The sequence below is a fragment of the Nyctereutes procyonoides genome, unplaced genomic scaffold, assembly GCF_905146905.1.
Source record: "Nyctereutes procyonoides isolate TBG_1078 unplaced genomic scaffold, NYPRO_anot_genome, whole genome shotgun sequence".
In the NCBI taxonomy this organism is placed as follows: Eukaryota; Metazoa; Chordata; class Mammalia; order Carnivora; family Canidae; genus Nyctereutes; species Nyctereutes procyonoides.
The window spans coordinates 12,404,377-12,476,465 of record NW_026575139.1 but is presented as its reverse complement, the minus strand read 5'-3'; the positions used below and the strand labels follow the sequence as shown (position 1 = coordinate 12,476,465).

At 38.5% G+C, this 72,089-nt stretch overlaps 1 protein-coding gene across 1 annotated transcript; it reads left to right on the top strand.

Moving 5' to 3' along the window:
* Positions 1–12,875: 12,875 nt before the first annotated feature.
* On the top strand, positions 12,876–71,681 carry TTC8 (tetratricopeptide repeat domain 8). Its single transcript, XM_055304539.1, has 14 exons — positions 12,876–13,021; positions 28,166–28,286; positions 29,582–29,645; positions 29,754–29,913; positions 30,136–30,225; positions 33,551–33,595; positions 41,295–41,380; positions 45,382–45,469; positions 47,524–47,634; positions 62,996–63,135; positions 63,962–64,136; positions 64,433–64,555; positions 68,867–68,950; positions 70,839–71,681. The coding sequence occupies exons 1-14, from the start codon at positions 12,908–12,910 to the stop codon at positions 70,953–70,955; spliced, it is 1,518 nt and encodes a 505-aa protein (XP_055160514.1). The 5' UTR covers positions 12,876–12,907; the 3' UTR covers positions 70,956–71,681.
* The last annotated feature ends 408 nt before the right edge of the window (positions 71,682–72,089 follow it).

Sequence of the window (72,089 nt, the reverse complement as noted above, 5' to 3'; positions counted from 1 at the left end):
GGACCCTAAAGAAGTAACTGATACAAGAGATAAGGATAGTTGGGGCAAAGTGTTTTGGTAGAGGTGGGTTCTGGATCTATTTTTTTAAAAAATGTTTTATTTATTTATTCATGAAAGACACACAGAGAGAGAGGCAGAGACACAGGCAGAGGGAGAAGCAGGCTCCATGCAAGGAGCCCAATGTGGGACTCAATCCTGAGGCCGCAGATCATGCCTAAGCCAGGGATAGGTGCTCAACTGCTGAGCCAACCAGGCGCCCCGGATCTATTTTTAAGACAGGACTAACACAGGATTTACTAATGAGTTTGGATGGGTATGTTTGAGAAGGAGAGGATAAGCATATACATAAGGCTTTGGGTCTAAGTAATGGGAAGGATGGATGTACCATTTTCTGAGATTGGAAGGACTTCAGAAAAACAGGCTGGGTAGTACAGGGAGGAAATACCATGTTTATTATATGTTAAATCATCATGTATGTGTACCCATCTCTGGCTTTTCCATTCTGTTCTGCCAATCTCTTAAGAACCTATTCTACTATCACCTTGTTTGATTCTATAGCTTCAGTATACATTTTTGATATCTTGTAGGGCAAGACTGTCATTACTCTTTCTCAAACTTTTTGGGGGGCCGTTCTTCCTGATGAATGTCAGATTCAACTATTCTAGTTATTGAAAATACACTGAATTTCTAGGTTAATTTGCAGAGAACCGAAACTTTCCACCATACAATCTTCTTGTCTAGGAACACGGTATTTGTTTATGTTTCTTTTTTATATGCCTGTCAATAAAATTAGTAGAGTTCTTCATGTGCGACTTCTTCACATCTTGTTAATTTCATAGAAATAGGGATGCCTGGGTGGCTCAGCAGGTAAGCCTCTGCCTTGGGCTCAGGGTGTGATCCTGGAGTCCTGGGATCGAGTCCCGCATCAGGCTCCCTGTGAGCCTTATTTTATTTAAATAAAATCTTAAAAAAAATTTTTTGTAGAAATATTCAAATTCCAATTATGGGAGAAAAAGATAAGTATGAAGATATTAGCTTTGCTACAGTAACAAATGACCATCTCAGTAGCTTACAATAACCAACATTTCTTCCAATTCACATTGGTTTTAGGCAGTTGTAGGTCAGCTACCGTGACATGGCTTGGCTGTACTTTGCTTTACATCTCTTCTTATTCTAGGTCTCAAGCTGAAGGAGCAGAGGGAAAAGAGCAAAGCCAACTACAGAAAGGCTCTTAAAGTTTTAGAACATGTACTATACTTCTGCTCATAACCTTTCGGTTACAGCAAGTCACATGGCCAATGTCAGTTGGGGCTAACTCAATGTCAAGTCATATGACAACAGTGAGTGAGGATGTTTAATCTTCTTGCAGGGGAAGAGTGAAGGAATAACCGGGGATAATAATACAATCTGCCACAAAATCCTGAAGGAAAAGGAGTCATGTAATGGAATTCAACACCCTAGTAATGCTTAGAACTTTAGAACTTCCGGAGTGGGGGCACCTGAGTGGCTCAGTCTGTTAGTTAAGTGTCTGCCTTTGGTTCAGATTATGATCCTGGGGTCCTGGGATGGAGCCCAAGATCAGGCTCCCTGCTCATTGGGGAGTTTGCTTTTCCTTCTCCCTTTGCCCTTCTCCCCTGCTTGTGTTCCTATTCTCTCTCTCTCTCTCTCTCTCTCTCTCTCTCTCTCTCTTTCTCTCTCTCTCATTTGCTCTCTCAAATGAATAAACAAAATCTTAAAAAAAAAAACTTCCAGAGTGAAGTGGACAATTTTTCAGGACATTGAGGAAGGGAAGGGGGAATGCTATTAAGTGTAAATATGACACTTCCACAAGAAGACATAATATATTCCACCATGAAGCTCTAGGCGTCGTCCTCTGCTCAGCATCCAGTGGGGGTTCAGGGATTGGTGGTCCGGATGCAAGTGAGAGTAGTCAGTCTGCTGGACAGATGACCCTTCTGGACTCCCTCTTTATCATTTCTCTGCTAAATTTATCTAGTAATGAATACCATGAGGGTAGCTCTCTGCTATTGACCTTAATGGCAAAGAGAGGGCTGAGGCCAGACTTAGAACGGAATGGGATAAAGAGGCAGAAGTTCTTGAGATGACAAGTTTCCTTTTGGTTTTATGAGAAGTATAGATATGATGCTCAATTAAACAGTCCATACTACCAAGTGTTACTATTTATCAAGATATTAATCAATAGTTGGGCCTTTAAGCTCAAATAGTGACTGACAGCTTGTATTATTCAGCATAGTATTATTGGAAAGAAAGCAATTCATTCAGCAAATATTTCTTTGAGAACATATTATGTGCCAAGTGCTATTTTAGGCACTGGGGATACAGCAAAGCGTCAACCCTTGATGCTTGTATTCTAGGGAATAGAGGGTAGGGGAAGACATAGATATCATATAGGTGCATACTTAGGAAATACCCTAAGTGGGACTAGGTACTATGAAGAAAAAAGTAACAGGGAAATCATATGGGCTGGTTTGTAGGGAGGACCTCTTTAATGAAATGACTTATCAGTGAGGATCCTCATGAAGTGACAGAGTGAGTATATGGGGGAAGCATGTGGCTGTCAGCAAAGACTGCAAAATCCCCCTGCTGAGCCCAAAGACCAGCAAGGTGGCCAGTGTCACATGAGTGGAGTAAACAAGTCTGTAAAGGGATGAGATAAGGTCAGAGAAGTAGCCAGGAGCTGCAGGACTTTTAAGTCTTGCTGCGGAGTTTGGATGGTGGTAGTGGAGCATTCTGGAACTTAATATTTTTAAAATGAGCAGTATGCTAGCCAAATCAAAGACACTTGCTCAATTGCCCTCCTCTCATACATGTTATGTAAGTGTTCTTGTGATAGCTCAGAGTAGAAGACAGGCACGTAATAACATGGCATGTACTGCATTTTAAAAATCTGTGCTTTTATTTCGTATTTTTAAAATGTGAAGTGTATTGAAGTATAGTTGACACATCATGTTTCATTAGTTTCAAGTGTACAACATGCTGATTTGACAACTCTCTCTGTTACGCTATGCTTACAAATTTCACCACCATTCATCACCATACAGCACAATTTTAATACCATTGACTCTGTTCCCTATGCTCTACCTTTCATCCTTGTGACTGATTCATTCCATAACTGGAAGTCTATTTCCCACCCTCCTTCACTCATTTTGCACATCTCCCTACCCCTGCCCCTTGGGCAACCATCAGTTTGTTCTCTGTATTTATGAGTCTGTTTCTGCTTATTTATTTGTTTTGTTTTATTAGCCCCACATAGAACTGAAATCATATGGTATTTGTCTTTCTCTGACTGATTTATTTTATTTAACGTAATATCTTCTAGGTTGATCCATGTTGCTGCAAATGGCAAGATCTTTTTAATGGCTGAGAAATATTCCATACATATATAATATTCTATTATATATATATGAATATTATATGCACACCCTGGTTACTTCCACATCTCGGCTATTTTAAAAAATGCTGCCATAAACATAAGGGTGCTTATATCTACTCAGATTAGTGTTTTCATTTTCTTTGGGTAAATACCCAGTAGTGGAATAACTGGATTGTATGATATTTCTATTTGTAATTTTCTGAGGAATCTTCATACTATTTTCCACAGTGGTTATAACAATTTACTGTACTTTTATATTTTAAATATTTACACTATGATTCTTTATGTATAAATGTCACATGATATGTAGCTTTTGCTTTGATGTTTGTCATTTTTTTCCAGTGAAAAGAATCCTGCCTATTTTTTTATGAAGATTTTAAAGAATCTGTATGACACTTCATCAATGAATAGAAATAAGGTACTCTTTCATATCATGTCCAACCAGATGAGAACAAGATGGAGTCAGAAGTGGTTTTCCATCACATAAATAGAATTTTTGCCAAAAGAGTCCTAAGCCTACTTCAATTGTTGAAAATTAATTCATTTTCAGACTTCAAAATCTGATTTTCAGAGTACAAGAAGTTTGATGGGAAAAGCAATTGAATGTAATCAGCCTCTCTTTATGTGCTTGGTTTAGAATGTTTAGGCTGTCATATGTGATATGAATCAAAGGGATTGATAAATATTTCTAAGAACACCTAGATGGCTCACCTGAGTGGATGCATAATTGCTTGTGAAATTCAGACTGAAACAGGCAAATTTAGAATAAAAAGGAACATTTAATAATTGTATTTTCACTTCCTTAAGATCTTTGCAAAATAACAGGTAATAGCTTCATTCAAGAGCCACAAGAAGAAAATAGATCCTGACAGATGGTCAGTAATTCGAGGTTAATGTAATGCAACTCATGTGCGGAAATTGAGAAGCATTCTTTTTTTAATTTTCAAGGAAGTCATTGGTTTTATAGGCTTTTTTGATTTGAAGTTTACTATAGTAGGAACAGAGTATTTTTTTTTTAGGAAGAGTATTAAGAGAATATTTCTCAGTAGATTAGGAAAAATTATTGTTTAAGTATTTGAAATGCAGTAATATTGGATTGTGACTACCTTGATAGCATAAAATTTTCTGAACAACACTAAATAATAGTAGAACTAACATGTTTTATTCCAGATTTTACTGGGAATGCTTCTAAGGGTGTATCATTGAGTATGATGTTGGCCATGGTTTAGGATATGTATATTAGTAGTTTACCAATAGTTGTAATCTCCTCTCCTAACCATGAAAGGGGAGAGCTCTATTAATCCCTGTACCCATAGCTTAGAAAGTGCCTGGTATACAGGTAGGCATTCAATAAATGTTTGGTGAGTAACAAATTATCAAGTATCAGAAGCTATGTGAAGTGTCATAGAAATTATCTGAAAAAAAAAAGCTTATTTGAGATCTTAAGAAAAATTTATCTAGGAATATTGGAATTTTACACATAAAAAGTGTTAGAAAAAAAATCCACTAGCTTAAACCAAATGAACTTTTTGACAATTTGTGCTACTTAAAATGTGTAAAGGTCTTTACATTGACCATTTTAGAAAATAAAGGCCAAATATCAGTTTGATAGTCTTTTAACCCTCTAAGGATTATCCTTTTTTAATTCTTTTTGAAAAGAATCTTCAGATTGTTTTAGGTAGACTATACTTATATAGACTAATCTTCAAAGGCTTTGGCATTTTAATGAAAACAAGTTACATAGCACTCAGTTTTGACATGGTTAGAATTAGTTCCCTAAGCATTTAAATAGATGCCAAAATGCATATTAAAACATTAAATTATTTATTTCAAAGTATAAGTGTCAATTTTGAATTTGGTAGAGAAGTATTCATTGAACTTCCTTCAACGAAAATCTATGAAATGTTTATTGCCATGCATCTACCACGTGCTAGGCTTTGGGGAAGGGATGAATAACATTAAAGTCTACTAGGGAGACAAATATTATAATGTCATATTTTTATGTAAGGGAGGTATTGAGAGTATCTTGTAGGCCAGGTCTTTGGAGAATCAGTAGAGTTCTAATTGAGTTGAACTTTGGCTTGAATCTGTGCCAATCAGACAAGGCATGGGGGAAGGAGATAATACACTGCAGCTACGGGACAGCATGTGCAAAGGCATGGAATGCTGCAAGTACATGAAGTGTAGAGGGAATAGGGAGAAATTCAGTGTGGATAGAGCATCTTGTACATTTGAAAAAACAGAAGTTGCACATTTGGTGGAGAGTGTGGGATCTTGACTCAACGTGAGTCCAAATCCTGGTTCTGCCACAAACTAGCTGGATGACTGAGCAAACAACTAAATCTAAGTCTCCATTCTTTCATCATAGAATGGAGACAATGTAGTACCAAGCTTGCAGGGTTAGTGGGGAGAGTTAAGGCCATATATAGAACCTAATATTGTGTACCACCCACGGAGAGTAAGTGCTCAATAAGTGGTAGCCATTGTTATATTGATAAATAGATAAATCTGTTAGTGACTCCTACTTTAATATTGAGTAGTATTTGCTTATATATCACTGAGAATTGCTCGCTCTATGGCTTTTTTTTTTAACTTAAAAAGTAGAATAAGTCCCATGCTGGTACTAATAAGAAGCTCACTTTTTCAGTAGAGTCCAGAAGTATAAAAGTATCACTTCTCCTTGAGCAAAAAGACTGTAAACATGTTACTTCAGATCATATTCATTTTAGAAAAAAATTTCTACCCCAATATCTGTAGTTTATAAAACTACCAGTAGTTAAAAAAATCTTACAGAGTCTATTATATGGTAAACCACAATAAAAGTATAAAACTTCTATTAATTCAAGCATATGCATGTGGCTTTGCAAGTATTTTAAAATTATTTGCACAACTGTCTGTTCCTTGAAAGGATAACCCAATATTTGCTTGTCTGTTTCTTAGGTCTGATTCCCTCCTCAGCCAATTTCACTCAGATTTCTTTGCCTGTTCTCTCTTGACTCTGCTGAAACGACAGTGACAATTATTGTAAGTAGATGACTAATGGCCACATCTGGTAATTTTTTTTTTTTAGTTTCCATAATCTCTTATTAGAATTTAACATGATTGGGGGATCCCTGGGTGGTTCATCAGATCAGTGGCTTAGCGCCTGCCTTTGGCCCAGGGCGCAATCCTGGAGTCCCGGGATCGAGTCCTGGGATCGAGTTCCGCGTCGGGCTCCCAGCATGGAGCCTGGTTCTCTCTCTGCCTCTCTCTCTCTCTCTCTCTCTTTATGTCTATCATGAATAAACAAATAAATAAATCTTTAAAAAAATAAAATAAAAAAGAATTTAACATGGTTGAACTGCTTCTTCTTTTTTGAAATTCTCTCTGTACTTTGGCTTCATGATGCCACACTAATCTGGTTTTCTCATATCTGGTTTCTTACATGTCAGATCATTCTTTCTTGGTATGTATTATCTTTCTTCTTTCATTACCTGTCTCTTTTTTTTTTCCTTTCTTTTTAAAATTAGTTTCAGAGGTAGAATTTAGGGATTCCATCAGTTGCATATAACACCCAGTGCTCATGACATCAAGTGTCTTCCTTAATGCCCTATCACCCCATCCCTCCACCCACCTTCCCTCCAGAAACCCTGTTTGTTTCATAGAGTTCAGCATCTCTTATGGTTTGCCTCTCTCTCAACTTTCACCTTATTTTATTTTTCCTTCCCTTCCACTATGTTCTTCTGTTTTGTTTCTTAAATTCCACATATAAGTGAAATCATATGGTATTTATCTTTCTCCAACAGATTTATTTCACTTAGTATAATACCCTCTAGTTCCATCAACGTTATTGCAAATAGCAAGATTTCATTCTTTTTGATGACTAAGTAATATCCCATTGTATATATGTACCACATCTTTATCCATTCATCTGTTGATGGACATCTGCATTACCTGTCTCTTAATGTTGGTGATCTGTAGCATTCTGTCTTTGGTTCTTTTCTTTTCTCATTCCACTAACTCTCCATGGGGAGTAATCTCATCCTCTCCATTGCCTTCTATGAGCAGATATATAATTATATGAGTCTCAAATTTTTTCTCTATTCCTGACCTCTTTCCACGCCCTCTTATATGCATCTATTTCCAGTTACTGACAGAGTACCTCCATTTGGCTGTCCCAGAGACAATAAAACTATGCCCTAGATTGTATTTAATCTCTTTTTTTCTTGATCCTTCTCCTTCACTCTGATCTTGATGACTGGCCCCCTCTATCCATATACTGACAACCTGGAAACCTAGGAATTAGACTAGCTTTCTCTCTTTCCTTAGCCAAATGCCCTCCACCTATCTAATCATTTTCCAAGTCCTACTGATTTTATTTAACTTTTTTTTTTTTGCCTCTTCTGTCCGTGCACATTACTTCTAGCATCTTGTACCTTAACTATTATAGTAGGATCCTAAGTGATCTTTCTGCCTTCACTATAAGTCGGTCAAGTTGTTTTTATTCTCTGGTAAAAATTTCCCTGGTAGCTTTTCATTGAAGGTGAAGACTCCATTACGTGATGTTCCACACTCTTGATGATGTGGCTTCAGCCCACCTTCTCTTCTTTCTTTCCACACCTTTTTTCCTGATCACATGATTTCATGCTGTTGTGAAGCTTTTCCTGAGTTACTGACTGCAGAGCCCTTTACCAACCACAGAGAAGAGGCACCCAGTCCTGTGCCTTCCCTTGTATTCTTGTCCTCTCAATAGGTATATCACGGCTCCCATCTTCTTTTATTATAGTTATTTGTTTACATGCATTATTCATTCTGTATCACTGGCATCTCATCATATGGATTCAAGAGAATTTTTTGCATAAATATCTTTTTTTTGAGAGAGAGAATGAGAGAGTGCAAGTGAGAGCGAGAGCGAGAGTGAGGGAGAGAGAAGAGAAGAGCACAAATGGGGGCAGGGAGGGGAGGTGCAGAAGGAGAGGGAGAAATAGGCTCCCTGCTGAGCAGGGAGCCCAATGCCCGGGCTGGACCCCAGTACCCTGAGATCATGACCTGGGTCAAAGGCAGATGCTTAACCAACTGAGCCACCCAGATGCCCCATAAATTTCAATAGATATTTATTATGCACTTTCTTAAGGAACTGGGGGAAAAAAAAGAACCACCAACAATTTCTTTGTATTGTTTCAACATACTCTTTCTCTAAGATGTAATAAATGTGTCCAATTGAAAATTGAGGCAATCCTTGGTGGCATACATTGTTGGTTTCCATCCCAATGTGTTTCTGTGTTCTTTGAAAAGACGATGCAATTATGCCTTAGCTAAAATTAAATTGGCTTGATCTCTATAACCATCCTATAAGATAGTCACTAAGTCATCATCATCATCCCCATTTTATATGTAGTGGAGAAATGCCATGGTGGCCTCTACATGTACACAAATTGACAGGCTATCCCAGAATTGAAAGGCTTGTAGATCAAATTAAGATGCTCAAATCAGCTAATTTATGGAATCAACTTAAAATCTACAATGAAAAGCAAAGGGAAAGGGATTGGGTAGGTTAAGAATTTAGTGCAGATAGGTGGGTCGCTTAAAGTTCCTATGTCCTGACTCTCTTTGTATCACTTTCCTTTACCACAGGCAGTGTGGGTACAAGGACCAGAGTCAAAAGCAGAAAAGAAAGTTTAAAGATGGAAGATCTCTGGTGCCAATACATGCTTGCTCTATTGGAGAGATAAAAAAAGCTATTAAAATATGCATGGCTATAGCTATAGCTCTGTGATAACCTGGTGAGCAACAGCATGTATTTTAAGAAGTGTGCTAGAATGGGTGATACCAATGGGTGGCCAATTTGAGTTAGATAAAGCTGATTTGTGCTTTATGAATATTTAAGGTTCATTTTGTTTTCCATCTCTTTCTATCCACAAGTAACACTTTTATTTTTTTCATCCTTTAAATGTGTTTAACACATAAATGTCTATTCTATGTTTAACATGTCCTGTAGGTCTATGATATACTATCTATAGTTAACATTTCTTATGAGTTTCATCCATCCTGTTTGTTTTGCTTGATCTTTAACACAGAATCAAAAATTCTTAAGGAATGCAGCAAACACACATCATATTATAGCGCATATCTGAGGCACAGGACCATTAAACCACCTGCTCAGGATCCCCACATGTAGGGCATAGGAGAGTCAGGAGTTCAAATATAGGAAATCTAGCTCCAGAGCCTCCTTCTTAACCACCATCCTATGTCAATTTCTAATTTGCCTGAGAAAATACAGCTAGTAAATTTGACCTCAAGTCCAGGGCTTTTTCTCTAATTACTCTTTAGTCTAAGTACGCTTGGGGCTGGAGACCACTGTTGTTCACCTCTGTGTTTTTATCACTAAGCAAGGGCCTACACAAAAACTTGTTGACCAAGAGAAGATCCCATTTTAACTTTGCTTTTCTTTCAGGTTAAGTTTAAATGGTCTGAATAATACAACTTTAACATTTAAGAAAAATTAACCTTTGGCATTTAAAGTTACGTTATCTTTGGCATTTGACTTTAAACCGAATTAACCTAAAGAGATATCTAGTTGCTGGAGAGCAAAAGATAAGGAACGATGAACTGAGATCTAGCTCTGATTGCGAAACTGACCCTTTCAAAGGGATTAAGTTGTTTCTCTGTGCTTCACTTTCTTCAGTAGGAAAATGGCTCTAGTAATTCCTATCTACCTTTTCACTATGAAGTTACATTTCCTATTCTTCTCGTTACTGGGATGGCATTTAAAAAAATGGTTTCTGCATTATGGAGTAGAAATTATTTAAAAAATGTAATAAAGTCTATCTATGCATTCATATAATCAGTTAACATATTTACATGATTAAAAAATAACAAATGTTTATAACCTTTTAAAGGCACAATTTATGCTTACATTTGGACATGCTTCACATCCTGCCATTTGCTAAGTATTCTATGATTTTCCTCATGTATTTGACTTTTCTAAAAGAAAGAAAATTAATGGCCTTTGAAGGAAGCTAAAATGAATTATTATAGTACTAAAATATTTTAATGCCTCTTTTTTATTCCATACTTATTTATATATTTATGTATGTATTTATTTTCCCCCACTTACAAAAACTTTGTTCCTATCTAAGAAGTTGGCAATAACCTCAATATATGCAAGACCGTGTAGAACTCAACCTGGTGATTGTTCAGCCTTGGCTGCCTATTAGAATTGAGTGGGAAACTTAAAAAAAAAAATACTGTTGCTTCAACTCTATATCAAACCACTTAAATCAGAATCTTGAAGGATGGAATTTGGGCATCTGTTTCTAAAATATTTCCAGACATTCTACAAAATACTTGACCAATATTCTTCCAAACTGTCAAGGTCATCCTAAACAAGGTCTGAGATATTGTCACAGACCAGAGGAGGGAAGGGAGACACAAAAAGTAAATGTAATAAGGTATCCAAAGTGGGATCCTGGAATGGAAAAAAATATATCAGGGAAAATCTACTGAAATCCAAATAAACTATGGTGTTAATAGCAATGTGCCAATATTGATTCCTTTGTTGTGATTTATGTACCACAGTAATAAATAGGTTAACAATGTTAACAATAGGGGAAATCTAAAATAAAAAATTTATTTAAAAAATCTGTCTCATATAGAGCTGGAGTTGAGAATTACTTATTTAGCATCTGCTTACATTGTATCAGAAAACAAAAAGTCCCTTTGAAATATTATTGAGCCCAATTGCAATTGGCTGCCTGTGTGGTTCTAAAACCTGACTCCCAGAAACAATAGGCTGCTTAGGACAGAATACATTTCGAGAGGCAGTTTGAGGGAAATAAAATCGGTCTAACTACAATAAACATAACTGTAATAATCAAAACCCTGTTAACTATTTACTTCTAAGATGCAAAAATTCAAGAAAAAGTGCTTAGTAAAGGAGAAAAAATTACGCTCAATCCATTTCTCAGGTTAGAAAGGTAGTTTTACTTTGACATCTATGAAAGATATAAATATCTGGATTAAATATAATGTCTGAATTATGGTACCCTAATAGTTTGAGAACATTATGAGTGACTTATCTTTGCTAAAAGAATTTTCATTTCTTATCTATAAGGCCAGAAAGTTCTTTTCTGACCAGAAAGTTCTTCAGGATTAAGTTAATTTTTCCTCTCTTGCCACTCCCACCGTGGTAGGAAGGAGGCAAGGGAAAAAGATCTCCTAGTCCTCCATAACGAAGCCTACCTGGATTTAGCCTGGCCATACTTCTTTTTTCATAACCATGAAAGATATTTGTCATCTGTGTACATCTCTAGAGGGAAGTCAGGATTGTGCCTAAAGAAATCATTCTGTACCAGTAAGCATTTGACAAACAGCAAATGCCTGGAGGTGGCATTTCATAAAGTGCCATTTAATTTTTTTTGTGCTGCGTTATTTTGTTTGTAACAATGTCCCCAATTCATAATCCAGAATCCGTTTTACAATAAATGGTATTAACAGCCGGTAGCCACCCAGATTACCGTCCAGCTCCCTAACTTCATGTGACTTTAGGTAAATAATTTCTCTCCTCTGAGTCGATCTCAGTTCCTCATCTGTAAAGTGCATCGATGCTAAGCAGCATCCAATGCCCCTTTCTGTCAGAACACTGAGATTTGTAGGGGACTTGAAGAAACAAAGCGGAGGATTTTAGGATTTAGGTCTTTGGGTTCCGGTGGGCAGTAATAGTACTGAAGAAACAGTTCTCATGTTTGTGTGTGTAGAGTCTGAAGGGTAAACGATAGGGGCAAGAATTCATTCATTTGGGGAATATAAAAATTAATGAGAGGGAATAAAGGGAAAGGAGAGAAAATGAGTGAAAATATCAGTGAGGGTGACAAAACATGAGAGACACCTAACTCTGGGAAACGAACAAGGGGTAGTGGAAAGGGAGGTGGTTGGAGGATTGGGGTGACTGGGTGATGGGCACTGAGGGGGGCACTTGGCGGGATGAGCACTGGGTGTTATGCTATATGTTGGCAAATCGAACTCCAATTAAAAAAAAAAAAAGAATGCGTGCATGGGAAAAGCAGGACAGTGACTCTTTTTAAAGGATCAGCTCCCGGGGACCTTCCTGGGACCAGCAAAACAGAGGAGCGTTCGGTTGCTAGGCAACCGCTCCTCCCTTGCCCGAGGGGAGGACCCCGGTCAGAGGTGTCTAAGTCACTCCCTCCTAATTTAGCCCACCGTATCGTACGGTGCCTTCGTCTCGAAATTAGTGAAAAACGGATCCCTTAAAGGTACACACGTTTTGCAGCCAAGGTCTGGCAAGCCTCGCAGCTGAGTTCTGCTCCAGCTTGGGTTTTTCTTTTCTTCCTGTTCTAAGGCGCGATGCGGGCACCTCTCCGGCAAGGCCCCCGCCGCGGCGCGTTGCCGGGCAGAGCTGGACGCCTCCTGCCCCTCGACCCCGCCCTCCCCGGCCCCCCCGCCCCGGGTCCGCGCCCCCCCGGCTGCCCCCGGTCCCCCCGCCCCTCGGTCCTCCGCGGGCCGCCGTCGGCCGCCATGGGCTCGGAGATGGAGCCGCTGCTCCTGGCCTGGAGCTATTTTAGGCGCAGGAAGTTCCAGCTCTGCGCAGATCTGTGCACGCAGATGCTGGAGAAGTCCCCTTACGACCAGGTACCGGCCGGGCCGCGTCGGGCCTGTGGGTCCCCGCGAGGGCAGAGGGCACTGTCGGGGAGGGGGAGCCCACAGGCCGCCGGTGGTGGCTCCGGGGAGGCAGGCCCAGGCGAAGCCGCTTCAGGAGCGAGACCCCCAGCCCCCGTGGCCGGCTCGTCCCTGTGGGTGCGTCCCCCTCCCCCACCCCGGGGGGGGACCCTCCAGGGCTGTGCCGGGACCGCCCCCTCCTCAAGCTCCAGCAGCTTCCTTCCCTTTACGGGGTCCTTACAGGAACACTTAAAAAGTCCCGAATTTTAACTTTGGTGCAGAACTTTGATGATTGATGTGTACTTGCATATGGATGGACTCTGGAGCTCGCTGCCTGATGAGCTCTCAGCACGCAGCTCTCATTGTTTTTAGAGCAATCTCGTCATTGCCCTAAAAGCAATGATGTGTAAACACAGATGTGTAACTTCTCACCTCTTGTTGAAATAGCTGCCTTATTTTGGGGTGGGGGTGGGGGTGGTGGTCCAACGTTGGGATCTTTCCACTCCATGTGAAGGTTGTTGTCCAAGAGCTTTGATTGTGGGGTAGGAGTGCAATTTGAGGCAAATAATACAAGGTAGAGAAATCACAGTCCAGGAGGGGAAGAGATACATTTACTATTAGGAGCGAGGGATGGGGGGAAAGCACACCCTCCCCCCAAAGAGGGGATGATGACAATGGTTTTAAGAGAACTTAAACTATTATTGTGCTACAGTAATAAGGTGAAGTGAGATACTAAATGCACATAGAGAATGGTCATATACTCCAGTGGCAGGTAGTTCCTGGAAGAGGCAAAAAGGAGAAGGAGAAATAGGAGCAGAGCTGTGGCAGTTGGTCAGTGTTTCTAGTAAAAGCTGGTTTCCCAGCTTTTTCCTCTAGTGGTGTTCCCTTGGAGATGTTAGGAAAAAAAAAAAAGGGAAATTGAGGGAGTCACAAAAGTGGAGGCATATGTGTGAACACTGTTACTAGGCTCTGCCTTAGTTCCCAGCAAATGGATGGAGGATAACCTGTTGAGGTGAACGTTTTAACTTTCAGATGGATAGAACAATCCTAGAACAGTCCACATTTAATGGGAATACTAAACTAGATTCTTGTGTGTTGGTTCATGTTAGTTAACAGAACTGTGTTTCCATAGAGAAGCTTTTTTTTTTTTAATTTTTTACAGGATTTATTTATTTTTGAGAAAGAAAGAGAGACAGCTTGGGTGTGGGGGGAGGGGTAGAGAGAATCCTCAAGCAGATGCCCTGCTGAGGGGGGGCGCAGATGCTCAGCTGGCTCCCAGGACACTCACCATGACCCCAGCCAAAATCAAGAGTCAGTGGCTTAACCGACTGAGCCACCCAAGTGCCCAGAGAAGCATTTTTCTAAATGTGTTTTTTTTGGCACAGTAATCCCACAGATGCTGCTCAAAAACAAAAACACAAAAACAAACAAACAAAAAGATTCCACAATCAAATATGTCTGGGAACCGTTACAAAATATTGACCCCTTCACATTTGTATAATAGAAGTTTGTTAAAACTCTATGATGTACCAGACATTGTAGGCACAATGGTTTGCAAGTACTTTATATACTGTTTCCATTTTTCCATTGATTTAGGGTAGTTTCCATTCTGTGTTCCACAGAGCAATAGTCCCAAGAGCTGCTCAGTGAAAGGAAGTTTCCTCATTCAATGCATTTGGGAACTGTATATTCCCTACCTAGAGATTCAAGATTTGTAGTAAAGGCTCTGAGTTCTGAAGCAAAGAAATTTAAGTTTGCCTAATTTTGATTAATACTGTAGTTCTGAAACTTATTTGACCACTGATGACTTTTTTCCTAGAGGTCGGTCATGGGTCAGCTATCTTCATTGTTATTATACTAGGGATATGTAGTCTCATGGGGAAACGTTGTTACAGGCAAAGCAGCGCTGTTTTTATTAATGGTTAAGATTCTGTAATCTTAATAACACAATCATAGCACATTCAGTACAGTACTATGCTGTGAATTCAGGTTTAGTTTGTGCTAGGCACTGTGATCGGGATTTTATATTTGTTCAATTAAATGGCCTTTTGTTGAGTGCTTATTCCTTGCCAGGCATAAGTTGTGTCAATTAACGTGTATTTCTATGCTTAGAATAACCTTGCAAAGTAGGTAATAAAAAAAAAAGTAGCTAACATTTATTGGGTATTTACTCTGTCAGGCTTGGTTCAGAGGGTTTTATAAGTCATCTTATTTAATCCTCAGCTATTTTAGGAAGTTGGTACTATCTCCCCCATTTTACAGATTGAGAGCACTGGGGCACAAGGTGAAGTAATTTGTCCAAAGTTACAAAGTTGTAAACCCATTCTCTTTGTTTATACTGTGTGCCTCTCTGGCCCCGATGTAGCCACATTTTTTCCAAACAGTGTGTTTCTCAACTTTTCCCAGTACATTTTCCTACCTACTGTACCTTTCTCAAGATTTTAGCTAAATGGTAAAGAATTTTGACATATTTATGTACTGGGATTGAAGGCTCTGGAAAGTTCTGAAAGAAGGAAACCTACCTAATTTTGATTAAGACAGTATTCTGAAACTTATGTGATCTCTGGTGCCCTTTTTAGGGGCCAATGGACAGATATCTCCCTTATTGTCTTGGAGAGATACCATTTTTTTTTTTTTTTTTTGGAGAGATACCATTTTGGAAAGCGCATGGGCAAAGTAGCCGTGTTTTCATGAGCGGTTAAGATAGGGCTGTAGAGGAGATCTTGCTCCATTTTTTATCTAGGAAGAGTAAAATAAATAGAATAAGGACTTTGTCTCCAACTCCTGAATTAGCAGCTAAATAAGGTAAGGGCTTGGGTTATTTTGTTTGGTTTCTTGTACAGTTCTCATTAGGCCTTATGGGCCCTCTTGACAGATTAAAGACTTGTTACAAAGTATGTTTGGTGGAACTGTGATTTTGATAATGATAATGAAGAAAAAGAGGTTTATATTGGGAAATATTGCTCTTGTCCTTGGTTAACTATTTGACATGGTTAAGATCATTAGGGTAGTAGGTCTTGTTAGGTCCCGGCCTCTTTGTTATAGATTTGAAATAATAGTCTACAATGTGATACATAGTTAATGTCTAATACCATAGACATTTAAAAAAATGTGGTTCTTTGTTAGTATTTTCTTGTTATGAGCAGGGGTTGGTATGTTCAGCTCCTATAAATATCAGAGTAGGCCAGGGAGAATCAGTACCTGATCTAGAAGAAATTCACGATTTTCTTTTCCTTTCTAATCCTTTTGATTTGTTTTGCTGAGTTCGTTTATTTAAGTAGGAACTGTATATTGCCCAAACTATGAGCAGTATTTTGTCAGGAATAGATATTTAACTTGATGTTACCTTAGCAAACTGGGGTTTGATAGCTGGATAGGGCTGCTGAAAAGTTTATAGCGTTCACTTATGTTAGTTATTTTTTGACTCAACCCTTGAACATTGTGCTTTTGTACTATGTGCTCTTATTTTTAAAGTATTTTTATTTTTTAAATTTGACTATGGTTGATACACAATGTTGCATTAGTTTCGAGTGTAGTATGTAGATTCAACTTCTCTGTTCTATCCTATGGTCACCCCAAATGTAGCTACCATCTGTCACCGTATCATGGTATTACAATATCATTGACCATATTCCCTGTGCTTGTACCTGTTATTCCCATGACTTATTCATTTTGTAACTAGAAGCCTGTATCTCACACTCCCTGTCACCCATTTTACCTACTCCCTGCACTCCTTCTCTCTGGCAACCATCATTTTGTTCTCTGTATTTGAGTCTATTTCTACTTTTTGCTTGTTTTGTTTTAAATGAAATCATATGGTATTTGTCTTTTTCTGTCTGACTTATTTCACTTAGCATAACACCTTCTAGGGTCCACCCATGTTATTGCCAATGACAAGCTCTCATTCTTTTTTATGGTTGTGTAATATTCCATTACACACACATATATTATATACCACATCTTCTTTATCCATTTCGGTTGCCTGATAACCTTTGTCCTTCCACCCCCATAGGTTCCTAAACATATATTTACCTTTTCAAATAAATATAATTGCATTATGGACATTCTTAACTCATTTCTTGATTTGAAGGTCAGTTTTTTTGTTTTGTTTTTGTTTCTGTTTTTAGTATTCTCACCACAAAATAGGAATAATTATGTGATGGGGTACAACTATCGCCATAATGGCAATCATATTACAATAAATAAATGTAGCAAGTTAACATGGTGTGCATCTTACTATTTTTTAATCAGTTAAGAAAATTCTTCTTGGATTCCTCCAGGGGAGTGTTTCTGATAGTAGTTATCATGACTGGCATTTTTTATGATGCTCTCATTGTTTCAGTGGAGGAAGTTAAATGATGGAGAGACTACCAATCTATGAAAAGCTAACAGAAATGTGATCAGAGCAGAAGCAGATGGTCCTCAGCTCTGCAGTTAGCTGATTTATATTCACATGCACCTTTAACCTCATGGGCTATTATTTTTTTTGAGGCTTCTACATTTTAGAGTACTTTTCCCCCACAGCTCTTTGAATTACCATTCCTGTGTCACCAAACTGATTTTAGGACAAATGAATGACTTTGAAGCAGCACCTGGACACATGGAAGAGCAAGAAAGTTAAAATATTTTTTCTGTGTGCCAAATGGATTCATTTTTACTTTCCCCCTCCCCCCCCTCCACCCCAAGACATAAATAGCTTTTGTTTTAGATGTTATTTTTCACCCTGGGTTTTTCTTATTTTTGTCCCAGGTGAGGAGAACCTCTCTAAAGTGACTTGTTATTTGTTACTCTTTCTTTAAGCTGGTCCAGGGAGCTTCTCAGAGTACCCATTTTGGCTGACGTAAGTCCACCTCTGAGACTATTTCTTCTATATTTATTTCTCCTTTAAGAGACAGTTTTGGTATACTATCATCAAAACTATTTAAGTTGTGCTTTGTACTTTCCTTTGGGACATCTGGGTCTTATTTAATTTTGATTCTTGCCAAAGTCAGGGTAGTTAGGCTGGTCAGGGAGGTATACTTAGAGTAATGCATTTTTATTTGGACACAAAAGGACTGAAGGGTAGGTTGACTGTAATAACATGGTATTTGGTAATGGGGAAAGGTTCTTGAAGACAGATTGTGAACTGTTTTTCCCAGATGCAGAATATCGAGAAATAAGAGGGCAGGGTCTGTAAGCATGACATTAAGGTTCTGATCTCTTGAGAAGAAAGAAAGAAGGATAACTGGTTAATTTATTGTAGCTTCCCTGTTTGATAAAATACAGTAAGAACAAGAAATTTATAGAGAGGCATTGTCTTTTTTCAAAGTGTTCTTTAAGTCATGATTGAAAAAGTGGTTATGAGTTGTAAGATATAAAAGGGAGAAATGCAAAAACAGTCTTCCTTCCACACAGCAATGTGACCTAGAGGGAATGCTTGCTTTTACAGCTCATGTCCATCATCCTGATTAGTTGCTTAATCTGATTACTCTTCTTGCGTTCCATATGTCAGATGCATGGCTTTAAAACCAGCCCCAATTTTTTAGCTCCATGATAATTAAAAACAGTCCCTAAAACATGCAGGTTTTTCAGGCAGTGAGGTTTTTAAAAATATGTTTTTATTGCAGGGTAGACTTCTGATAGATTTTCAAAGTATTAAAATCAGTGATTCTGGGAGTGGGAGTGTTGGCTGTATATCAGAATGGGAATTCATATTCTCCCCAATCTCTGCTTATAATGAGAGATGTTCCAGAGAGGAGAGGATTATTACTGTAAACGGTTTGAAGATGGAGAAAAGTGTGAAAGCCACAGGCTTAGAGGAAAGACATGGAACTGGGGGGTCCTCAGTGAGCTACATCTTAGTAGTTGATTGAGACGATTTGGTGCTCCCAGCAAAAAAATAAAAACAAAAGCAAAACCATCTTTCTGTATGATTATCTAATGTACTTCCTCGTTGAGACCATGGAGATGCAGCCAAAATTAATCTTTTGATTCTATACTCTGTGGAGCATTTCATTTTATGAATTTGTATTCCTGCTGAATTATACAGATTACATTCCTACTTGGCTACTTGGTCTCTAGATCTTCCTAAACCTTCTGACATCCATCCATTTCTCTGTTCTCTATCTTTTTTCCCCTTCTTGTTACTGCTAACTTTTGAATAAGTTTCAGAGCAGAGTCAGGTCAGACTCATTAGCCAGAGTAAGTATTGGTGGCAATTAAGAAGTCACATTCAGAATTATCTAGAGATATGATTCCCTTAAGTAATAGCAACAACCTAAGAGAGAAAGCCTTACCCTGGAGAGGAAGGAAGGAAGCAAACTGATGTGGATTGAAGCTGATGCTAATGAGTATTTTCTGGTTTTAGGCAGTGTCACTATGCTTCTTGTCCTCTCACTCACTGACTTTGAAAGAGAATCAAAGGGAAGTCTTAATTTGATGTGCCATGACTGGGAGTTAGTTCTGGGTTCTGAAAAGGGAAATAAGGGAGACTTTGGTGCTTTGCTGTTCATTATATAATTGTTTTTACACAAAGAAATTAGTCACAAAGAAATTCTATGTGACTAATACTTCTTATTGAAAGTGATAGCACTTTACACTTCATTAACTGTGATGGCATTATGTGAAAGGATTCTGAAAATTATGAAGTATTCTTAAAAATGTAAGGCTTTATTTTTAAGACTATCCTATAAACACTATTGGTCCAATTTGAGAGGAGGACTAGGTTGTAGAGGTTGTGTGATTTGTTCAAGGTCATGCAGCTAAGTGGCTCCCTGAGGATCAAGCCCACTTCTTCTGACTCTAGTGGTAGGCCTGGTGCTTCCTTTTAAAAAAAAAAATTTTTTTTTAAGGGAGGGAAAAAGAGAGAGAGAGAGAGAGAGAGAGAGAGAGAGAGCAGGGGAAGGGGGCGCTGAGGGAGAGAGAAACTTACGCAGGTTCCACGCCTAGTGTGGAGTCTGATGCGAGGCTTGATCTCACAACCCTGGGATCATGACTTGAGCCAAAATCAAGAGTTGGACACTTAACTGACTGAGCCACTAGGTGCCCTTAGGCTTGGTGCTTTCTGCTCAGCTGTGTTGATGCCCATGGAAATAATCTGCTAGACCAAATGAAACTAATTTGTGGTTCCCTATTTGGGTGGATTAATTTAGATAACAGACTATAATGGAGACACTCCAAGGTGAAAGTCTCAGTGATTAAAAAAAAAAAAAAAAGATTTTACCTCTCTCTAAATTAAAAATTAAAACATCCTGACTCTTCTTCTTAGTCCCGATCGATCAATCTCCAGACCAACCATAGGGCCCTGGTCTCCCACACTGTATAGCAGTCTGCTTCCAGGCCTGGTTGTGATCTCACATACTCAGCAAAATGCAGGCTCTTGACCCAGAGTGAGGGTCAGAGTGCTGAGATTCAAGTACTGCCTGGCCACCTTGATCTCAGAGTTTTCTCATCTGTAAAATGGGGATGATAATATGCCTACGTCAAAGGGTTGTCATGAGTGCTAAGTTCATTAATATATGCTAAGTGATCACAAATGTTAGCTGCTATTATCTCTACAGAGCTGGAGATATTTGCATGTAGGATACTGTCATTGATATTTTTCTGAAAGAATTGTTGATAATCTGGAAAGCACCTGTGAATAAGGTGTTTAGTAAAATTGCTGATGAAGTGATGCTGAATAGATTTCACCAATCCCTGGTACTCACTAATTTCCAGAATAATCTTCCCTTTCCTCTGAGTCTGTTCTTATCTCCCAGGGATTCCATTTTTCTCCTCTCCCTTTAAGTCATCTATCACTGGCCCTTAATTTGAAGATACCATTTGATATGTTGTATTGCAATTTATATAATTCTGTCCCTTTCTCTTAGAATGTTTTCAGACCCATTGAGGTGCCAAGGATGTCAGGGACATTCTGCACAACTAACAAGTTCTCTGCCTCACCCCTGGTTCTGCCTTTCTCCTTCCATCTAAGCAACCTCACCTGTCTCTCCACCTTCCATCCTCTAGGCCTCTCAATGCCTTCTCTGACCTTCTCATTGTGCGTCATTTCCCCACATGCTCTCTACCAGCGTGGTCAATCACAGATGTGTTCCTGTAGGGCGGAAGATCCATATGGGGCACCAGGACCTTTATCACTGAACAGAACACCAAGATTGAGCTGGTGATTTGAGTTGTGGCCACTGGAAGCATCTTCCTGCCCTTGGGAGGATAATAGCCGTCCAGCTTTTACTTACTGTCAGAGGCTTCTGGCTCTTATACCTGTCTTGTTTTCCTTTTCAGGTATTGTCTGCAGTCATCTCTGGTAAACGTTTTCTTCCCTTTCTGTATGCACTTTACCTTGTACTTCTCTTACACTTTATGCTTCAATTCTGTCTTATTATTTCCAACTCATTTTTTTTTAATCTCCAAGGTGCACTGGCAAGGAAGAGCTCTGAGCTCTGGCTTCTCTGTGTGACCTTGAGCAAATTACATGACCTCTGAACTGGTTTATCTGTCAAATGGATACAAACACTGACCTGCCTCCCTCTGGTGGTTGTTACGAGACTCGAATGAGATAATGGGTCATACAGATATGAATACAGATGAATAGAAGAAAGACCAGAAAGGGTTATTTCTTCTGTCATCTCATTGCCTGTATCAATATGTCTAAGTATGCCCATTGGCATTGAAAACCTCCGGTTGCCCTCTATTCTTAGTTGCTGTTCTGTGTTTGGTTCAGCTGCTTGCCAAATATTCTCTAAATCCCACCCCTTTGGGCCTTCACTTTTCTAGCCTAGCTTACTCTGCCACTCATGTTCCTACTATGTGTCATGCTACAGAAATTGCTTATCTTTGCGTGGTGACCAGATGGCTCACACATTGCTCGCACACATAGTGTTTTTTTTTTTTTTTTTAAACATTTAGAGTATTCTCCTTGGATTTTAGAGCTGTAGAAAGCAAGCAAGGAAGGATCTTTTTTTTTTTTCTTTTTCCTTTCCCTTTTTTGTTTCTTAGTAGCTTCCTAATAAAACATGCTGCTGATTAAATGTTCAACACAGGTTGCTAACTGTAGATATAGAAGTGTAGATGTTTTGTAAATAAATTTGTTATGTCTGATTTTTTTCCCCAATGGATTTCTATTTAATTTGGACAGAAAAAACCCTGAGTTTATAAGCACTTGACACTAATGTATATGGCATAGTATATTTATAAACATTTCTCAGAGTATATTACAGTCAGAATTAATTTTTTATCTTCAGCTACTAATCCTGTTATATTTATGTGGAGTAGGAGGGTTTATAGCCTGTGGATTTTCTTCCTCCTTCCCAAGCGATTAAAGTCTAAATATTTTAACCACCATGAACTTATTTTTGAATACAAAGAAATATTTCCTTAGTATAGTTGTAAAATTATTTTTAACTCCTAGAATTTTGTGTCTTCATTAAACAAGTAGTTAAAATAACTTTTCTGTGCTTTAAATGAGGTTAGAGTAATTAGAATTTTCTGCTCGTAGAAAATTCAGCCCTCTTCAGCCTATATGAGTTTTACACTAATACCAATATTAGTATTAGTATATGCAGAACTCTTGAGAGCACTTGTGGAGAAAGATTAAAGTTAATATTTGGATTTTTACTGAATGAGTTTGTGTCCACTTACAAATACCTAATTAGTCACTAAGACTTTTTATTTTAGAAACTGTATTTCTTAAAAATGTTTACTACCTTCTTAATGCTTTCCAGGAACCAGATCCTGAATTTCCATTGTCTCAGGTAAAGATTTAGCTGCAACCTTTAGTTTAGAGAATACTATATATAATGCCAATTGCTTACTTGTTCCTAGATTAGAAAACTTGCTGCATATCTGTTAATGCTGTTAGATAATTAGCCATTTCTCCCACATTCTGTACCTTTTTACCTAAAGTATTATATTTCTAATATTTTTATGGCTATGTTTATGTCTTTCTAGTCTTTTTTTTTTAAAAAAAAGGTTTTATTAATTTATTCATGAAAGGCAGAGAGAGAGAGAGAGAGAGAGAGAGAGGCAGAGACATAGGGAGAGGGAGAAGCAGTCTCCATGCAGGGAGCCTGATGTGGGACTCGATCCCAGGACTACAGGATCATGCCCTGAGCCAAAGGCAGACGCTCAACCGCTGAGCCACCCAGGCATCCCATGTCTTTGTAGTCTTAAGACTTGGAACTTAAATAGATATTGACCAGAGGATGAGAGAAAAAGAGAAGGAGGCAAGGGACCAGGAGTGTAGAAAGGGAATTGAGAAGTCAGCAGAGCCCCAAGTGTCCAAAAAGACTGTGATGGGTAGAACAGTATGTGTTGAGTAAAGAGTAGGCCGACTCTGCTCAGAAAGGGCTTGGTGAGAGGGTGGTACCTGCCGTCGCGAGGAAGAAAGGAAGGGACATTGACCAGATAGCCACAACCAAAAAATCATCGTGGCTAGAGATGGGAGGCAGCCAGAGAGACCTGCTAACTGGATAAGACACACCGACTCTGGAAGGAGCCTAAGGAGAGGAGGTGTGGTTGGGGGGATACACCAGCCAGTGAAGCTTTTAACTCAAGAGGGTTTCCAGTAAGTCTGGGAATAAGGACAAGGGATGAAAATGCTATAAATCAGAGAGCTTAAATACTGCTAGGTGTTTGCCCTGCCACATAAGAGAGAATTCTAACAGTGGTTTTTAGGTAAATAATTGGAACCTCATATGTGGTTCATATGAGTAATCATCCAACCTTTTTAGAAGAAAGCAAGATACAAAGTACTCTGATAGAGGTCTGCGTGGTATTAAACAAGCACTGGAAATAGTTTAAAATGTAGCACTCTTCTTTAGAAGGATTTTAAAGAAACCTGTCTGCAGGGTTCATAATCATGATTTCCATATTGAGAGATGGTACAAAACTTTTTTGTATAATATATGTACAGTTTGTTTGAGAAGGACCTAAATTATAAATAGAGTTAAGTAATGTGCTTTTTGTTTTCACTAATTTTGAAAGATTTTGTTAAAATTAAAACACCAATAATTTGCATTGTTGATAGGCTTTAAACATTGTAAATGGCATTTGAAAGTTTCCAGCCAGCTCCGGGACTTCATGAAGGACCTGTATTTAGTATTACTTTCCTGTTCTGTTACTGTAGACTGAATTATCCACTGGATAGTGATCTAAAAGAATAAAAAGGGAACAAGTCTGACAGGATTCTTTTGGACTCATTATTCAGACATTTTGCCTTCCTCTTTTGCACATTTTTACAACTTCAAAATAAATGAGGCTTTACAATAACAATTCAATATTTTGTTCCTAACTTTTCATTTTCATACAGCAGGCAGTGTCAAATGACACACTGTTCTTTGGTGGCCTTATTCTAATAATAACCTAGCAAAATTGTTTCTTTTATGTCTTAAACCATTGGCCTCAAATGAATACGACAATTTAAACATGTTTTGCTCAGTCACTAGAGTTTTTACCTTTCTGTATGTTTTTTTTCATAACTAAAATTGGATCAACCTCACAGAAGGTAGTAGTACAAGGAAAGTATTATTTTCTTGATATTATTGCCTCAAGAATAATGTCTTGTAGACTGCCTTAGTAGGTGAATGAGATAGGATTATGTCTCAAAGATAAAGAAGGAAATAATTGACATGATGATTACTTAGATTGAGAGAATCTATGGGTTTGTTTCCCTTTAGAAAAGTTCCTACACTTCTATGATTTTTGTTGATTTCACAGTACTTCCAATGGATAGATGTTCAAATGTATTTACAGCATGACCATGTCATTTAGTAACAACTTAAACATATCTGATTACACCAATTTATATTTTAATTTTTATTCAGATTTAGGGGGCAGTTTGGCATCATCCACTGTGCTTTGTTATGCATTTTACTTTAATCACTGATTAGTTTTGAACCTTTTTTTTTTTTTATTTAAACAGGATTTTAGGGCTGTAAAACATACTTGGCTTGTTTCCAAAATAAAATTTTTAATTTTTTTTAAAAAGCCAAAGCCCCATCTGCTGTTTTCATTAAAATCCTAAGAATTGTTCACATTGCCAAGAGCAGTTCTTTGAATACAATCTGATGTTTAATCAAGCAGTGATATGTGATTTTCAAGGTCATTTTTGTTAGGACTGAAGGAAAATCAGGAAGATTAATATTCTCAAATACTGATGAAATTTAAAATTAAATAATGGTTTGAGTAGATTTTATCTTCCCACCATTATTTCTACTTCTCAAGACTTAGATTCTAGAAATGGAAATAAATATAGACCTATTTACCATTTTGAAAAAGTGAATTCTTATGGAATAACATTTTTAAAACAGTGTGAAGCATTTATTCATTTGATGGGGGAGGGAACAGCGGATTTACTTTTGTTTAGCCTACTATTACAGTTGCACGTTCTTAATATTTGAGAGGTTAGTTGGCAGATGGATGTCAGGAAGCATGATGGAGTGGACTATAACAGTAGGTACATGCAAATTGTTAAAAAGACATGTGCAGGGATAATTAATGCCCAACTATATAAATGTAATAGAAAAACTTGGCTTTTAGAAAGTTGATTTAACTAGGACTAGTCATAGTTTTGAAGCTTCGTTAGCTCCTCCTCATCAGGGTAAAAGTCCATATACTTCACTCTGGCAAAGAGGGTCCTTCATTAGTCCTTTGCTTTTTTCTTAAGATTTCATTTATTTATTTGAGAGAGAGTGAGCACGAGCAGGTGAGGAACAGAGGGAGAAGCAGTCTTCCCTGCCAAGCAGGGACCCTGATGCAGGGCTCTGTCCCCAGACTCCAGGATCATGACCTGAGCCAAAGGCAGACACCTAACCGACTGAACCCCCCAGGGGTCCCGGCTCTTTGGTTTTTCTCCAGCATTCTTCTCTTACTGATGCCTCAGCTGAACTCAATTCAACCATACTCAACTGTTTTGATTGGATTTGCCAAACATGCCATGAGCCTTCAAGCTAGCCTGCCCTCCTCTCATTTGCTTTGCCTACCACACGCTTTCTAGTCTTGGCCACTTCTACCCTTCCTTCACCTCCAGACAGCTGGGTGCCTCTGTCTTCCCATAGCATGCTCCAGGCTTTTATTTTTGTGCTTTTCCTAACAACACTGAAATTTGTGTGAGCTAGAAGAGCTGTGGCTTGCTCATCTCTATTCCCAGGACCTACATGTAGTAGGTACTCTCTGGTAATATGGGAGTGACCCCGCAGAGCCCATATCCTGCTTTACTGTTTCAAAGAAATTACTGCAGTCTCTCCTGTCCACCAGACTGCTGAACAAGGAACACCCTTTCGAGAAATGAAAGCCATCAGATCCTTGAAGGGCAGTAAGAGCTGTGGGGACTCAAGATAAATCGGGATTACTTATCTCCATCTTTAAAGTTACATTAAACCATTAGTTCAAGCCAGGGATGACTTCCCTGGCCCTTTAGCATACTTGTATAGATCTGCCAGCCTCCCTGATCTTTGATGATTGAAAACCTCCAATTGTTTCCACACTTTAGTGGCTCCCACAGTTAGATGCAGTTCCAATTGGAATTGATTTTTTTTAAACAAATTAATTCTTTGATTATGTGTTCTGCTCATTCAGTTGTGTTAAATCCACACAGTTGAAACATTTTATTATGTTATCTGATGAGAATCTGGTAATTCTTACCTGGAAAATAAAAGCTAAAAACCCCAGTCATCTAACCAAATATAATTTCATTTTGGGAACCTAAGTATGCTATGAAGGCAGCCTTCTTTATTTCCCATAAAAGTGAAAGCACAAATATTTTTCTATTTGCCTTTAATTTTTTGTCTTATATATGCACTCCAGTATTTTAGCCCACAAAAGGATAGTTTTAATTCCTATAAAACTATTTTCTGTACCACTCACCTGTCACCTATCATGCACTACTTTGCCTTGTCATTTAATTCAATAGGTGATGTGTTCAGGGAAATTAGGATCCAAGTTTTAATCTTCTCATGTTTCCTTTTCAGAACCTAGCCCAGTGCCATGTAACTAGGAGGTGCTCAATAGATATGACTGACTGAGTGAATGCATCTTGGGTTCTTTACGTGAGGACTTTTTGGACCTCTGTAGCTCTCATCTGTTCCTTTCTCAGTCCCTTTGCCTTCCTTCAGCCTGCTTCACAGCCAGATCCCTAGTATGGTGAGCCCTACCTGCACCCCCCAGCCCCCAACAGGTTTCCCTAGCTGCTACTTCCTCTGTTCTGTGAGGAACAAAGTCAGTTCTATGCTGCTGCTCAAGAGTTGCCTTCTCCCCAAATCCTCCACAGGACACCAAGCTTTATTGTTCTCTGCTTCTATTCTGTAGTGAAGCAGAAACATAAACATTTCTGATAAAGCCATTTTGAATGTTTAACAAGATTTTTAACTGTGCTCACCTTGATGTCTAATTTCTCAAGGTAAAGCAAAGCTGATATTTTCTGGATTCCTTAATTACCTCTTCCATCCCCACCCCCACCCCCCACACTTTTTAGCAGGTTCTCTACTGGCTAGATCACAGAGCAACCAAGATTGTGTTGATTAGTTATTGGGAATTGGGAGAAACTGATCTTAGTTCAATTCAACATTTTTGGAATACCTAATGTGTGCCAAAGCCATAGGTGTTATGGAAAATTCAGAACTGAACAAGGTAAAAAGGCCTGTGTTCTGGGGACGGGAGGGCTAACCTATGCCCAATACTTACAGAGTTTCTTGGATATGGTGAGTACATAGAATAGAAGTGTAAAGAGAATACTCTGTGAGAAAGACAAGAGAGAAGTATGTTTAGAGGTAAACCATCAGGGAAGTCTTCATAATGGGCTTCTGGTCCTGAAGGAGGAAGGCAGAAAGAGCATGGTGGCCATAGCTTTATTGTTTCCAATTATTATTCCAGTGAAATTTTCTCTAGAGATCTTCTTTTACTTATAAAAAGGCATGTTAGAAGCCTGCCAGGTGATTACTACACTTTTATTTACTAGTAATTGATCAAATGGGTGTTCCTTGATTAGTAATGACCATGCCTTCCTGTATTAGTTTCTTGACATAGCACTTTACATTAGAATAATGCACTAAACATGCCTAATAAAAAGTTAGACAATAATAAACCTTCCATAGGCAGTACTTCTAATATTCCCTAATATGTGCTTTATTTTATCCATGCTTCTAGGCAGCTTGGATTTTAAAGGCACGAGCACTAACTGAAATGGTATACGTAGATGAAATTGATGTAAATCAGGAAGGAATTGCAGAAATGATGCTGGATGAAAATGCTATTGCTCAAGTTCCACGTAAGTACTGGCTTTTCTCTTAAGTCAATGAAATGCCACTAGAAGGAAGAATACTATTTGTATATAAAATAAACATAAAACATTATATACATGAAAAAATGTTATATTGAGTATATGGTCTCTATCCTGCCATATAGTACAAAGACTTTCCTTCCCCAATTCAATTATATTATCTTAAACTTAAGATGTGAGATTGTTGTATAAGAGCAATTTCAATAAAATCTATATTATACATTTGAAAATGTTTTATATTTAAAATGCATTCTAGCTGAACCGCTTATCTAAACATATCAGAAGATTGTTTATCTGAGAGTCAAAACACAGGAAGCATCCAAAAAACAGAAGTGTTCTAAAAGGATTTTTTATTTTATTTTTATTTTATTTTTTTTAATTCTTATTTATTTATGATAGTCACACAGAGAGAGAGAGAGGCAGAGACACGGGCAGAGGGAGAAGCAGGCTCCATGCACCGGGAGCCCGACGTGGGATTCGATCCTGGGTCTCCAGGATCGCGCCCTGGGCCAAAGGCAGGCGCTAAACCACTGCGCCACCCAGGGATCCCCTAAAAGGATTTTTTAAAGAAATGATCATTGGAAAACATCACTTCACTGTACTAATTGAAGGTGATTTGCTCTAATGTGTGATGTGAGGTGATGGAGTGATATGCCGGCCTGTGAAGGCCTGTCGGGATTGCAATAGAGGCCCAGTCCCTGGCCTCTGGATGTGCTGGCACAAATGGTATTTCGTGATGATAATGACATACAGTGGTCTTGCTGTATTTGATAGTTACAACAGCTATCAGTCACATGTTTTGAAAGATAACTTTTAGAGCTTCAAATGGAAATTGAGGAAAAACAATAAATATGGTTCATGTTAAAAATGTCTTTTTTCCCCATCATTTTGCTCTTTTGGAGTTAAAATATCTAAATTCTAGATATTGTAGCAGGGATAAACTATGAGTATAGAACTGTCTTTTGGTGCTTTGGAGCTTTCTAGCCTTGAGTTTGAACTTCAGCTCTACTAACAGGTTGACATCTTTACCTAACCCTTTAGGCCTTTGCTAAATGGGTGAATACTACCTACCTTACAGACTTCGTGTGAAGATTACATGTGATTACATAAGATAACATGATAGATATTCAATAAATATCTGTCTCAAACACATTTCCATAAAATACAATTCCTGTTATTGATGTTCTTTTCACTAGGCCAGCACATTCCTAAAAATTACATTAGCTGACAGTTTTTAAAGATTAATAACTCATATTAATTGAATTTGCCATCTCATTTCACAGGCCCTGGAACATCTTTGAAACTCCCTGGAACTAATCAGACAGGAGGGCCTAGTCCAGCTATCAGGTATTTACATCTGTTTCATACTTTTTGTCATTAAATATTGACCAGACTGTATGAGAATCTTCCTTTATCGATCTTTTTTTGTATTATCACAATGTACACCTTCCACAGGCCAATCACTCAAGCTGGAAGACCCATTACAGGTTTCCTTAGACCTGGCACACAGAGTGGAAGGCCTGGCACTATGGAACAGGCTATTAGAACACCCAGAACTGCCTACACAGCTCGCCCTATCACCAGCTCATCTGGAAGATTTGTCAGGCTGGGAACGGTGAGTTCTGTCAGCCTTCCCATAGTTTTGTATTAGCAAAGTAGCTTTATGTGATATCATTTTTTTGCTCTTTGTTATAGTGGAAAGTTATATGGAAGATTTTTTACAGGTGATTCTTTTTACTTATGTTTTCTTTGTAATTTTTATGCTCATTTAACTCAATTTATGTTTCAAGAGGAAGTTTCAGATTTTGATTTCTTGTTCTGTGTTTTTCCCCCATAGGCTTCCATGCTTACAACTCCGGATGGACCTTTTATAAATTTATCTAGACTAAATTTAACAAAATATGCTCAGAAACCTAAATTGGCAAAGGTATGTACTTAAAATGATTTTATGTTTTGAAGTCATGTTAGATGTATTATAACAACATTCTAGGAAATAGATAAAACTTGTGAAGGAAAGGCTGTGTCTTGATTGAAATGGAAATGTTTACTATATAAAATTCCTCTTAAAAGTCAGTCAGAAGGGATCCCTGGGTGGCGCAGCGGTTTGGCGCCTGCCTTTGGCCCAGGGCGCGATCCTGGGGACCCGGGATCGAGTCCCACATCGGGCTCCCGGGGCTCCCGGTGCATGGAGCCTGCTTCTCCCTCTGCCTGTGTCTCTGCCTCTCTCTCTCTGTGACTATCATAAATAAATAAAAATTAAAAAAAAAAAAAGTCAGTCAGAAATAAAGTGTATATACCATTATTTTAGGAAATTGTTTTTCCTCTAATAAAGAACAGCAATTTAAAAAAAGTTTAAATTCAAGTTAGTTAACATACAGTGCAATATTGGTTTCTGGAATAGAATTCAGTGATTCATCGCTTACATACAACACCCAGTTCTCATCCCAACAGTGCCCTCCTTAATCCCCATCACCCATCTAGCCTATCCCCCACCACCCTTCCCTCCATCAACCCTCAGATTGTTCTTTATCATTAAGAGTCTCATGATTTGTTTCCCTTTCTCTTTTTTTCTTTCCCGCTTCCCATATGCTCATTTGTTTTCTTTCTTAAATTCTACATATGAGATCATATGGTATTTGTTTTTCTCTGACTGACTTGTTTCACATAGCATAATGCTCTGTAGCTCCATCCATGTCATTGCAAATGGCAAGATTTCATTCTTTCTGATGACTGAGGAATATTCCATTATATATGTATACCACATCTTTCTTATTCATTCATCAGTCTGTGGACATTTAGGCTGTCTCTATTGTTTGGCTACTGTTGATAAAGGAACAGCATTTTGTAACAAATAAAACAGATATGCAGCATCATCTTTGTGGAAAGAAGCTTAGAAGGTCATCACTGCATCAGTATGTGTTTTCCTTTTTCATCTTGGATTGTTCCCAGAAAAATAATTTTCTATTCTTGTAGAATTTTAGGATTGTCAAAAGGAAGATTAAAAAATAAGTACTTCTAATTAGTAATTAGGCAGGCATCTCAATATCACCTACTGGCTTGAGTGATCCTTATTGAGAATTAGATTAATAATTCTAACTACTCAAAGACTAGGTGCTTGGCACCTGGGTGGCTCAGTCATTTAAGTGTCCAGTTCTTAGTTTTGGTTCAGGTCATGATCTCAGGGTCATAAGATCTAGCCCTACATTGGGCCCTGTGCTCAGTGGGGAGTTCACTTGAAGATTCTGTCCCTCCTCCCACTCATGTACTCTCTCTCTCTTTCTCTCAAAAATAAATAAATCTTGGGCAGCCCGGGTGGCTCAGCAGTTTAGTGCCACCTTTAGCCCAGGGCATTTTCCTGGAGTCCCAGGATCGAGTCCCATGTCAGGCTCCCTGCATGGAGCCTGCTTCTCCCTCTGTGTCTCTGCCTCTCTCTGTGTGTGTCTCTCATGAATAAATAAATAAAACTAAAAATAAATAAATAAACCTTAAAAGAAAGATTATATGCTCCTTTAAATTAAAGAGAAAGAGTGAAAATAAGTGTGTATATGTGTGGTAAGGGAGAGAGACTGAGAGGTCCATGACCTGTCCCATGTATAGATAAACTTGGAGTTAAACTTGGAATAATTCAGAAACATGAGCATTTAGCTGTTGCTAAAACTGGTCTAAGCCTAGTCCAGGTTTGTAGCTGTAATCTCTGAATTCTATACATGAGCTGAGCTCATTCTGAACCTTGGTTCTAATGGCGTTTTACCTATTTACTAAGTGTCAAACACTAGGGAATATATGAATGGATGCTAGCCATACAGACTTGAAATTAAAATCAGAGAAAGAAATGTCAGTTGATAGAGAATTAGCCTATAATAACACTGATGACATTTTTTCTTAATTTCTTATTTAACAGCAATCTGGTCAACTTCATTTAGCAGAATTATAAAGCTACATTTATTTCCCTTACCTTCATAAGAATAGAGTATTCACAGCAACTCCTATGGAATATATGGAACTCCTGCCTTTTAGGCCATTTATCTGGTATCATTGGTGTTTTCTCTTTTTTTTTTTTTATTTTTTTAAAGATTTATTTATTTTAGAGAGAGAACTTTAGGGGTGAGGAACAGAGGAAGAGGCAGACTCGGCACTCAATGTGGAGCCTGATGTGAGGCTCGATCTCATGATCCTGAGATCATGACTGAGCTGAAACCAAGAGTTGGTCACTTAACTGCACCACCCAGGCACCCCCACATTGCTGTTTTCTATCTAGGGAGTGCAGTCCATGAAGGCATCTCCCTCAAACTAAGATGCTTCCAGGACAGATATAGTATGTGTTCATAGATTTTTTTGTGTGTGTGTGTTCATAGATTTAAACTGAACTAGGTTTTGTGCTTTTTTTTTTAGCGTGTTGTAGAAATAATGCCCGGTTTTTCTGTCTTTGGTTTCCAATTCGCTTTTACTCATCAGGACTCATTTCGAATAATGATTGCTTGAGTTGTCTATGGTAACTCCTTTTCACAGCAATGGTAACTGCATCTTGACTTTTCTTCTTTATAACAGAACCAATGGAGAGTTAGGTGCAGTTTCTAAAAGAAGGGCCTTGTCCTAGTTTCTTTTTTCTTTCTTTGGTTGCCTCTTAAGTTTTCTCTGGTAATAATCTTGAAATGCTGGCCTCTTTGCAAGTGTACAATAATGGCTCTATGGACAAGCATGATACCACCAATGGGGATTTAGTAGATGCTTATTTATTCAGATGAGTTGAGAGAAGTATTAAAATAATGGTTCTCAGACCTAGTTGCACATCAGAGTCTTTACACATCCCACTTTACACTTAAGCTCTACTTTGTTTTAGAAGAAACTTCTAAATTTTCTGTGTCTAAAGTGTCATTATCAATATCATATATACGTAGAGTGTGTAAAATAATGGGCTAAATCTGTTTTAGGATAATCCCATAGTTGATGTTTTCATTTGTCCCTTTCTAGTAAAATAGTATGTATAATACAAAAACACTGTTTAGTTATTTGAGTTTTCTAGTTTGTATTCTATAAATACAGGAATCTGGCATAAATCGCTGTATTTTAAAATGGTGATTGTAAAAAATGATGGATAGACCTTTTACTTATAAAGGCACTTTTAGAGTACCTTGTTATTTTGGTTCAAATCAGCTGCTGTCAAAATGGTCTTTGAATTTTGATATAACAATAGAGTGCTTTTGTTAAAAATAAAATCTAATGTACTTTTGGTGTTTTTTTTTTCTTCATAGGCTTTGTTTGAGTATATCTTTCATCATGAAAATGATGTTAAGACTGTAAGTTTTGAATTCATGCTATTTTCTTTTATTAAAAATTATAATAAGACTTTCGGGATTTTGATTCTAAAATGTTCTATTTCTTACTTTATAAACAGATGGAATTATTAAAAATTGGAGCATTACTAATACTTTCAAAACCACTGTTGGTTTCAGTAGAAAAATTTGTGTAACTATAGGAGTGGTAAGAACTATGCCTGGTCCCTAGAGTATGTAGACATCCACTGAAGAGCAAGATTCAGATAATTGAGAATATTGCATAATGTGTTTGTGCTACAGTTTATTTTTTATGCTAGTAGCACTGTTGATCCTTCTTTTTTCTGTAGTCCATATAGTGTATTAATACGGGTTTACTCATATGAGTATTTCTGGTTTGTTTATAGTGCACCCCTTCCCCCTTCTTCAACATTTTATGAAAAGAAAAATTCAAACACACACAAGTAGAGAGAATAATATAATGAGCCTGTATCACCCGTCACCCAGCTTTAGTACTGTTCAATCATCTTGGTAGCTTCTTTGCAAGAGTTTTAAGGTTATATGCATATTGCTTCATTTGTTTCACTTTTTACTTGCTAATAAGCAAATAACCAGTTATCTCATAAATCTTGTCAAATTGAATGTAGATAATTCTGTAGTGTCTAGTGATAGTATTTTCCTATTAGTTTAGGGAAACGTTTTCCTTAATCGTGTTTTCTATGTGTCAACCACTGTGCTATGTACTAGGAAAACTAATGAAAATATTTTTTCCTCTCTAAGCCATGCAATCTAGCTGAGAAAATAAAATTGGCATAATGACACAATTAAAGAGGTATTGCCAAGCTGTGACATTGTCACCAGATAGCAAAGAAAAAAAAAAAACTCAAAGTGGTACTATTAGTAAAGAGCCACAAAATAAGTTGGATTTTGGGGAGGGAAGGAGGGAAAATAAATGTAAAGAAAGGATAAAAACATGAGCAAGGTATGGAGTGAAAAAAATAGGCCATGGACTAAGAAATGGGAGGATCAAAGAGACACTTTGAAGAAAGAAGTTGCAGAACGTGATGACAGATTTGATGTGCAGGACAGAGGAAAGACACTCATCAAATCTGCCTCCTAAAGGTGCTGCGAGAAGAATGACTGTTTTACTAACAGAAATGGGATAATTAGGGAAAGAAGTCAGTTTCTACAGAAGCTAGATAATTCACTTGAAGGCATTTTAATTTAAAAATCGTGGCAGGCTATCCAAGTGGAGATACCACTGCAGGTACTTAGATGGACCAAATGTAGGAGAGAGCCTGGGCCCCATACATAGAATGTAGAAGTTGTGGTATAGTGAAGTGCTAGTGGATGTGGCCATGTAGGAAGAGAGGAAACTGAGGCTGGAGCAGAAATTATGCACATTTCTGGAAATCAGTCAGCACATGCCATTTTCATTTAATATAAAGCTTGTCAGAGGCTTTCAGTGTGTCATGTAAAATCATTTAGTTACACTGTCATTTTAAAGAAACATCCAAATAAAGGAATCAGTCTTTCCATTGCATAAAGCTGGATTTTAGCTTTCTAAGGATTAATTAATTTATTGAAGAGACATTTTTTTCTTTCATCCAAAAATGTCTGAGCCCCTACAGTTTGTGCCAGCCACTGTTCTAAGTCCTAAGATTACAGAGGGAGGCCAGCAGACAAAATCTCTGCTCTTTTGGAGGTTATGTTCTGGTTTTGGAAGGAAAAGAGACAACTGGCAAATTTAGAAACACATTGCGTGTCATGGGATAATAAGTACTATGAAGGTAACAGAGCAAGAAAGCAGGTAGGCAAATACACAGTGACACGGGGGAGGATGGTATTTTGGATGGGATGGAAAGGGGATCAGTGAAATCCACTCTGAAAAGACACTTAAACAGAGGTCTGATGAAGGGGGGCGGTGGAGCAGACCATACAGTCCTGTGTAGGAAAAATATGTAAGTCAGAGAGAACTTTAACTACAAAGGCCCCAAGTGGAAGCACGCTTGAATTGTTCAAGGAGTAGTAAGGGGGCCAGGGTGGCTGGAGTGAGGTCCATGAGGGGAGGAGTTGTAGACAATGGATTCAGAAAGTAGACAGATTGTATACTCTTTGTAGATCATGGTGATAATGTCTTCATTAAGAGATTCATCTTGAGGATGTCACTCTACATTTGGCATTGGAATAATGGCATTGACGAATAGGAACCATATTGAAATAAAATAGGATTTATTCTCTGCACTAACTGAACTTATGTTCTAAAGGTTCTTAGGATTCTAAAGACTCTAAAGAGTCTAACAGAATTAACCTTTATATATTATGTATTTTAGAATGCTTTCACAGTTCTTCATATTTATTGATTCAAAAAAATGTGTAAAAAAATGTGAACATCTTAAAATCTCAAAAGTTTGAAAATCTGAAATAGAGCAGTGATTTTCACATTTTTTCCTTAAGCAGCACAACCTTTCTCTTCAAATGAAATCTCATCCAGACTCTGCTGTATAAAACAGACAAAAGCAGAGCTGCTTGAATTCAAGCAGAAGTAGCAGACCAAGAACACATTCACTGGGCCTCCTTCTTACTCCACCACGTGAGCTCCCACCCCTCAAAGCCTAGGGCTCTTGAGTGGTTCCTAAATCCTACTGTTTCTGCATCACCTGGTGAATTTTAATGTGATGGATTTCTGGATCCATGCTAGATTCCTGAATCAGAATCCCCATGGGTATGTCTGGTAAATCTGTTGTTAATAAAAAGTTGCACAGGCAATGCTAATTTTTAGCCAGGATTGGGAATTGCTGCTAAAGAACATAGTTTGAAAGGCAATGATTAATAGAAGGCTGGAATGCTGGGCCCTCTAATGTAGGAAAATAGAGCTGGGAGCATGAACAGGACTCGAGGGCCAGAGCTCCATATGTAATAAATAAGGGGGAATGTGTCTCCTGGTTCCATGAAAGAAGCCCACAAATTAAGAGAAAAGGCCCAGCAAAAGGGACTGGCAAATAGATCTCAGTAGCAAGGCAATGTTATAACAATACCATTTGAAAGCTAAAGTCTGCAGTATCCATTTTATATTTTTATTCTTAGGAACCGTGAAAGACAACATTGAGCACAGTTTTTGACTCTTTAAAACAGATGCTTATACTTCATTAAACAACACTGTTGAGAAAATTTTTCTAAAGACTTTTAGATATTTGATGAGTGATGAATTTTTAAAAAATTCAAACTAGCAAACAAAAATTTATGAAGCAATCACAAAGGAAAAAAGCTTACTAATTCATATATATCTCTGCACAGTGAACAGAAGCGAAACGAAAAGTAAAAGGACAACAGAGGGTGAAATATGTACATAAGCATGATTTTAAAATGTTAGTGTTTGTTAAATAGGAAAAAGCTTATCTGAATTTGTTAGGAAATGTTTTATGGAAATGGAAATGATCCGGCAACAGAAAATTTACATTAGAGAAAATGCCAGTAAACAAGCACATTAGAGATGCACTTTCTAACATAAAAATGTAAGTTAAGGAAATTTTGGACTTGCAGTTTTACATTTATGAAATTTGGAAAAAAATGCTGGAAGGGAGTAGAGTAATTGTTATACTGACATAGATGATATTTTAAGTGGTATAATAATTTGGAAAAGATAATATAAAACAGATTGCTATAAACATTTATTCCATTTGTTTCTATAATTTCCCTTCTCAAGAAATTTCACAAAGTGCTCAGATGCACTTGCAAAGATGTTCATCATAGCATTAGTTGTAGTAGCAAAGCAACCTGGACAGTAACCTGTATGTTCAATGATAGAAGACAAGTTTAGTAAATTATAATACACTGCATGCTGGGGTTTTATGCAGCCTTTAAAAACCATAATTATGAAAACTAGACAAACAGAATACACATATTTTTATATATACTTATATAAAGTGTTTATAGTGTTAAGCCAACAAAGTATACCATTTAGCCCACACATTAAATAGAATTATCACTCTAAACATATATATTTGTAACATATAGAAAATATTACCCAAAAATGGAAATAAAAGTATTGCAGGGTTAATGTATATTAATTCCACAAATATTTGTTAAAATGCCTACATGGTGCCAATAGCTTACATTATAACAGTAAATAAAAAAAGCTATACTTCATAGCACTAATGGAAATTATCCAGTTTTCAGTAATGTTATAGCAACTTTCTAAATTTAGAAATTAGGGGCAGTAATAAATTAAAATCCTTGTAATTGCATGCTGCTTGTTATTTTCACCTGCTTACCCTCAATACATGTATTTTATAGAACATGAAATTAAGCAGTTTTTGTTTTTATTTAGTGAAAAGCACAAATTGTTCCTCTGTTTTCCTCTTATTCATTAATTTATTGATTGGTTTATTACTTGATTGGGTTATTCTTTAAACAAGTTATTATTGAGTACATGTGTTTTGGTGCTGTGATGGATGTGAGCAGTATTGAGTAGGACACATGCCCTATGTCTGTTTCCTTACTCTGTTATGGGCTCATTGCATTATAGTTCTTTTATGGATCAGCTTGTTCCATTAAGATGTCATTTCAGATTTTTACCACAAATGTTATTTTCTGAATGGAAGAAGGATTTAGGTAATGAGCAGAAAGCATGCATTTTTATATCTTTTTTCCAAACTATGTTTTACAACATTAGCTAGAAAAAGAAAAGAGGAATTGTTTTTTTAACATGCTGAGGAAATCAGAGGTGCTTTTATATTAGTTACTTTGGGTAGCCTCCAAATTTCTTTTTAAACGAACTATTTCACACAGATACAGAGAATATTATAGACAAATAGGGAGGATACTGTGAAGTTGTACTTAAATGTTAAGAAAGAATGAAGTTGATTTTCTGTGGAAAACTTTACTTCTGTCTTTCCATTCTTAATACTTTTTCCATTTGTTTTGTGGGCAATATTGACAAAACTAAGTGCCATGTGGGTTGGTGATTCTGTATTTGTGTACAATTATGGAGGATACTGTAGGCAACTAAAGAGAATATTATGAAGTGATAGTTAAGTGATAGGAAAAAGTAAAGTTGATTTATGGAAAACTATATTTCTGCCTTTGAGTTCTTTTTAACTCCCTTCCCTCCCTTGTATCTTTTGGGGTGATATTGACAGTACTGGCAAAACTAAAGTGGCATGTGGGTTGATTCTATCTTCATTTACGTATGCTCTTTAATTTCATCATCCTGAAGTTGTTGCAACCATAACAATAACTAAAAGATGGCTGGTTCATTAAGAATATTAGTGGTTGGAGCACTGTTCCTTAAAAATACACTGGGATGCTCAGTTGGGCATATTCACAAACAATACTTGGTAGTCTAGATCTGCCAAGATCCCTTCTCCTTATGGACTTTTATGAACTTATGGCTTTTATGTGACATTCTAGGCCTTTATTAATATCTAGATATTACATTGATTAAATTATTCAAAGATTCTTAAATATGTAGTAATTTATTTTTAAAAATTGGTAAAGACTTGAAAGAAATATAGATCTGTCATTATTTTAATATTTTAAAAAGTTAATAGCTTTTAATTATGAATCTTATTACTCTGACAGTTTTGTTTGGCTCTTAATTTCAATAGAAGTCAGAAATAAGGAATAGAATTAATTCAAAACACACATCATTCTTGAGTGCCCCCCCCCTTTTTTTAAGATTTTATTTATTTATTCATGAGAGACACAGAAAGAGACAGAGAGACAGAGACATAGGCAAAGGAAGAAGCAGGCTCCATGCAGGGAGCCCGACATGGGACTCCATCCCAAGTCTCCAGGATCACGCCCTGGGCTGATAACAGCACTAAGCCGCTGAGCCACCAGGGGCAGCCCTCTTGAGTGCCTCTTAACAGCATGGAAACGTATTAAGAACAACAGAGGTGGGTAAGAAGGGGTGCCTGTCCTCAGGGAACCTAAGGCCCACTTAAAATAGTCACAGTTTTGTCTAGTACAGCCTCAGTGTTCATATGATGAGTGATCACTAAAATGTATTTTTTAATCATTTTTATTCTATATTTCCTTAATCGGCTCAGCACAGACATAGAGGTCTTACGTAGGAAGACTTGTTTTAGGACCATAAGCAAAGTCAGCAGCCTGTAATAAGTGCTAAATCTAACCGTGGGAAATCAGAATATGTGACAAATTTAGAGTGACGTATTTTTCTGAAAAACTAGAAGATCTGTTATGTTAAACATGAGACTGAGTATGATCTGCTGGAAAAGTTCTTTTTAAAAATTAAGTTAAAATTAATATGTTCAGATATTTACAATTCAGTCCTGAATTGAGCTGATTGAAAATATGTTTTTCAAACTATTTTTAGAGATAATGCTAATTAAAGTTAAACTTTCCCCCTGCATTTTTTGCTTCACTTTTATTTCTGGTTTTGGGGGGAAAAGGACAATAAGCATATGAAAGTAGTGTGTGGCTTGTTCTTAATTCCCATAGCTTTCAAATAGAGGTGTTGATTTTTCAGGTCCATTATAACCTCAGTATGGTGACACCATTCCTTTATAAAGGGTTTGCATATTTAGAAGTTTCCCCTGGAGCAAGATAAGATGGGGAAACACAAGGAAAGCTATTAATTTTGTGGTAGGAGGGAAGGGACTCATCTGGCTTGCATTTCAAGAAAGAGTTCATTTTAACACATGGACAGTAATATGGGATATACTCTGAGCTCATAGAACTGAAATCTGAAAGTAACTTTAACTGTTGGATATCATGATTATACTAACACTGACTAAAAGAATAAGAGTTTTCCAACCTTGAGAGAAAATAATAAGTATAATAAAACAATGAGAATTCTCTTTTAATTAATAACCTGAGTTTTTATTCACTGGATCTTCACCTGAGCTTCAAATGTGTGTAAAGATTAATTTGCTTTCCTTTTTGTCCAAATAGTTTCTACTTCTTCTTTATAAAATCCTAATTCCTATTTAGTCACCTCTTATCTGATCTTGAATAAACATTAGAAGGAACAAACTAGAAGACATTAGAGAGAAAGGGATAAACACGTGTAAAACATGAAAGCAACTCAGAAAAAAATAAAAAATAAAAATAAAAATAAAAGAAAGCAACTCAGAAAATCTTGTTCATTCTGCAGCAAAGGAATCTGACCCTCAGCATCACTGGATTTGAACTGGGGTCAGAATGATGGAACAGTGGTGGTTGAAGACGACAGATATCCAAGGGTCCTTGGTCCTTTGACTCTTCTTCATGATCCTGTTTGCCAGACAAACTTGGTCTTTCTGGTCTGCTTACTTGGTCTTTCTCTATTTCTCTACATCTATCTTAAAGTGGGACCTTGCATTTGGACCTGGCTGACACACCAAAGGCTTGACTGCCACTGAGTTTAGAGGTGCTTTGAATCATTGGATGGTAGATAAAGGGTGGGGAGAGCGTACAACTTAGGGGATTTTTTAAATAACCATTTTATGTAGTGTATATTAAAATTGTATTCTAATATGTTGTACATCTGCTTTCCTTTGATCAGTTTTTACATTCATCTGCTGTCAACCCTCTGGTCTGGAACCGATTATTTAGGGAAAATTGGTGGAGCCATCTGGAAACATGAGCCACTTGAGTTTCTGTCTGATTTCTAATGCATGTTTTGATCAATACTAATTATATGGTTTATCTCATTATTTATTGTTTCTGTTCATTGTTCGAAAAGAAAATCCTAATCCAAAATGAATTGTTTTCAAAGGCTTTGGACTTGGCTGCCCTTTCCACAGAGCACTCTCAGTACAAGGACTGGTGGTGGAAAGTACAGATTGGAAAATGTTACTACAGGTAAAATTTTGATTATTTGTGAAGGGCTTAGACATGGCGGCATATTTTAGAGTCTCAACTCTGATCATTATTTTTCTGGGTGGAACTTCCTCAGGAAGAAATGAAAAGTGTGTTTTTGTTGAGAGAGCATTTAACGTGGTAGCAGTAAGAACTGATAATAAATAATAATAAAACTGTAATGCTGGGCAGGGGAAACTCTGCACCTTCAGATCCAACATCTCTTTTTGGATGAGGAAGCTGAGGCCAGAGAGAGCCCATGATTTGCGCCAAGAACTAGTTAGTAAAATACTAGTTAGTAACAGGCTTGTTAGAATTGAGTTCGTTGTTGCTTGTTCCTCTTCTCTTGCTCTCAAGTCTTTTTGTGTCCCCTGATGTCTCACATTTGTAAAGTGCTTCACGATTGAGGGCTAACTTGTTCATATGTGACATGATCTCACTTAAATCTCACCACACCTGGAGGTAGTTACTATTATTGTTAGCTCTTAGTCCAGATGAAAAAAACTGAGCCTCAGAAAGATAAAGTGACTTGTCCAAATTCACACAGCCTGTCAGTGGCAGAATGAGAATTTGAGCTCAGCTTTCTGATATCAGTACTCTTACTACTTGCACAATTCTGTAGTGTTTCTCTAGGATCTGAATATTCTTACATTAATTTACCTAATGTTTAAACACATTTTTTTCCTTAGAGAGAAGGAGAGAGCACATGGGGCAGAGGGTAAGAATCTTCAAACAGACTCCCTGCTGAGTGTGGAGCCCTACACTGGGCTCAATCCCATGATCACAACCTGAGCTGAAATCAAGAGTTAGACGCTTAACTGATTGAGCCACCCAGGTGCCCCCTAAACACATTTTCAAGCAAATTAATTGAGAGGTCAGGAAAGTTGTAATTAATTATGTGAATATTACACAGCAACTAGAAATGAGATCTAAAACTTGTTGCCTAAAAACAAAACAAAAAAACTTGTTGCCTGATATTGAAATGCATTTGGAGCATTTGTAAAATAGAGACAAACGGGCAATTGTATTTTATAAATATAAATACATCTTTTAGTATTCAAAACAAGGTAGACCGGTTACTGGGAGCATCCTTCAGTACTTAAGAACTTTCCTTTACTCTAAGGAAAAAGAAATCTGTAAATGGAATAAAAAGGATGCTTATTCTTTTTTGGTTGAAATCAAGACTGCTTTCCACTTAGATATTTTACAAGAACTTAAGTGTTTTTTCTGCTATTAGACTGAGGAAGTATTTTCTACTAAAAGGTAATTTCATAGCATCATGCCATTAAACTTTTATGAATATAATTTCCGAAAGCAAGCTTGAAATCTTGAGCTTCTAAACAAAACCCTAAGATATCTTTAACAATTAAAGAGAAGCACAATTTGGATTCCTTCTGCCATTTGTATGAAATGGCATTTAAATAAGTGCACCTTGCCAGGTTAATCAGCCTTCTCCTCTGACCCTTAATTGCCTCTCGTCTTTAGCATGGGCTCAGCACTCCTGCAGTCACTGACTTGCTAGGGTATTTAACGAGTCCGGCACAGGGGTTACAGGTATTTATTAGGTAGTCCTTCCTTCAGATGGTTTACAGGCCAGTGGGGGAGAGGACAGTAAATGATGAGAAGCACGGCTTCTACAGTGAGAGAAGCAAGCAGAGAGAGCCGAGGGGAAGCTCCTAATGCGACCCAACAGGTCCAGGCTGGGCTACCAGAGGGTGTAGCCCCAGCTGATGTGTGTCTCTTTGACCCCGACCAGTACATTCTTCTAGTTCTTTGTCTACAGCTCCCTTATGGCCCCATTCCTGCTCCAGTGCCTGAATTCTGACTTTCTGTTTGTTTGAACTGTTCTACTAGCTTCTTATCTGGCTTCTCTGCCCCCATTTCTTGCCCCCTCCATCCTTCTTCTTATGCTAGCGGCAGAGTAACTGTTGTGACAGAAACAGCTCTGGGTGGACTCCTTGGTTAATCTCCACGACCTCTAGGATGAAGTCTGGATTTTGAGAGTGGCATGTCTGATCCTGTCCCAGGCCACACTTGCTCCCTTACTCCCTTCTCCCATTACTTGTGGTGTCCTCCCTTCCAGTTAAACCAAACAACTCAGCATCCCCCTCCTGGGCTGTACACTCTGTTCTCTGTGTGCTCGCACTGACAGTTTGCTTCCATCTGAGATGCTCCCCCATCCCTACCTCACCCTATCTAGCTGTCAAAACCTTGCCTGTCACTTCCTCCTAGATACTATTTAGGTTCATTCCACCTCTGTGCTCTTGGAGCACCTGTTTTTTTCTTATTGGCCAACATACGATTCCATTTATTTGTGAACATGTTTTATTCCATTCTTATTGCTGCCTTTAGGACATGGTTGTGATCTTCATCTTTGGATCATGAAATGTGTGTGCAATTGGCATTTGACAACTATTGAATTGGAGAGAAAAAGTTGGCAGGTGGTGGGGTTATCTTGGGACTTCGACTTTCTGATATTAGCCTGTTCGTGAACTTGACTGATATTTTCCTCATTCCTAGACTTTCTTTAGACATGACCCACTTAATTTCCTTTGCATAAGAACGCATGTGGTTATTCCTCTTTGATAGTACTAGAAGAAGTTATCTCTTGAGGATGCAGTAATTAAAAAAAAAGTGTATGACCCAATCTTCCTTTCTTTGGTTTCCAGGGTAGTTAAATGGCTGATTGCTTTATTTATTTATTTATTTATTTATTTATTTATTTAGATTGCTTTTAAAAAAATTGTTTATCTTTCCATCATTCTGTTTAAAAAATCGATTTCTGTTTTCATATTCTTTATATGTATCTTACAGGGTTATAGTGTAATCACTTTTAAACTATTTTTGGGAGGAGACATCATATTAGGTAAAAATATACAGACTCATGGATAATTCAGTATGGCTGAACTTTAGCCACATGCCTAAGGTTTGCGCAGTTGAAGCTCTGTGTAGAACTATGCTGTTTTCCAGAACTTGAGAGTTCTTTGGTAACATTTTGTGAATACTCCTGTAAAAGTTGTGGGAGCTTTGAAGAGGTGGGAGGCTTCTGCCATTCTGCACATTCTCTAACTTTGGGGCAGTTTTTGGGGGGTTTCCTTTTAACTCCATTAATCCCACATCTTCTAGCAGCTATTTGGATGTAGCCACACCAGTGCTTGAGGCTTAGACAAGCCAAGTAGAAGGTCAGAGTTCTTCTGTCAAGACTCTGAATGAAAGCAGCACAATGAAACATACTGTGTATTGTTCCAGTTTTCACAAAATGAAAGCATCATAAAGTGCCTAAGCAGCTCTTGGCTGGCTAGGGATGGGTAGTTAGGAGAAGACTTGACAAATCTAGAACAGGCTGATAATAAAATGTTCCCTGGTTAGAAGAAGTGGGGTTGATATCAGGACAGTTATAGTTAGGCAAGGAACAAATCTCAAATTTGTAGACCAGGGCAATCTGTATCAGATACAAAGATAAAGGAAAAGAAAATGTTCCTAGAATCATAAAATAGTAGAGCTATGTCACTCAAGTAGCAATTACTACTTACATCAAGACTATTTAAGAAGGGTTTTAAAAGTGGGCCTTTGTGTCAGAATAGACAATGTTTTCAAAGAAATGACATCCTTGAGTTCTTCCAATAAAATGGAGACCCTAAGCATTTACTCAGGTCACCTGCCACATGTCCAGCTGATTATAAGCTCTTTGGTTGGTAAATGGAGCTGCCTTGGCTCACTGGCAGCTGTTGGTTCCGCAGTGTCTAGACTTCACACGACTTTTTACACACCATTGGAGGGTTACATAGACAGTGACTACGGGAAATAGGTAACTTTTTGCTCAACTATATAAACATAATAATTTATATGCGGATAATAATTTATATGTGTGTATGACATTACCTTCTTTAGACGTTTACTCTTAGAAATGTGATTTATCTCTATTCATATTGTCAGTGTGTGAATAAGTGCTGTAGTATTTATTTTTAAGTTGAATGTCTAATTTTTAAAATGGCTGTTCTTAGGTTAGGAATGTATCGTGAAGCAGAAAAACAGTTTAAATCAGCCCTCAAGCAGCAGGAAATGGTAGATACATTTCTCTACTTGGCAAAAGTAAGTAAGTATTCTTAACTGGAGTGAAATCTGTCTTCTCAAAATAAATGTTCAAATTCTGGCCAATATACACGGAGAGTTGCCAGTTTCTTCAGGAATATTTGGCAAGTAAATGTGCTCAGGCTTATTTTTCTTTATAGCGAGTGGAAAAGTGAGAACATATGGAGGGTAACTGTCTCAGGAGAAACTGATTGCCATGAAAAATAAGAAAACCCCTTTGAAAGATTGCCCATTAGAGCAGAAGAAACTGCCACAGGCTCACTACAGCCCCCATGGCTAACAGACCCCAGAGAAGCCCTTTTTTCTACAACATGCCTGTCTCCCACCTAAGTAGCTATAGAGAATTGGAATTGTTTTTATGCAGGATGTTGGTTTCTTGGCTCTGCCATAACAACAAAGATGATATTTCCCCCTTATTGAACACCTATTCAGTAGCAGGTATTATATCCAGTCTCTTCCACCCACAGGTTAATTTAAGCCTCATAGAAACCCCACAAAGGTAGAGTTTAGAATTTCCTTTGTACCCTTATAATAGTGGAGACTTAAAGAGGGTAAATAGGTTTTTCAACGTCACTTGGCTGTTTCGATCCAGTACTCAAATGCAAGTCTTCCTCCTCACTGCCCCGTACTGCCTCCCACAGCGACAGCAGACATCAAGGGCCATCAGAATTCAGTCCTGGGAAAAAGTTACTTCTTGGCCCTGACCAGGGCTACTTGAAACATTTGATGAAGTGGTGGGTAGGACATCATCTTGCTGTATCTTGATGAATTTTTTAAAATTAAAAAGTGTGCTAAAGGAGGTTGAAAAGAAGAGCTATATAAAAGGAAGTGCCACTACTCCCTAAATATGGTTTTAAGAATTTGCATACTGAAAAGAAACAAAATGAAAGTTACACTATATAAACCTACAGTGCTAAATAATTGTGATCTATTTACTGTAGTTTTCAGAGATGTTTGAAACTAAGTCCACCTTCTGTATGTTATATGTTAAACCTTAAATTCTTAAAGAAGTTTCTAAGCATCACAGTAGACTTTTAAGCTTTTCTAACACCTTGAAATTAAAACATAGGTCACACTATTTGTCATCTTTTTCACTGATAATCACTTGCCAGGTGATTAAAAAATGTGCTTTATATTCAACTATTGTTGAATACATATTTTGATGTATTTTTCCGTAAATTGATTTGCTTATATCTTATTATTGCCTACACAACTGTATAAAAGTAAAATTTACTTATTTTCTTTAATAATTGCTACACAATAGAGATCATTCTGATTTAGGAACCATATTTCTGAAAATATTAGATCGTTAATTAAAAATATTAAATATTTTATTACTTTAGCATTAAACACTATTTACAGGTTTTTTTGTGTATCCATTTGGGCCTTCTTCCAGTCTATTTTGAAGGAAATAGAGGATCCAAGGTCATGGAGAAAAAAGTGTCATAATCTTATGTTTCCATGCCTACAACTATAATTCCCTGTTTTAGAAGTTCCTATGAAGTGTATGACTTAGCTACGCTAATGTTCTAATTGCTAGTTAGGTGGAAGCCATCAAGTGCAAACTCTCTCATCCCCAACCCTATTCCTCACAAATCTGTTCCTCCTCTATTTCTGAGGGCCCTTTTCCAAAACCAGCTTCTGCATAGGCTCTCCACTGCTGCCTTTCTCAGACCTTCTTGTTCCTTTTTCTCCTGCATCTTCAACTTTGATCTCATAACTAGTTCCTCTGTGCCTGCTTATGGACATAGTCCTGTCTGTCCTATCCTAAAAGGTTTTCCCTCGTTCCTTTCTTACTAACTTACTGCTCAGTCTCTGGCAATCACAAGCCCCCAAGGAGTGTTTGTTGAAGGAATAAATGAATGGATGCTTCATATATGACATGTGAAGATAAAACTATAACATCACTATTGAAAATTAATACACATTTCTGAAAACTTTTTACCATAATATCTAGGAGATAACCTGTTGCTAAGCAATATTTATCAACTTATCACAGCAAATACTATTATTTTAAGAACTGGTACTTTTATTGAAATGTAACTTGGTTTTAGGTTTATATCTCATTGGATCAACCAGTGACGGCTTTAACTCTTTTCAAACAAGGCTTAGATAAGTTTCCAGGAGAAGTAACCCTACTTTGTGGAATTGCCAGGATCTATGAGGTAAGGCTCATATTATTCAAAAAGTTGATGTGAAATTGAGTTTATTTGCTACTTAAGTAAGCTCTTAGGTCCTTGAGATCCTAGCAAGGAGAACAATTTGTAAAATTATGATTACTGGCCTGTGGCTTACTAACAGAGTAGAGATTTTAGTGTACGTATTTAGTCAAACTAAGTTTTTATTATGATGTATTTCAAACATACAGAAGAGTAAGGGGTGTGGTAGGAGATAGGGATTTAAATGAGTTTCCCACTATAGATAGCTATTTGTCCAGCACATCTGTTGATCCTTCTCCCAAGATCTGTAATGTCAAATATCAACTTTTTTTTCTATAGAGGGTAGATATGTTTTGGGGGCTTTCTGTTCTATTGGTCTGTTTGTCTATCATTGTACCAATATAATGCTATCTTAATTATTGCAGCCTCAAATACTATTTGGTATCATTCTTTATCAGGAATGTTTTGTCTGTTTTGGACTTTTGCTTATTCTTACAAATTTTAGAGTCATGTTGTCAAATTCCATGGAAAGCCCCACTGAGATATCCTTCCCACTGCCTATTTACTATAGCTTTACAGTAATTCCTGATCTCAAGTTGGACAAATTCTACCACCTACTCTTCCTCACAGCTGGTTGTTTTTGGCCCTTTGCTGTTCCATATTGATTTTAGGATTGACTTATCAAGAACCATTAAAAATCAGAACAACTCCTCCAGGCGTATTGATTGGAATTGCATTGAATATATGAATGATGGGGGTAGGTGGGCTGCTTTTCCTCCCACTCTCCATCATGATAAAATTCTCCATGTTTTTAGGTCTTCTTTTGTTCATCAATGAATATTTTGTAATTATCTCCATAAAGATGTTGTATTGGGGGTCCCCCAAACCACCTTGAGTTTCAGTGATTCAGGGATCCCTGGGTGGCGCAGCGGTTTGGCGCCTGCCTTTGGCCCAGGGCGCGATCCTGGAGACCTGGGATCGAATCCCACATTGGGCTCCCGGTGCATGGAGCCTGCTTCTCCCTCTGCCTGTGTCTCTGCCTCTCTCTCTCTCTCTGTGACTATCATAATGTCTATCAGGGAAGCTCATGAGAGACTTGGTACACAAGGTGATTACTAAGGGTTGGTCATATGGGCACCTTCTGTCTACCATGTACCCAAATCCCAGACTCCAAGACATAAAGCAGGTATTCATGCACCACATCAGGTTTATGCACCACACTGTTCAAATAGTTTAGATGTGTGAGCCCCTTTTACCATTTGAGGGAAGTTTTATATCAATATAGGGAACCCACCAAGTTCTCAGATGCCAGCCAGGGACCAACCTTACAAGCAGGCCTTTCTAAGAATAGTAGTTTCAGGCCTGTTACATTCTTTCCTGGATAGATCCCATCCCTAGGTATAACGATGGGTAGAATCCTTTTTTTCTTTTGTATTTTCTATTTCTGGTAAGTAAGAATACACTGATTTTTTAAAGTTTGTTTGATACTAGAAAACAGGACTAATATTGGGGTGCCTGGGTGGCTCAGTTGGGTAAGCATCTGCCTTTGGCTCAGATCATGATCTCAGGGTCCTGGGATTGAGCCTCATGTTGGGTTTCCTGCTCACCAGGGAGTCTGCTTGTTCCTCTTTCTTTGCCCCTCTCCCCTATTAATGCTCTCTCTCTCAAATAAATTTTAAAAATCTTAAAAAGGAAATAGGTCGGAGGCACCTGGGTAGCTCAGTGGTTGAGCATCTACCTTTGGCTCATATCATGATCCCAGGGTCCTGGGATCGAGTCCCACCTTGGGCTCCCCACAGGGAGCCTGCTTCTCCCTCTGTCTATGTCTCTGCCTCTCTCTCTGTGTCTCCCATGAATAAATAAATAAAATCTTTTAAAAAAAGGAAATAGACCCAATACTCTTTTGAAGTTTTAATATCCTATCCATAAATGCTCTTAGATTTTCTAAGTAAATAAAATAGTCATCATCTGCAAACAGCTTCATCTCTTTGTCTCAATTATTTTGCCACTTAATACAAAAATCTTACTGTTTAGGACTTCCAGTACAACACTGACAAGAAGCATCTCTGTTCTCTCTTAAATTCTTGAAATTTTAGGTACAATATTCTAAAATTCTTTTGTTAGGAAGAGGGTGGAAGATATTAATAGTTGCTATATTTGGGTAATAGTATGTGAATGACTTTTATTTTCTTTTTCATACTTTCTGTATTTTCCTGATTTTCTGTCATGAACATGCATTACTTTTAAAGTGAAAAACAAACTTTATTTTTAAATTGTCTAGAAATACTGTTTCCCCTTTTGAAATATAATTTTGATAAACACATAAGTAGAAGGCTTTGATCATTCAATAAAAATAAAATACTGTATTCAAATCTCTGTATCTGTACTTGTATGAACCTAACCTGAACATGAACAAAATTTTGACCAAGAAGCTTAAGAAATAGAATTGATTTTTGAGAGCAGTGGTATTCATGAGGAGCAGTGACTACCTCAATACGATCAGAACTCTCTGACCTTTCAGCTCCATCTTCTGCCCTTCTTCTCAGGCAGGAAGTGTTGGCAGAAAGAGCTAGAAATCTACGGAATCTTTGGTGTGTGGTTGCTGGTTGGAAGAATTCCTGCCAGGCCTCTGATATCATCAGTGTTGCTGTGTCTGGGACAGGGAAGAGACCCCTAACCAGCTCCCTTCATCCTTCTCTGCTCAGAGTCTGGCCAGGAGTTGGAGGTCCACATCCTTTTAGAAGTCTACAGGGAAGGTTTGGGGAGAGAAATAGAATTGGAGTTGCCTCTCAAAGTAGAGAAGAAAGCATCCAGGGTGTGGAGATGATTTACCATCCACAGGAAGTATGACCAAGGACTAAGCACAATTTAAAATAGTGAGATGAAGTATTTCCCCTTGAATCTAACAGTTAATTTCCCTTGTGCCAAAGTTTACCATCCAAAGACAGATTTCCAGTGTATTCTTTTTCTCTTTATGTGACAGTGGATTTGGAGTTAATTAGTAAAGTTTTTCCCTTAGCATTGCAGCCTACACTACATATGCCTTAGGGATTTTTGTGTGTATATCAGACTTTTCCCTGGAGGGATCCTCGTCTTTTATGTTCTTTTTATTTATCACTTTCATTTTGATCTTGTATCTTCTCAGTGTCTCCTGTTTTAAAATGAACATGTTGTGCTGCCTATTGTTCATTGCTTATTTTGTATAGAAACTTGTTTAAAATGATTTCTTCTTGATAAATTTATTTGGTTGTGGTTTTAATTGTTCTTGAGGAATTCTGTGTATCATTCAAAAGACAGGTATCTATTTGAACTGTTCTTTGTTAAAGATGTTTAGAATTAGAAATATTACCCTAGGAAATATTATTCCAGTGGTCCTTGAAGTTTACTGTGCATAAAAATGACTTCAGGAGTGGTTGAAAAGGGTGGTCTATCCAACTGCCTATCCACTACAGCATTCACCTCAAGTTATTTGCAATTTTATTTTAAATAATTTAAATCGAATTATAGTTAGTATTTTGTGAATTTGTTCCAAAATAACCATTATAAACATCACTTAAATGATACCATGGTTATTTATATACTTGAGGTGACATTTATATATTTGAAAATATTTTTTAATCTCCATTAACAAAATTTATTCTAGAGTTACCATAAAGAATTCTGAGGTAGGAATAGATTAAAGGAGCAAAAGAGAGTCTATGTGTGTTCATACATACAACAATTTACAATGTTATAAAGACTGCCTATTAAACCAGTTGCACTATTGGATTATTTTAAAAATAGGGCTGGAGGAATAATGATTCCTTGTATGAAAAGAATCTGTTACTGCCAGATGACCCAAAGATCTAAAATCATGAAAGTTCCAGAAAAAAAGACAGATGCGTTATTTGTATAAACTTGGAATGGAAGACCTTTCTAAGGGTGATAGAAAGTCGAAAACCATAATAGAAAAGATTGATGAATTTGAGAACATAAAAGTTACATTTTCTATATTGGTAAATAAGTTTTCTATATAGTTAAATTTTCTATAAAAACAAATAGAAAATAAAACCTAAACAAACAGTGTAAAAATATCCAATGGGGAAAATATTTGCCATACCTGGGACAGACAAAAGACTACTTTTAATTTCCTCAGTCAATACGTGACTTAAACGTTGGCAAATTTCAGGTGGTTTCCAGATTGTTGAGAATTACACACACACACACACACAAATGTATATGCACACAAACTTACAAGTTTTCATTTAGTCAAGATTGTAAACCCTTCTGGAAATGAGATTATTTCCTCAGAGCAATTGTGGATCAGAATTGTGGTGTGGCTTTTGCATCAGCCCTGATCTGCCTACTGGCCTGCATAGTGGCTGCTGATCCTCTTCATGCAAGTACAATCACCCCAGAGATGAGACAGTAGCCAATTCCAGCTACACTGTGGCTACACCACTGCCTTTTGTATGGGGGCTTGGTAACACACATCTGGAAGAACTTAAACCATCTATACCTTTCCTCTGAAGGCAATGCTTATAAACACCAAGACTTCTTGGATTTTGAATTTAAATCACATCAACAGACTCGGTTAATCTCGCAGGAGAAAGCAGAGTCAGTGCCCAGCAGTCGGAGCCTCATGTCTGCCCCCAGCAATCCTGTATCCAGGAGGGCAGTTTCCCGCCCAAGCCCCATGTAACACAAGCCAATAGTAAAAGGATAAAAATAGGATAGGAAAATGGGCACAGGACATGAATCAGCATTTCACAGGAAAGGAAACATAAATATGTGGTGTCTTAAATGCCTAACCTCTCAGTCCTAATTTTTTTCTTAAAGATTGATTATTTATTTATTTATTTATTTATTTATTTATTTATTTATTCGTTCATGATAGACATAGAGAGAGAGAGAGGCAGAGACACAGGCAGAGGAAAAAGCAGGCTCCATGCAGGGAGCCTGATGCGGGACTGGATCCCGGGTCTCCAGGATCATGCCTTGGGCCAAAGGCAGGCGCTAAACCACTGAGCCACCCAGGGATCCCTCTCGGTCCTAATTAAAGAAATAAAAACTAAAATAAAAATGAGATGCCCTTTCTTCACTTCATCAGGTTGGCCAAGATGGAGAAGTTCCATGACATGCAGGGTTGTCAAGGTTGTGGTGGAACAAACCCCACACATGAACACGGATGCTGGGAGGGTATGTTGGCACAAACCATTGGAGGCTCTTTGTAATTACTGATGAGATTTCCAAGCATGCATACTCTGTGGCCCAGCAATTTCACTTGCAGGAATTTTCCTTAAGGATGTTTTCATATGGAGGAGGGGCAAGCTGGCGGAAGAGTAGGATCCCCAAATCACCTGTCCCCACCAAATTACCTAGATAACCTTCAAATCATCCTGAAAATCGACAAATTCGGCCTGAGGTTTAAAGAGAGACCAGCTGGAATGCTACAGTGAGAAGAGTTCGCGCTTCTATCAAGGTAGGAAGACGGGGAAAAAGAAATAAAGAAACAAAAGGCCTCCAAGGGGAGGGGCCCCGCGAGGAGCCGGGCTGAGGCCGGGGCGAGTGTCCCCAGGACAGGAGAGCCCCGTCCTGGAGGAGCAGGAGCTGCACCAACCTTCCCAGGCGGAAAGGGGCCCGCAGGGAGGTGGAGCAGGACCCAGGAGGGCGGGGATGCCCTCGGGCTCCCTGGGACACTAACAGACACCTGCGCCCCGGGAGAGTGCGCCGAGCTCCCTAAGGGCTGCAGCGCGCACGGCGGGACCTGGAGCAGCTTGGAGGGGCTCGGGCGGCGGCTCCAGGGAGGGGGCTGCGGGGCGGGATCGCGAATCCACCAGCGCAGTCCCCGGGGCACAGGGCGCCGGGACACAGCCCAGGATCCGGCCTCCCCTGGGACAGGCAGAGGCCGGGAGGGCCCAGGACAGCGAGGACGCTCCTGCCCCGAGCTGAGCAGATCAGCGGCCCCGCCCCGGAGCCTCCAGGCCCTGCAGACCGAGAACCGAGAGCCCCAGCCCCGTAGTTCCTGCGGAGGCTGAATCCAGGCTTCCAGAGTTGCCATAGCAACTGCGGCTGTTCCTCCTGGGGCCCCACGGGGTAAACAACCCCCGCTGAGCCCTGCAGCAGGCAGGGGCAGAGCAGCTCCCCCAAGTGCTAACACCTGAAAATCAGCACAGCAGGCCCCTCCCCCAGAAGACCAGCTGGACGGACCAGTTCCAGGGGAAGTCAAGGGACTTAAAGTCTACAGATTCAGAAGATACTCCCCCGTGTTTTTTGTTTTTTTTTTCTTTTTTCTTTTCTTTTTGATTTCTGATTGCCTCCCCCACCCCCCTTTTTTTTCACCTTTCTTTATCTTTTTCTTCTTTTTTTCCCTTTTTTTCCTTCTTTTTCTTTTTTCTCTTTCTCTTTTCTTTCCTTCTCTCTCTTTCTCTCCTTTTCCCAATACAACTTGTTTTTGGCCACTCTGCACTGAGCAAAATGACTAGAAGGAAAACCTCACCTCAAAAGAAAGAATCAGAAACAGTCCTCTCTCCCACAGAGTTACAAAATCTGGATTACAATTCAATGTCAGAAAGCCAATTCAGAAGCACTATTATACAGCTACTGGTGGCTCTAGAAAAAAGCATTAAGGCCTCACGAGACTTCATGACTGCAGAATTTAGATCCAATCAGGCAGAAATTAAAAATCAATTGAATGAGATGCAATCCAAACTAGAAGTCCTAACGACGAGGGTTAACGAGGTGGAAGAACGAGTGAGTGACATAGAAGACAAGTTAATGGCAAAGAGGGAAACTGAGGAAAAAAGAGACAGACAATTAAAAGACCATGAAGACAGATTAAGGGAAATAAATGACAGCCTAAGGAAGAAAAACCTACGTTTAATTGGGGTTCCCGAGGGCGCCGAAATGGACAGAGGGCCAGAATATGTATTTGAACAAATCCTAGCTGAAAACTTTCCCAGTCTGGGAAGGGAAACAGGCATTCAGATCCAGGAAATAGAGAGATCCCCCCCTAAAATCAATAAAAACCGTTCAACACCTCGACATTTAATAGTGAAGCTTGCAAATTCCAAAGATAAAGAGAAGATCCTTAAAGCAGCAAGAGACAAGAAGTCCCTGACTTTCATGGGGAGGAATATTAGGGTAACAGCAGACCTCTCCACAGAGACGTGGCAGGCCAGAAAGGGCTGGCAGGATGTATTCAGGGTCCTAAATGAGAAGAACATGCAACCAAGAATACTTTATCCAGCAAGGCTCTCATTCAAAATGGAAGGAGAGATAAAGAGCTTCCAAGACAGGCAGGAACTGAAAGAATATGTGACCTCCAAACCAGCTCTGCAAGAAATTTTAAGGGGGACTCTTAAAATTCTCCTTTAAGAAGAAGTTCAGTGGAACAATCCACAAAAACAAGGACTGAATAGATATCATGGTGACACTAAACTCATATCTGTCAATAGTAACTCTGAACGTGAACGGGCTTAATGGCCCCATCAAAAGGCGCAGGGTTTCAGACTGGATAAAAAAGCAGGACCCATCTATTTGCTGTCTACAAGAGACTCATTTTAGACAGAAGGACACCTACAACCTGAAAATAAAAGGTTGGAGAACCATTTACCATTCAAATGGTTCTCAAAAGAAAGCAGGGGTAGCCATCCTTATATCAGATAAACTAAAATTTACCCCGAAGACTGTAGTGAGAGACGAAGAGGGACACTATATCATACTTAAAGGATCTATCCAGCAAGAGGACTTAACAATCCTCAATATATATGCCCCGAATGTGGGAGCTGCCAAATACTTAAACGAATTATTAACCAAAGTGAAGAAATACTTAGATAATAATACACTTATACTTGGTCACTTCAATCTAGCTCTTTCTACCCTCGATAGGTCTTCTAAGCACAACATCTCCAAAGAAATGAGAGCTTTAAATGATACACTGGACCAGATGGATTTCACAGATATCTACAGAACTTTACATCCAAACTCAACTGAATACACATTCTTCTCAAGTGCACATGGAACTTTCTCCAGAATAGACCACATACTGGGTCACAAATCGGGTCTGAACCGATACCAAAAGATTGGGATCGTCCCCTGCATATTCTCAGACCATAACGCCTTGAAATTAGAACTCAATCACAAGAAGAAGTTTGGAAGGACCTCAAACACGTGGAGGTTAAGGACCATCCTGCTAAAAGATAAAAGGGTCAACCAGGAAATTAAGGAAGAATTAAAAAGATTCATGGAAACTAATGAGAATGAAGATACAACCGTTCAAAATCTTTGGGATGCAGCAAAAGCAGTCCTGAGGGGGAAATACATCGCAATACAAGCATCCATTCAAAAACTGGAAAGAACTCAAATACAAAAGCTAACCTTACACCTAAAGGAGCTAGAGAAAAAACAGGAAATGGACCCGACGCCCAGCAGAAGAAGAGAGTTAATTAAAATTCGAGCAGAACTCAACGAAATTGAGACCAGAAGAACTGTGGAACAGATCAATAGAACCAGGAGTTGGTTCTTTGAAAGAATTAATAAGATAGATAAACCATTAGCCAACCTTATTAAAAAGAAGAGAGAGAAGACTCAAATTAATAAAATCATGAATGAGAAAGGAGAGATCACTACCAACACCAAGGAAATACAAACGATTTTAAAAACATATGAACAGCTCTACGCCAATAAATTAGGCAATCTAGAAGAAATGGACGCATTCCTGGAAAGCCACAAACTACCAAAACTGGAACAGGAAGAAATAGAAAACCTGAACAGGCCAATAACCAGGGAGGAAATGGAAGAAGTCATCAAAAACCTCCCAAGACACAAGAGTCCAGGGCCAGATGGCTTCCCAGGGGAATTCTATCAAACGTTTAAAGAAGAAATCATACCTATTCTACTAAAGCTGTTTGGAAAGATAGAAAGAGATGGAGTACTTCCAAATTCATTCTATGAGGCCAGCATCACCTTAATTCCAAAACCAGACAAAGACCCCACCAAAAAGGAGAATTACAGACCAATATCCCTGATGAACATGGATGCAAAAATTCTCAACAAGATACTAGCCAATAGGATCCAACAACACATTAAGAAAATTATTCACCATGACCAAGTAGGATTTATCCCCGGGATACAAGGCTGGTTCAACACTCGTAAAACAATCAATGTGATTCATCATATCAGCAAGAGAAAAACCAAGAACCATATGATCCTCTCATTAGATGCAGAGAAAGCATTTGACAAAATACAGCATCCATTCCTGATCAAAACTCTTCAGAGTGTAGGGATAGAGGGAATTTTCCTCGACATCTTAAAAGCCATCTACGAAAAGCCCACAGCAAATATCATTCTCAATGGGGAAGCACTGGGAGCGTTTCCCCTAAGATCAGGAACAAGACAGGGATGTCCACTCTCACCACTGCTATTCAACATAGTATTGGAAGTCCTAGCCTCAGCAATCAGACAACAAAAAGACATTAAAGGCATTCAAATTGGCAAAGAAGAAGTCAAACTCTCCCTCTTCGCCGATGACATGATACTCTACATAGAAAACCCAAAAGCCTCCACCCCAAGATTGCTAGAACTCATACAGCAATTTGGTAGCGTGGCAGGATACAAAATCAATGCCCAGAAATCAATGGCATTCCTATACACTAACAATGAGACTGAAGAAAGAGAAATTAAGGAGTCAGTCATATTTACAATTGCACCCAAAAGCATAGGATACCTAGGAATAAACCTAACCAAAGAGGTAAAGGATCTATACCCTCAAAACTATAGAACACTTCTGAAAGAAATTGAGGAAGACACAAAGAGATGGAAAAATATTCCATGCTCATGGATTGGCAGAATTAATATTGTGAAAATGTCAATGTTACCCAGGGCAATTTACACGTTTAATGCAATCCCTATCAAAATACCATGGACTTTCTTCAGAGAGTTAGAACAAATTATTTTAAGATTTGTGTGGAATCAGAAAAGACCCCGAATAGCCAGGGGAATTCTAAAAAAGAAAACCATATCTGGGGGCATCACAATGCCAGATTTCAGGTTGTACTACAAAGCTGTGGTCATCAAGACAGTGTGGTACTGGCACAAAAACAGACACATAGATCAATGGAACAGAATAGAGAACCCAGAAGTGGACCCTGAACTTTATGGTCAACTAATATTCGATAAAGGAGGAAAGACTATCCACTGGAAGAAATACAGTCTCTTCAATAAATGGTGCTGGGAAAATTGGACATCCACATGCAGAAGAATGAAACTAGACCACTCTCTTACACCATACACAAAGATAAACTCAAAATGGATGAAAGATCTAAATGTGAGACAAGATTCCATCAAAATCCTAGAGGAGAACACAGGCAACACCCTTTTTGAACTTGGCCACAGTAACTTCTTGCAAGATACATCCACAAAAGCAAAAGAAACAAAAGCAAAAATGAACTATTGGGACTTCATCAAGATAAGAAGCTTTTGCACAGCAAAGGATACAGTCAACAAAACTCAAAGACAACCTACAGAATGGGAGAAGATATTTGCAAATAACATATCAGATAAAGGGCTAGTTTCCAAAATCTATAAAGAACTTATTAAACTCAACAGCAAAGAAACAAACAATCCAATCATGAAATGGGCAAAGGACATGAAGAGAAATCTCACAGAGGAAGACATAGACATGGCCAACATGCACATGAGAAAATGCTCTGCATCACTTGCCATCAGGGAAATACAAATCAAAACCACAATGAGATACCACCTCACACCAGTGAGAATGGGGAAAATTAACAAGGCAGGAAACAACAAATGTTGGAGAGGATGCGGAGAAAAGGGAACCCTCTTACACTGTTGGTGGGAATGTGAACTGGTGCAGCCACTCTGGAAAACTGTGTGGAGGTTCCTCAAAGAGTTAAAAATAGACCTGCCCTACGACCCAGCAATTGCACTGTTAGGGATTTACCCCAGAGATTCAGATGCAATGAAACGCCGGGACACCTGCACCCCGATGTTTCTAGCAGCCATGTCCACAATAGCCAAACTGTGGAAGGAGCCTCGGTGCCCATCGAAAGATGAATGGATAAAGAAGATGTGGTTTATGTATACAATGGAATATTACTCAGCCATTAGAAACGACAAATACCCACCATTTGCTTCAACGTGGATGGAACTGGAGGGTATTATGCTGAGTGAAGTAAGTCAATCGGAGAAGGACAAACAGTGTATGTTCTCATTCATTTGGGGAATATGAATAATAGTGAAAGGGAATATAAGGGAAGGGAGAAGAAATGTGTGGGAAATATCAGAAAGGGACACAGAACATAAAGACTCCTAACTCTGGGAAACGAACTAGGGGTGGTGGAAGGGGAGGAGGGCGGGGGGTGGGGGTGAATGGGTGACGGGCACTGAGGGGGACACTTGACGGGATGAGCACTGGGTGTTATTCTGTATGTTGGTAAATTGAACACCAATAAAAATTAATTTATTAAAAAAATAAAATAAAAAATAAAATAAAAAAAGGATGTTTTCATACAAGTTTAGAAAGATGTATACAAGGATTGTTTTATAGTATTTTTTATGCCCCCCCCAAAGGAAACGAATGCTTCATCAAAAAGGGGCTGGTTAAATAAACTATAGTCTATGTATTGATGGAAAATTATGCAGAAGTAAAAAACGTGACAGGTTAGAACCCTTTGTACCGATATGGAAAGAGTCAAGACACTGAGAGTGAAACCAGTGAAGTGTATATCAAATGTGTAGAAAGATTATGTTTAGGTTAAAACTGCCATACATGTATGTGTACACATATATGAACAAAATTTCTTGAAAAAAACTATTCACGGAACCTCTGACTGGATTAGGGAGGGGACTTTTACTTTTCATTTTATAACCTTTCGCAGTGTTTAAATTTATTTTGCACAGCACATATTTTACAATAACACATTTAAAAAGCTACTTACAAGGTTGCCAAAAACAAATTAGCTTCAGTCTAAAATTCTTCAAGATTACATAAATTAATTATGTGCCCATCAATCAAGTATGCAAACATTCCAAGGTAATTTTATAGAACTGAGAGCCTTGAAACAATTATCCATTTAGGCTGGAGTCTTTTTGCATTAGACTGAATTGTGTCCCTCCCAAATGAGTATGTTGAAGCCCTAGCCCTCAGTGTGATGACATTTAGAGATAAGGCCTTTCCGGATAATTAGGTTTAGATGTGGTCATAAGGATGGGGCCCTTGTGGTGGGATTAATGCCCTTGCAAGAAGAGATGCTGGAGTGTGCTGGCCATCACTCTCTCTTCCCTTCTCTCTCTCCCTGCCATATGAGGAACAGTGAGAAGGTGGGCATTTGTAAGCTAGTAAGAGTGTCCTCACCAAATCCCCACCATGTTGGCTCCTTTATCTTGGACTTTCAGCCTCCAAAACTGAGGGAAAATAAGTTCTGTTGTTTAAGCCACCTGGTCTATGGTATTTTGTTTTGGCAGCCCGAGCAGACTAATACACCACCATTAGCAAGTGTAACACTGGAAGCCTTGTTCTGTGGGATGTTGTTGCCCTGGAAGCCAGAAAAGTCATGTTCATGGGGACCCATGCGGCTTGGGGCCCTTAGGTTCAGTGGTCAGGGTGCTGCCTACGTGTGGAGATTACTCTTTGGAAGGACAATATCTTAGTCTGCTCAGGCTGCTGTAACAAAATACCATAAACTGGGAGGCTTAGAGAACATAAATTTATTTCTCATAATTCTGGAGGCTGGGAAGTCTAAGACCAAGGTGCTGGTCAATTCATTTCCTAGTGAGCGTCCTTTTCCTGGTCTGTAGATAGATGCCTTCTTTCTATACTGTCATATGGTAGGGAGATAATTTCTGGTGTCAGTCTTTTTTTTTTTTTTAAAGATTTTATTTATTTGAGAGCCAGCAAGTGAGCACAAGCAGGGGGAGGGGCAGAGGGAGAAGAAGGCTCTGTGCTTGTGCGGGCTCGATCCTAGGACCCTGGGATCATAAGCTGAGCAGAAAGCAGATGCTTAAATGACTGAGCCACCCATGTGCCCCAGTGTCTCTTCTTTAAGGGCACTAATCCCATTCATGAGGGCTTCATCCTTATGACCTAGTTACCTCTCAAAGACTCTACTTCCAAATACTATTATATTGGAGATTAAGACTTCAATTTGAATTTAGGAAGGACACAATCAGTCTACAGGAGGTAGGGATTTGGTGTGGGGGTGGGGGTGGAGACTGTAGGGGAGTGAGTTAAACTGCTCATCTGTTTTTTCAAGTTTTACAAGGCTTTTGTTTTACCAAAAAGAAAATACACTTCTGGTGAAATTTTTTTTTATTATTTATGCTTTTCAGTGGATTCTTATATTCTTAAATTATTAAAGAATATTTGGAATAGTTGCACATAAAAGCAGTGTAAAATTCAGGAGAGAATGAACTCACAATTAATGAATATATCAACAGCCTTATGTTTTGAAGAAAAAAAAGTCAGTTATTTTTCAGCTACAAACCATGAATGGAAAGGCCTCTTCTCTTGAGGAACTAAATCCTGGCAGGACTTTGAATAAGAATTTTAGACACAAAGTATGTGAACAAATATACATACAGAATGAATTTGGATCAACTGATGAATCTTTTATGGAACTAATAAACATCAACCCGCTTTACTCCAAGTTGAGAACCGACAGAGAGATAGAAATGAGATTCAGAAAAATGGAAGACAAACCATTAACTTTATCACTAATAAAAGCAGAGTTGGAGCATGTGGCTTTAGCTCTGTGGCTAAAAGACTTAATAGAGTTCTGCCGCTGAGTTAGACAACCTAACCCTCCCCAGCCGGCAGACATGACTATACAACCTGCACACCTTCTCTACTGGGAGAGCCTGCTCCACATGGCAGGGGAGAGCAGGTGGGCATGTTGCAGGCAGGTTGGCTTCCAAAGAGATCCAGAAGGGGCTGAAACCAGCATGCTGAATTTGCCTTATGGGAATGAGTAAGAGTGGGAAGAAAGGCCCCAAATATTTTGATATCAGCATTTCTTAAAGTGTGGTCCAGGGATTCTCAGGGCTCCCTGAGGCCCTTTCAGAGGGTCCACAAGGTCAAAACTATTCTTCTCTTTCTTTCTTCTTCTTTCTTTCTTTTTTCTTCTTTCTTTCTTCTTTTTTTTTTTTTTTTTTTACCTTATTTGAGAGAGAGAGAACAGGGGCAGAGGGAGAAGCAGACACTCTGCTGAGCAGGGGGCTGGATCCTAGGACCCTAGGATCATGACCGAGCTGAAGGCAGAGGCCTAACCAATTGAGCCACCCAGGAGCCCTGGTCAAAACTGTTTCCGTATTACTGATATGGATGAAATTGGTGATAATATCAATAGATGTAATTTTTTGATATTGAAAAACAAAATGCATTTATATCCATATTGTCTCTTCAGTTATGCTGTGAACCTAAAATTGCTCTAAATAAATAAAGAGTCCTGAAATTAAAAAAAAAAAAAGCAACATAGTAAAGTCTATAGAGGTTAAAAAAAAATTCTGTGTGATAAGGAAGTATTGTGGGGTGCTTCTTACAATCAGTGCAGTCTCTTGTATTTGATAAAATATTAAAATCTAACAAAAAAATAGGAGTCCTCATATGATAAGAGCAAGTGAGAGGTTTCCACAGCATGTGTTGTATATACTGAGAGCCAGAAGAGAGTTATGTGAAGTGAGGGCATTAGGGATATTTCCATGAGGGCCGTGGAGCCTGCACTGGCCTTGAAGGTGGATTTGAGAGCTAGGACATTAATAACATTGAAAACACTGATTTATGATTATTGATGGGACTCCAGGTCTCCCTGCTACCATTCTTACCTACTTTGGCATAACCTGTGTGTAGCCACCGAGTTACTCTTTAAAAATGTAAATATCATGTTACTCCTCTACTCCATCCTTTCCTCGCTCTCTCCTTGCCCCCTCCCCCCGCTTTTTAAGATTTTATTTGAGAGAGAGCCCAAGAGGGGGAGCGGGGGCAGAGAGAGAGAGGAAGATGCAGACTCCCCAGCTGAGCAGGGAGCCCAACACGGGGGCTCAATCCCAGGACCCTGGGATCTAACCTGAGCCGAAGGCGGGCACTTAACCAACTGAGCCCCCCAGGTGCCCCCTCTTTGCCTTTCTTCATGTCAATTATACTTGCGTGACATTATATTGTTTGTTCATTTGCCTGTCTTCCTGACCATCTGTACCCTTCTTGAGGATAGCAGCCTTGTCTTTGTGTTCATATTCTGTCCTCAGGGCCTAGAACATAGTCTGGCACATGGTAGGCTCTTAATATTTGTTGAATAGAATTAACATACATCGGCCAGAAGAAAAATAATTTCTTGGCAATGAAGTATTGCTCTTCTGTCTTGATGGAGAACAGGAAATGAACAATATTTCATCAGCAGCTGAATACTACAAAGAAGTTTTGAAACAGGACAATACTCATGTGGAAGCCATTGCATGCATTGGAAGCAACCACTTTTATTCTGATCAACCAGAAATAGCTCTCCGGTTTTACAGGTGTGTTTTACGTTGTCTTCGTAGAACTACTTTCCTGTGATATATTGGGACAACAGCAATAAAGGTGGAGTGAAAATGTAGACAGATAATGTATAGGCCCATGTCTATAGGAGACTAACCATTCAAGCACCCGGAGGTTTTCTGAGCATTAAAGTGACATTTAATAATTTGAAAGTGCACAAATATTTGGCATCTTGTGGAAACATACCTGGATAGTTGAGTTTTTAACACCATGTCATTGTATGAGTTAGCCATTTTGTTGTCAATGAGGAACTGTGTAGCAGTTCCTGGAAGCACTTCTTCCCATCACTGCTTCCATTCATACCACCACATAGCATAAGACCCCAGAACTGAAACAGTGGTGAGATTGGCAAAGAGCAGTGAGTACCAGGTTCCAAGCCCTGACTAGGACCTGAAACAGGTTCCCCTGTCCTGTTTTAGGTAAATCCTAAACACAGCCGTCAAGTTAGATGAAAAGGTCTTAGGGGGTTCACTGATTGGCACCAAACCTTTATGAACCAAAATGCTGTGGGTTTTCCTTTATGTGACTCTTTGTATTTGATTCTCTAACAGAGCTTTTGGGGGAAAAAAACTTATGTAAGTGGACTCTGACCTCGCTCCTGGATATATTGCCCATGAATAGTACCATTAAAAAAGACATGCTTTTGTATTTGCTTTGAAATGTTTTTTCATTTACTATGTTACTTTCTATTCTTTGGAGGTGTTAAAAATTGTAAAACATTTATTTCTAACTTTGTAAAAAAATAGGTCTTAATATTTATCAGGTTGGTCTGACACCAAAATATGTGTGCTCTTTTTCGAAAAGGCGACTCCTGCAGATGGGTGTTTATAACTGCCAGCTTTTTAACAATCTGGGCCTCTGCTGCTTCTATGCCCAGCAGTATGATATGACTCTGACCTCATTTGAACGTGCCCTTGCTCTGGCTGAAAACGAAGAAGAGGCAGCTGACGTCTGGTACAACTTGGGCCACATAGCTGTGGTAGGTGGTTTCCTCTAATGTAATTTCTGATATAGAAAAGGTAGCCAGCCATAAGTTAGTTTGAAGCAATGTTCAGCTCTGGTAAATCCATTGGTTATGGTCTTCTGTAGCAATTAAGTGATCTCTGAGCATCACCCTAGAACTTGTTTTCTCAGGTTAAAGCCTCTTACAACAGACACTTGATTATGATTAGTACTTGTTGCTTGGTAGCTGAAAAGACATGAGGAAAGAAGGGAGGAGATGGTGGGCAGAAGCATATGGATCTGTGTGTGCGAATACATGCTTTTCTTTTCAAGGGTATAGGAGATATGAATTTGGCCCATCAGTGCTTCAGGCTTGCTCTGGTCAACAACAATAACCACGCTGAGGCCTACAACAACCTGGCTGTGCTGGAGATGCGTAAGGGCCACATTGAGCAGGTCAGTGAACTACTGTGGCACAATGGACAGTCTGCTTTCTTTCAAGAAAAGCTGTCAGATGTAGTTATCTTTACATGCTGTTGTTTATTTATTTTTTAAAGATTTATTTATTTGAGAGAGAGAGATTCCCAAGCAGACTCCTCACTGAGTGCAGAGCCTGAGCTCGATCCCGTGACCCTGAGATCATGACCCAAACTGAAATCAAGAGTAGGACGCTTAACCAGCTGAGCCACCCAGGTGCCCCTACCTACTGTAGTTTAAAAATGAGCTCTAGGGCTTGACTGGCCTGGATTTGATTCCTGGCTCTGTTATATATTAATAGTTTGACCTTGGACAAGTTACTTAACATTTGTTATCTCTTTACCTTTGGTTTTATTTATTTATTTATTTATTTATTATTTATTTATTTATTTAAAGATTTTATTTGTTCATGAGAGACACACACAGAGAGAGAGAGGCAGAGACACAGACAGAGGGAGAAGCAGGCTCCATGCAGGGAGCCCGATGTGGGATTCGATCCCAGGTCTCCAGGACTGTTTAGCCCTGTGCCAAAGGCAGGCGCTAAACCACTGAGCCACCCAGGGATCCCCTGCCATTGGTTTTATTAGGATAAATCTGTACCTCCCTAGTGTTCCCTGCCTTGGTAGACTGTTACACCATTCCCAGTCCCCCATCCACCAGCTAGGTGCTCAAGCCAGAATCCCAGGAGCCACCCTTGAAACCTCTCTGTCCCTGCTGCCTCTCCCTGCCCCCCACCCCATTAGGTTCAGCAAGCCCTGCCAGTTTTACTTCCAAGTCCCATCCTGGACCTGGCCATTTCCCCCCACCTCTGGCAGCCTTCTCCAAACTGTATTCATCTCCTGCCCTGACTCTACTACAAGACTGTCCTAGCTGGTCTTTTTGTCTCCACTTAGGTCAGCAAGTAATTTTACCCTATAACATGCCCTTCTCTCAACAGCAGAAGGGATTTCTTAAAAAAACAAGAATGATTTTATCATTACTTTGCTCAGCATCCTCTAAAGTCTTTCCTTTCTGCTTGGAATGAAATGTGGATCCAAACCTTGGCCTATAGGGTCCCACATAATCCAGCCTCTGGCTCCCTCTCAGGCCACATCTTTTGCCACTTCTTCTTTCCCACCGACTTCCCAACTTCTGGACAAATCAGCTGCCTCACTGCTCTGCACATGTGCTGTGCATCTTCTTACTTTACAGGGTTTGGAACGTTCTTCTTTCATATCCTGCAGGGACTTTTTTCTGTCATTTGGATCTTAGCACAATTGCCACCTCTTTAGAAAGGTCATCTCAAAGGCACCTGTGTGGCTCAGTAGTTGAGTGTCTGCCTTCAGCTCAGGGCGTGATCCTGGGATCCAGGGATTGAGTCCCACATTGGACTCCCCACAGGGAGCCTGCTTCTCCCTCTGCCTGTGTCTCTGCCTCTGTCTCTCATGAATGTAAATAAAATCTAAAAAAAAAAAAGAGAGAAAAGAAAGGTCATCTCAGACATCTAAAGGAGTCCTCAGGTACTATCACAATACTTATTTTATCAGATGTGTTCATATTTATATATAGACCGTAGTATGGCAGCCACGTTAAAACAGACCTGCTTTGAGTCCTCCAAGGGCTACGTTTTCAGCATCAAAAACAGTGCCTGGCATGTGGTAGGTGCTGGGTCAGTATTTGTGAAATGAACGGACAGCATATAAAGGAGGTCACAGCAGCACCTGAAGGTGTTCTGCGAGAATGAGCAGCTTATACGTGGAAGGCACCGGGTGTGGCAGCATGGTACTGAGCACACAGCAGATGTTTGATAAACTAAATTCTAAAAACAAGCTTAAAATGCTAAGTACAGTCATACAATGTTAGTGACAATCAAGGATAGGTAAGTATGATATTCCATATGTTAAAGATAAAGAAACAGGGACGCAAGGAAGGCCGGTAACTTTACCTGCAGACCTAGTGTTAACCTGCCATCTGGTCACCCAAGCACAGTGATAAACTTGTAGCAAAATGAGAAAAGAAACATCCTTGGATGTTGCCTTTATTTCGTAAATTCCTCCAAATAAGATGGATTTGTATTTTTTTTTAAGATTTTATTTATTTATTCATGAGAGACAGAGAGAGAGAGAGAGAGAGGCGGAGACACAGGCAGAGGGAGAAACAGGCTCCATGCAGGGAGCCTGACGTGGGACTCGATCCCGGGTCTCCAGGATCACACCCTGAGCTGAAGGCAGCACTAAACCACTGAGCTACCCGGGCTGCCCATGGATTTGTAGTTTGTAAACAAAAACTAACTACAGAAGACTTTTGAGCAATACAGGATTAGTGGTACTGACCCCCCATGTGGTCGAAAATTCACATATTTTTGACCCCCTGCAAAACATAACTACTAAGAACCCACTGTTGACTAGAAGCCTTACCCAGAACGTACATAGTCAACCAACACATATTTTATGTCATATGTACTGTATACTGCATTCTACAGTAAAGTAAGCTAGAGGAAATGAGATGTGATTAAGAAAATTATAAGAGAAAATGCATTTACAGTACTGTATTTATTGAAAACATCCACATATAAGTGGACCCATGCAGTTCAAACCCATGTTGTTCGAGGGTCAACTGTACTCCAAAATGGGAACTTGTTCTGTCATGGAACTTTACCTATGTCCATATGAAACAAGTGCTTTCGTGATTTTCTCTGTTGCCACATTGGTGATTTTGTTTCCTACTTATTACAGTTTCTTTGCTATACAACTGATTTGAAAGATTTTGGTGAAAGTTTTCATGCTACTACCCTCTTTTTATTCTTAAAAATTACACCTCAATTAAAAGAAAAATAATTGTAAAACACAAAGAGAATCAATATATACCATCCCATATGTTATTTTCCTTTTTTTTTTCTTTAAATATTTTATTTATTTATTTGAGAAAGAAAGAGAATGCAAGAGCACAAGTTGGGGGAGTGGGCAGAGGGAGAAGCAGACTCCCCACTGAGCAGGGAGCCTGATGCGGGGTTTAATCCCAGGACCCAGAGATCATGACCTGAACTGAAGGTAGACCTTAATAGACTGAGCCACCCAGGTACCGCCCCCCCCCCCATATGTTATTTTCCATTAAAAAGAAAAAAAGAGGGATCCCTGGGTGGCGCAGCGGTTTGGCGCCTGCCTTTGGCCCAGGGCGCGATCCTGGAGACCCAGGATCGAGTCCCACGTCGGGCTCCCGGTGCGTGGAGCCTGCTTCTCCCTCTGCCTGTGTCTCTGCCTCTCTCTCTCTCTGTGACTATCATAAAATAAAAAAAATAAAAAATAAAAAAAAAATAAAAAAAATTTAAGAAAAAAAGATACAGATTTGTCTCCAGGTCACAGATAGAGATTTAGCTGCAAGTTGGAGGGATGGTCAGAAGCTTGGAATGGTGAGTTTGTGGTCCTAAAGATGAATGCATGAGCATCTCACACCAGTCAGTGGTCCCTGCCAGTGGTACATTTACCATCCTTTGATCCTATAGGGGATGCAAATTTTGCTTTTTGAGAACTCAAGAGAACCGAAAGTTTGATGTTTTCAGTTGCATTCACTTGTTATTTTGAGGTCAGCAGTGTAATAAATGCTCATCCTGGTCTTCTAACACCAAACTCTGGGGTTGGAAATTTACTGTGGTTTTTAAAAATTTTTTGTTGTAGCATTAGATAACAGGTAATTAGAAGCCTAAGAATCAATCAACATAAATAAAAACTAGATTAATAAGATTTTTTTTTTTTTTAGTATTGAGGACTATATTTCAATTTGTCATATTAAAATAGTAACTTTGGGATCCCTGGGTGGCACAGCGGTTTAGTGCCTGCCTTTGGCCCAGGGCGCGATCCTGGAGACCCAGGATCGAATCCCACGTCGGGCTCCCGGTGCATGGAGCCTGCTTCTCCCTCTGCCTGTGTCTTTGCCTCTCTCTCTCTCTCTCTGTGTGACTATCATAAATAAATAAATAAGAATTTAAAAAAAATAAAGCTTAAAAAAATAAAATAAAATAGTAACTTTTTAGGAACAGTGGTTCTCGACTTTAAATTTTCTTCATATTTTGAAGCAGTTTTATGATTAATATAATTTTGGCAAGATGTAAGTACTAATTATATTTCAGTAAGTCATATTTCACAAAGAATATCATCTGTATTTATCACAGGATCATGTTTATTAAGGTGCTATTTTGAGGAAAGGATTCTTTTACCAAAAAAAGAAGACACAGAAACCCCCAAGTCATAAATATAGTGCTGATACATGCTCATACACCTTGTTTTGTTTTGTTGTTTTCTTTTTTTAATACAGGCAAGAGCACTATTACAAACTGCATCATCTTTGGCACCCCATATGTATGAGCCGCATTTTAATTTTGCAACTGTCTCTGATAAGGTATTCTTTTTATCAGTTCGTCATCTGATCTGTTTCTTTTTCTTTCCTGGTTTAAAAAAAAAGTATAGAAAAATAAGGAAATTCTAATAATGTTTTGATGGAAATGTGTTTTTAAATATTATATGTACCTGTCTTTCACTTCAAGAGACAGTTTAATAAACTTTAAAAAATATATCACTGAATATGGACTAAACTTAATATTACAGATTGCATTATAGATTATTATAGATTGCAGAATTATTTTTAAAATATGACATTTAGTCATGAAAAAATACTCATTAAGTAACTTGGTTGAGGAAAGATTTAGTAATTGACTTTTATAAGAAATCCTGTATTTTACTGTAGACCATGTTGCCATCAAGGCTCTGGCATAATTGCCATAAAATGAGGGATAGGAGTGAAAGCTGTTGTAGCTGTGAACATGGGGAAAAATACAACTGTTAATACTGTATTTCAAGTCAGTTAATGTCCAAGAGCTAAAAGGAATCATGCCATTTTCAATAATAAGAACAACAATAAATAAAAGGCTTTGAATAACTAACTTTTACTGAGAAACCTTCCTTTAAGATGGAAAGTGAGTTTTCAGGGTAAGAAAATGGCTGAAAGTGTTTGCAGATGTAAAGACTCCTTATAGACCAGAAGACATTATGAAAATGTCATTTTTCAGAGCATGAACATGAAGCCACCCTCACTTTCATTTCCGCTCTGGAACTAAGTTGTCATTCATAAGTTGTCATTTTTGTGGGCTTGTTAAGAGCCAACCACCATTGCAGGTGTTCCACACACCCTCTGTGATTTTTCATCAACCTGCCATGTAGGTTTCCTTCACCTTCCTGACTCATTTTTTCTACAGCTGATGTTTCATTTATTGAGCACTGTTCTAGGCACAGAGGATGTTAGCACTGAATAAAACAAAACCGCTACCTTATAACAGCTTACATTCTAATGAACACAAGGCTGGTCGAGCTTAAAAGACTCCCCTAGGGTCACATGGCCATGGTGGGTTCAGAATTTATACCCAGCTCCCAATGATGCCCCTGTGTTTTCCACTGCCCTGTGCTGCCATTTACTTAAATAACATTTTAATAATATATAACTCAAACGAGGTATTTTTTAAGCAAAAGACTATATTTTCCATAAGAGAAAATGGTATGTTAGGAAACTTTTTTAATATGTATTACACGTTTCAAAAAAAAAAAAAAAACCTGCCAGCATTGAATTATCTAGGATATTTTTTGTGTGCACACACTAAAAAGCTCTTGCTTTTTATAAATGTATGCATGAATCCAAATCTATGCAGACAGATCCAGATGCTGTGTCCTTTTCTTTGGGACTGGACTTTAACACTAGATTTATTGAAAATCAGAGATACCCTTAATAAACTTCTAAAGCCAGGTATCTTCCCCCACATTACTCTGCTAAGCACCATTTAAAACCTCCCTGAGCATGTTATTGTATCTTATATACAATCATTTTTGCTTGAATTTTCTATCTAAAAGATAATACCCTAACCAAAATATGTCTTTATGGTACATTACAAATAGTTGTCCTAAGGCTTTCTGAAACTATATAGAGCTGGCTCTTATAGTATGCAAATGTAATTTTATTTTTGTAATACTACCTGTGATAGGAAAAGAAAACAAAGTCTATGAATTCATAACTAGACAGCTGTAATGGAGCAGAAATTATTAGTATAATTGGTTATTTTATTTTTCAAGATTGAATTGTAATCTAGGTGAAAGAATTCTAAAATCAAAGTGGCATAACCAAACAATTTACCCTTAAAAACGCTTTGATTTTCTACGGTATACAGATAGTACTTTTACTTTCTTATTCATTTTTTTTTTTGTGGTCTCATTCTGTGGTCTTATTCTGGTATTTCTTACAGATTGGAGATTTACAAAGAAGCTATGTTGCTGCTCAGAAGTCAGAAGCAGCATTTCCAGGTCATGTGGATACCCAACATTTAATTAAACAACTAAAGCAGCATTTTGCTATGCTCTGATTGTCCCACAGACCAAGTATATTCTTATGAGGAGGCATTACACAAGGGAAAAAGTAGTGTGTATATATATCTGATATACAAGCCTGTGCTCACTATTAGTGAAGAGGACATTACGGAGTTCACATAAGAATTTAATAATGCAAACTTTATAATAATAATTTGTATAATATTATAAAAGATAGGATTTATTTATTTTTTTTTTTAAATTTTTTTTTTTATTTATTTATGATAGTCACACAGAGAGAGAGAGAGAGAGGCAGAGACATAGGCAGAGGGAGAAGCAGGCTCCACGCACCGGGAGCCCGACGTGGGATTCGATCCCGGGTCTCCAGGATCGCGCCCTGGGCCAGAGGCAGGCGCCAAACCGCTGCGCCACCCAGGGATCCCAAAAGATAGGATTTAATATTTGTAAGCAGATCATGAAAACTTCTTCCACATTATATGGTAGATGTTTATAAAAATGTTTATGGAACATTTTCATGAATCTCTTCAAATTTTTATAATAATGTCAATAAACTGGCCATTAGCTAACATGTAGCTTCAGAGGTCTGAAATCTACCATAAAAATTGCACTTTCATGGCTAAAAGTGTGTATATTCCTCCCAATTAGAGACTATTTAGAGCTTAAAAATTGTATTTAAAGCTATTTATCAAATGCTTTGTAAGACACTATACATTTTCTCATAGATTATGCTTTAAAATAAATCAGTGTGTAAAACACCATCATTCTGCCATTTTTCGTGAGTTTTTATTTTAGGCATCTCAGATAAAACACATTTTTCAGCCCAGTAATCTTAGAAATCAAGTCATTATTTTAATTTTACTTGATGTACCACCAATTTTGTATTTTCCTGAGAAGCTATTTATGGAATATCATATTGTCAATATAAGAATATCAGGATTGGAAATGGAGTTACAGGCCCGGAGTCCCACCTGTGGTCAACCCCAAGAAAGGCCAGATCCCGGGACCATACAATGCAAAATCCTGGAAGGGCTCTTGAACTTGTCTCTCCCATCTGTAGTGGGATTCTCATCAAAGTATTGACACAAGGAAATGTGTCAAAGGGACAAAGAAATTTGGATATTGGACTTTGGCACCCTTCCATGTTATTTTCCAATTTCTAATGTCATGGA

Excerpts from the sequence above, each read along its gene's own strand:
- TTC8 (XM_055304539.1), top strand. The coding sequence starts at position 12,908 with ATGGGCTCGGAGATGGAGCCGCTGCTCCTGGCCTGGAGCTATTTTAGG. Across the intron at positions 28,287-29,581 it reads TGCTATTGCTCAAGTTCCAC|GCCCTGGAACATCTTTGAAA; the intron begins GTAAGTACTGGC and ends CTCATTTCACAG. Across the intron at positions 63,136-63,961 it reads ATAGCTCTCCGGTTTTACAG|GCGACTCCTGCAGATGGGTG; the intron begins GTGTGTTTTACG and ends TTTTTCGAAAAG.